Here is a 69722-nt window from a genome sequence, read left to right on the forward strand (position 1 = left end):
AGTCGTAAGGAGAGGACCCAGGTGTACAATGGGGATGTAGCAGAGCGCTACGTGTCTAGCGGAGGGAGAGCTAGCGCCCTAGGTACATGCCGATGTGGCAGCCGGAGAGATCTGGGCATCCTGCTGGCGTGATGTCGTGGCTATTGGAGGTGCGGCGGAGCCTGATGGAGGGACAGCTGTTGGAGCGGTCGAGTCCCTGCTGACGTTGTCCTGCTTCCGTAAGAGAGCTGGGGGCCGCCGTCGTCAGAGCTTGTGGAGCGCCATCATTGCCCCTCTGGCGGAGCTGGCCGGACGAGACGCCGGTCTTGTTCTCCGTGACCCGAGTCGATTCGGGGTAGGATGATGATGACGTCTCCTATTGACGTGGCGATCTGTGCTCTAGGCAGGGCGACGTGGGGTTTCCTCCGAAGCCGAGGTTGAGTCTTGCCTTCAGTTGCCGTGGCCGAGCCCGAGCCAAGGGGTCGGGCGAGGCGGAGGTCGTTCGGCCGAGGCCAGGGCGGAGTCCGAGCCCTGGGGTCGGGCGGAGCGGAGTTCGTCGTCTTCCGGGTCTTAGCCCGAGTCCGAGCCCTGGGGTCGGGCGGAGCGGAGTTCGTCGTCTTCCGGGTCTTAGCCCGAGTCCGAGCCCTGGGGTCGGGCGGAGCGGAGTTCACCGTCTTCCGGGTCTTAGCCCGAGTCCGAGCCCTGGGGTCGGGCGGAGCGGAGTTCGCCGTCTTCCGGGTCTTAGCCCGAGTCCGAGCCCTGGGGTCGGGCGGAGCGGAGTTCGCCGTCTTCCGGGTCTTAGCCCGAGTCCGAGCCCTGGGGTCGGGCGGAGCGGAGTTCGCCGTCTTCCGGGTCTTAGCCCGAGTCCGAGCCCTGGGGTCGGGCGGAGAGTTCGCCGTCTTCCGGGTCTTAGCCCGAGTCCGAGCCCTGGGGTCGGGTGGAGCGGAGTTCGTCGTGGCGCCCTTGGCAAGGCCTGATTGCCTGTCAGACTCACTCTGTCGAGTGGCACTGCAGTCGGAGTGGCGCAGGCGGCGCTGTCCTTCTGTCAGACTGGCCAGTGGAGCGGTGGAGTGACGGCGGTCACCTCGGCTCTGCCGGGGGCGCGTGTCAGGATAGAGGTGTCAGGCCACCTTTGCGTTAAATGCCCCTGCAATTTGGTCAGTCGGTGTGGTGATTTAGTCAAGGTTGCTTCTGAGCGAAGCCAAGACCTTGGGCAAGCCGGTGATGTGTCCGCCATAAAAAGGGGGGCCTCGGGCGAGACGGAAGTCTCTCGAGGTCGGCTGCCTTCGGCCGAGGCTAGGCTCGGGTGAAGCGTGATCGAGTCACTCGTGTGGACTGATCCCTGACTTAATCGTGCCCATCAGGCCTTTGCAGCTTTATGCTGATGGGGGTTACCAGCTGAGAATTAGGCGTCTTGAGGGTACCCCTAATTATGGTCCCCGACAGTAGCCCCCGAGCCTCGAAGGGAGTGTTAGCACTCGCTTGGAGGCTTTCGTCGCACTTTTTTGCAAGGGGACCAGCCTTTCTCGGTTGCATTTCGTTCCGGTGGGTGCGCGCGAGCGCACCCGCCGGGTGTAGCCCCCGAGGCCTCGGAGGAGTGGTTACACTCCTTCGAGGTCTTAATGCTTCGCTTTACGCTTCGGCTGGTCTGGTCGTTCCCTCATGCGAACTGGCCGTAGCCCGGGTGCACGGTCGGGGTCCAAGCTCTCGGGCTGGTATGTTGACGCTGTCAACGATTTGGCCGGAGCCGGTTTTTGCGAGAGCAGCCCCCGAGCCTCTGCACAGGGCGAGAGGACGATCAGGGATAGACTCGGCTTTTTACATACGCCCCTACGTCGCCTTTCCGCAAGGAGGAGGGGGGGAGCGCGCCATGTTACCCTCGATGGGCACCGAACATGGTGTCTCCGGTGAGCTGCAAGCGGGTAATCCGAGTGGACGTCCGTGCCCCGTTCGTTGGGGGTCGGCTAGGGGCCCAGAGGCACGCCCAAAAGTACCTGCGGGTGATTTGCCGGACCCGGTCCCCTGGCGATGGGGTCCGAGGGCTCGATGCCTCCCTCCGATGGGATTCCGTTACAAGATCGTTCCCGCTGGTCTCGGAAATGTCCTAGGGTACCTCGGGAGCGCAGCCCGAGCCTCGGTTATGTATCGAACGTACCCCTGGTCATCCCTCGCTCGGTGTCTGAGGCGACTGTGAACCCTTCGGAGGCCAGCCTTCGAACCCCTGATCAGTAATGGGCGCGGAGCCCGAGTAGCCTGAGGCGGCCATGGAGCCCTTCGGGGGGCTGGCCTTCGAACCCCTGACCAGTAGTGGGTGTCGGGCCCACGCGATCTGAGGCGGCTGTTGAACCCTTGGGGGGCCAGCCTTCGAACCCCTGATCAGTAATGGGGGGCTCGGAGCCCGGTTCCTTCGCGGAGAAGGATCCCTTTCGGGGTATCCCCCTTCCCCGGTCCCTGTTGCAAGAGATAGAGAAAGAGGAAAACGGAAAAGGATACGAAATCGGACGACGTGGCGTACCTTTTCTGAAGCGGTTATTACGGCGAAGGCGAAGCGTCGCGCGCTCCTCCTTCCAGAGGCGCCGCGTGTCCCGCCGCGGAGTTAATGCGACGGGGCGAGTGGTTGGCGGGGCGGCCGTTACGCGTGTGAGAGCCGTTTTGAGGAACGGCTGTGCCACTTCGCGTTTTTCGAATCCTGCGTCCGGTCCAGGCGGCGTGCTGGAAACGGTTTCGCCCTGGCCTTCATATGCTTGAGAGGGGGCCCGGTGACGGTTCTTCACTCTGCTCCCTTCTTTTCCCTTCAGGTTTTCGCCACCCGGGGTACTTTAGCCGGAGGAGAGAGAAACCGCCTTCCCTGCCCCCCTGCGCCGCCATCTTGTCCATCTTGGTGATGGCGGACCGAGTGACCATAATCCCCCCGCGCGATCTGTGGCCCTTCTCCACGGTGACGGCGAGCGATCTGGAGGAGCTGGTCGGCGAAGGTCTGCTCCGCCCCCTCACCGACAAGCAGCGGCCAGAGTGGATTCCTCCCGTGGGCGGAGCCGCTCCGTCCCCACCGCCGGGGTATGTTGTGAGCTTCGTCTCCTTCCATGAGCGGGGATTTGGTGCGCCGGCGGGCCGCTTTATGCGGGCCATCTTGTTCCACTATGGGGTGGAGTTGCACAACCTCTCCCCCAACTCTATCTCGCAGGCCGCTATTTTCGTAGCGCTATGCGAAGGGTGCTTGGGGATTGCTCCCCATTGGGATTTGTGGACTTACTTCTTCTTCGCCGAGCCTTTCGCCTTGTCGACGGGGGAGAGGAGGATCCACGCAGCGGTGCGGGCCGGCGGCTGCATTCTCTTGTTGAGGCAGTCGCGGGCGTTGCAGTACATTCCTGCCATTCTCGCGTCTTCGAACAAGGGGTGGCAGCGCCGGTGGTTCTACCTCCGGAACGACGGCGAGTTGCTCCCACCGTTTTCCCAGCGAGTAGTTACAGCTGCCACCGACACCTGGCGCCACGGGACCCCGCACGAGAGGCAGAAAAATCTCGAGCCCCTTCTCCAGGCCCTGAAGGAGTTGCGGGAGGGGGGACTTACTGCTGCGGGAGTAATCGCCGCCATTCACCGTCGGAGGGTGCTCCCATTGGCGGAGCGGCGGCTGTCGCTCTGGGAGATGACCCCGGAAGCCGACTGGGAGGGCTCACGGATGGCCCCGGATCCTCTTTCTTCCGACGCCCTCCAATGGCGGGTGTCGGCTGCGATGGGGAAGCCGGACCCCCACGCATACTCCCAGCTTCGGATGCGCCCCGATCAGGGGTGCGTGACTTTGGTGAGCGTCCGCTCCTCCTTTCTTCGTAAGTCTGGTTGCTCCAGGTCCTTATGATCGGGTTCCTTTCTCCCCTCCTTTTAGGATGTGGGGTGTCACAAACCCTCCCTGCCACGGGTTCCGGAGGACGCGGTGGACCGTGCAGCGCGGCGGGTTGCCGCGGAGGAGAAGAAGAAAAAGAAGGACGCGGAGAAGGCCCGGGCCCGCGAGCGGAGGCGGGCTCGGGACGCCTTAGAGAAGCGCCGCCGTCAGCAGGAGAGGGACGGACTCCCGAGGGAGCCGTCGCCGGAGACGCCCGACGACGATAACGACGACGATGATGATGATGATGACGGCATGGCCGCCCGTCTTGGCCTCAGCCTCGGCCTGGGGTGTGGCCCAGAGCCGTCGGTCCAGCCCCCGAGCGAACCGACTCCGTCAGCCCCCGAAGTCGGGGCATCGGGCTCCCGACCCGAGGCGCGGGGGCGAACCGAGAGGCCACCTGACCCCTCCGCCGGAGGAGCTGAAGTAGTTCCGGGGGTCCAGACCAAGGCGTCTGTTCCCCAGAGGCCGCCGCTTGTGCTGGGGGCGGTCGGGAGTGACCCTCAGGTCGTCGCTGCCGTGCCCGAGGAACCTGTCTCCCAGGCGCCCCAAGCGCCGGCGAAGCGGACCTCGGTGGCCGTTTCGAGAGCTGGGATCCAAGAAGGCTCTCCCCAGGCGAGGTGGATCATGGCCCGGAGTGGGTGAGTACCTCGGAATGTCTTCGTCTTGGCCTCCCATTCGTATGTTTTGGTTGTGATCCCCTTCCTTTTCTATCCAGCAAGCGAAGTCTCGGCCAGACCGACCTGGCACCCCGGAAGGCCCTCAAGACGGCGCCGAGCTGTGCGGCCAGCGCCATTCAGCCGACCCTCTCGCGGGGCACCCTTACATCGGGGGTTCGGGCGTCGCTAATCTCGGAGGAGCGGGCTCCCGAGGCCGGCTCTTCAGCCGAGGCGGCGATCGTGGTTGAGGAGGCAGCTGACGCCCACACGGCTCTGAGTTCGCCTGTCGGGCCGGTCATGCCGGCGCCCGCCACCGTCGAGGCTGCCGTCGTCCTTGTCGAAGGGTGCCCAGCCGCCGCCAGTGCCGGGATGACTGATGCGTCGGTGCCCAAGACCTCGGAAGAGGTGGGCGCGGTCGCGCAATCTGTCCCGCCGGGCGACAGCCTCATCGCCGTGCGGCGGAGCCCCGAGGCCCGGCGCCCGTTGCTCCGATTCCGGACCCGCGAGGCCTCGGACCCCGTCTTCGTTCTTGATGATGAGCAGGAGGACCAGTCCTGGGGTGAGCTCCGCGAGTGCGCAGAGACGACGGTGGGGTCGCTCCGGGCGTCGCTGGAGGTCTTCTGTAGAGACGTCCCCAAAATCCTCCAGGTAGCGGTTTCGGGCATCCCTTTCTTCCTTCTGTATGATACTCGCTGTGACGCCCTGTTTCCTTTTCCCAGGATCTGACGGACCGGAGCGCCGCTAAGTCGTCATTCATCCGCCGTGAGGTTGATGTCTGGGGCTCACTGCGATCCCTGAGGTCTTCGCTTGCCGGGGCTACCACGCGCCTTTCTCAGCAAGATGCCAAGGTGGCGGATCTCCAGCTGTTATGCGCCGACCTGAGAGCCGAGGCGGCAGCGGCGCGTGCGGAGGTGCAACAGCAGCGATCGGAGCTCGCCCGGGTCGTCGAGGAATGGAACCGGCTTCAAGACCGGGCTGCCGAGGTCGAAAGCCGAGCCGAGACCCTTGCGGCCGACTTAGCTGCGACCCAAGTCGCGGCCTCGGAGCATCGTGCCCGAGCCGGGAGTACGTCTCGGTCCTCCCTAGTTCTTTTTCTTGTCCGTTTCCCTTGCTTGTACTTGAGGCATCTCTCCTGGCTACTTGCAGAGCTTGAGTCCGCCCTTGATGAGTCCGCCAAGGCGCTTGCTGAGGCGCTTGCCGGAGCCGCTGAGCAGAGGGAGGCGGACCTTGCGGTCATGTCCGAGGCCGTCTCGGACTTTTACCGTGCCCTCGGCTCTGATGACGTCCCTTCAGGAAGCTCCCCTCAGAGCCGCCTTCGGGCCTTGGGTGGTCACGCCCGCGGCAGAGTCCGCGAAGCGCTACACCATGGCTTCAGGCGGGCCTTCGCCGTGCTCGCCTCTCACTACGTTGTGGATCTGGAGCGGGTTAGTGAGGGGTACTGCCTTCCTGACGAAGACGATGCTGCTTTGGCGGAGGTGCAGCGGCTTGACGCGGTTGCCGCTGGCCCAAGTGCGGTGCTGGCGACCACCTTTGAGGCGGAGGTCCTTCCTCCTGCGACGTCACCGGAGGCCGAGATGGACCCCACCGATGGCGGGGGTGCATTTGAAGGCGCGGCTCCTTCCCAAGGCGGCACCTGATTCTCGTTTGAACAGTTTCTTGTTGAACGTGTGTCTTACCACGGCCGCTGAGGCCTGAACACTTTTGTCTTTCTTGCATGGAGTCGTATTCTCCTCTCTTTCCGTCTGCGTGTTCGCCCTAGCTCGTCGATAATAGAGTGGCTTCTCGAGTTGGGTCATTTTCCGTGGCAGGTGATGAGTGGGGTATCCCTAACCCGGAGGTACGGGAGTTCCTCGGCTCAATCGGCCTCGCCATTTTCATGAACTCGCGTTCGCTCCTCGAGACCCGGCTTCTGACATAGCCAGGAGAACGTAGTTGGGAGGACGCAAGAGGCTCCCCCCCTTTTTTTTTGATTAAAAAGATCTCGACGCAGAGGGGTTCCCCCTTTTTAGCCCCCGAGGGAGGGTCGGGCTCCGCTATGGCGAGGCCGACCCTTCCTTGATGATCGAGGCGCAGAGGCTGCCTGACGAATCGGGCCCCGGCCCAAATATCCAGCGAGTGCTCGGCGGCATCCCTCGGTATGCCGGGCGTGTCCGAGGGACTCCACGCAAAGACGTCGGCGTTTTGCGCGGAGAAAGTCGACGAGCACTGCTTCCTATTTGGGGTCGAGCCCGGGACCGATCCGGATCTGCTCGGTGGTGTCGCCACTGGGGCCAAGGGGGACGGCCTTGACCGTCTCCGCTGGCTCGAAGTTGCCGGCATGGCGCTTCACGTCTGGGACCTCCTTGGAGAGGTTCTCCAGGTCGGCGATGAGGGCCTCGGGCTCGGCGAGGGCCTCGGCGTATTCCACGCACTCCACGTCGCATTCGAACGCGTGTTTGTACGTGGGGCCGACAGTGATGACCCCGTTGGGGCCCGGCATCTTGAGCTTCAGGTAGGCGTAGTTGGGGACGGCCATGAACTTCGCGTAGCATGGCCTCCCTAGCACAGCGTGGTAGGTTCCTCGGAACCCGACCACTTCGAACGTCAGGGTCTCCCTTCGGAAGTTGGAGGGTGTCCCGAAGCAGACTGGGAGGTCGAGTCGCCCGAGGGGCTGGACGCGCTTCCCAGGGATGATCCCGTGGAAGGGCGCAGCGCCTGCTCGGACGGAGGACGGATCGACGCGCAGGAGCTTGAGGGTCTCGGCGTAGATGATGTTGAGGCAGCTGCCCCCGTCCACCAGGACCTTGGTGAGCCTGACATCGCCGACAACGGGGTCGACGACGAGCGGGTATTTCCCCGGGCTTGGCACATGGTCGGGGTGATCGGCCCGGTCGAAAGTGATGGGCTTGTCGGACCAGTCTAGGTAGACTGGCGCCGCCACCTTCACCGAGCAGACTTCCCGGCGCTCTTGCTTGCGGTGCCGAGCCGAGGTACTCGCCGCATGCCCTCCATAGATCATGTAGCAGTCGCGGACCTCGGGGAACCCCCCTGCTGGGTGATCTTCGTTCTTGTCGTCGTCGTGGGCCCTGCCACCCTCGGCGGGTGGCCCGGCCCTGTGGAAATGACGCCGAAGCATGACGCACTCCTCGAGGGTGTGCTTGACGGGCCCCTGATGGTAGGGGCACGGCTCCTTGAGCATCTTGTCGAAGAGGTTTGCACCTCCGGGGGGCTTCCGAGGGTTCTTATACTCAGCGGCGGCGACAAGGTCCGCGTCGGCGGCGTCGCGTTTCGATTGCGACTTCTTCTTGCCTTTCTTCTTGGCGCCGCGCGGAGCAGACGCCTCGGGGGCTTCTTCCGATGGGCGGCCCTGGGGCTGCTTGTCCTTTCGGAAGATAGCCTCGACTGCCTCCTGGCCAGAGGCGAACTTGGTGGCGATGTCCATCAGCTCGCTCGCCCTGGTGGGGGTTTTGCGACCTAGCTTGCTCACCAGGTCGCGGCAAGTGGTGCCGGCGAGGAACGCGCCGATGACATCCGAGTCGGTGATGTTGGGCAGCTCCCCCGGCTGCTTCGAGAATCGCCGGATGTAGTCCCGGAGCGACTCCCCCGGCTGTTGCCGGCAGCTTCGAAGGTCCCAGGAATTCCCGGGGCGCACGTATGTGCCCTGGAAATTGCCAGCGAAGGCTTGGACCAAGTCGTCCCAGTTGGAAATCTGCCCCGGAGGCAGGTGCTCCAACCAGGCACGAGCAGTGTCGGAGAGGAACAGGGGGAGGTTGCGGATGATGAGGTTGTCGTCGTCCGTTCCACCCAGTTGGCAGGCAAGGCGGTAGTCCGCGAGCCACAGCTCCGGTCTCGTTTCCCCCGAGTACTTTACGATAGTAGTCGGGGGTCGGAACCGGGTCGGGAATGGCGCCCGTCGGATGGCCCGACTGAAAGCCTGCGGACCGGGTGGTTCGGGCGAAGGACTCCGATCCTCCCCGCTGTCGTAGCGTCCCCCACGCCTGGGGTGATAGCCTCGGCGCACCCTTTCGTCGAGGTGAGCCCGACGGTCGCGTCGATGGTGCTCGTTGCCGAGGTGGCCCGGGGCCGCCGGCGCGGTGTTGCGCGTGCGCCCGGTGTAGACCGAGGCTTCCCGCATGAATCGGGAAGTCGCGGCATGAGGTTCCGAGGGATATCCTTGCCTTCGGGATGCAGTGCTCTCGGCCCGCCGGGCCGCGGCGCCTTCCAGGAGATTCTTGAGTTCTCCCTGGATCCGCCGACCCTCGGTGGTTGACGGCTCCGGCATCGCGCGGATGAGCATTGCTGCGGTTGGCAGGTTCTGACCGACCCCGCTGGATGCGGGCGGCGGCCTGATCCTGACGTCGTTGGCGACGCGGTGCTGGAGACCTTGGGGCGGATGACGCATTTCTCCGGCCAGGGGTCGGCCCACCCATGCCTGTCCGACGTCCCGACGGATTGTCTCAAGCGCTCCTGCTCCCTCGTTGAGCCTGGCCTGTGCCTCGCGGACTTGCTCGAGTTGTGGGTCGTAACCCCCCGCCGGAGCGGGGACCACAGCTAGCTCCCGTGGGATGTCAGCGCGAGGCACCGGCCTAGGGAGATCACCATCCTCCGGCATACCAAGATGGTTGCCTTCGGTGGGATCCCCCAGCTCGATGTGGAAACATTCGCGGCTTGGGCCGCAGCTCTCGTCGCCAAGGCTGCGGCTTCCATCGGAACAGTCGGACAGACAGTAGTCACATGCGGTCATAAAGTCCCGCACGGCACTGGGGTTGCCAAGTCCGGAGAAATCCCAACCGATGCTGGGGTCGTCATCTTCCTCGGACCCAGAGGGCCCGTAGGTCGAGACGTCCGTCAGTCGGTCCCAAGGCGACCGCATACAGAACCTCAGTGGGGTTGCACTCGCCTCAATGAGAGCGCCCGCCAAATCGAGGTCGTTTGGCGGGTGGAGGCCGAGTCGAAATGACGCAAGATGGGAGTTAGTCGTTACCTTTTGGTCGACGAGGAGCGACGTAGTCACATCGGGGACTGGTTGCGCCGTCATCTCTGGTTCGAGGGCGACGTCCTGCAGGCTTTCCGCGAGCGCGCCGGCGTCGTCTTCTTGCTCAGGGTCAGCGTGCCGCGGGGGGACGGCGCTCGCCTCCGTCTCGAACACGAGGTCGACGTCCGGCATGCCTTCCGTCGGGGCGTCGGGGGCGTCGATTCGCTCGACGGCTGACGAAGCGCGGCCTCCCGTCTGGCCTTGACGGCTCCGCCTTCCCCTCCGTTGGCGGGGGAGAGAACGGAGCGAGCCCGAATATAGCTCTTCCACCACGCGGGGAAGACGTCGTCGATCCCGCCGCCGGCGGGCGGGTTGTCGGCCGCCATTGTCGTGGTCGCACGGCGGTGGAAGAAGTATCATGTCGTAGCTGCCGTCGAAGGACATGAACTCGAGAGCCCCGAAACGAAGCACCGTCCCGGGCCGGAGAGGTTGCTGGAGACTGCCCATCTGGAGCTTGACGGGGAGCTATTCGTCAGCACGCAGCAGGCCCCTACCTGGCGCGCCAACTGTCGGCGTTTCGAGATAGGGGGGTCCCTAAGCCGACGAGTGAGTGTGCTGCGTGCCCCAGCCCAGATGGGTCGAGCGCGTGGGCGAGCGCGGAGGGGGGAGAGGCGAGGCGGCCGGAGCCGAGCGTGAGAGAGGTGGAAGTCCCGCGGCCTTCGTGTTCGTCCCGCGCCCAGGTCGGGTGCGCTTGCAGTAGGGGGGTTACAAGCGTCCACGCGGGTGAGGGAAGCGAGCGGCCCCAAGAGAGCGCCTGTCCCGTCCTCGGTCCCGCGCGGCCAACCTTCTCTGAGAAGGCCCTGGTCCTTCCTTTTATAGTCGTAAGGAGAGGACCCAGGTGTACAATGGGGATGTAGCAGAGCGCTACGTGTCTAGCGGAGGGAGAGCTAGCGCCCTAGGTACATGCCGATGTGGCAGCCGGAGAGATCTGGGCATCCTGCTGGCGTGATGTCGTGGCTATCGGAGGTGCGGCGGAGCCTGATGGAGGGACAGCTGTTGGAGCGATCGAGTCCCTGCTGACGTTGTCCTGCTTCCGTAAGAGAGCTGGGGGCCGCCGTCGTCAGAGCTTGTGGAGCGCCATCATTGCCCCTCTGGCGGAGCTGGCCGGACGAGACGCCGGTCTTGTTCTCCGTGACCCGAGTCGATTCGGGGTAGGATGATGATGACGTCTCCTGTTGATGTGGCGATCTGTGCTCTAGGCAGGGCGACGTGGGGTTTCCTCCGAAGCCGAGGTTGAGTCTTGCCTTCAGTTGCCGTGGCCGAGCCCGAGCCAAGGGGTCGGGCGAGGCGGAGGTCGTTCGGCCGAGGCCAGGGCGGAGTCCGAGCCCTGGGGTCGGGCGGAGCGGAGTTCGTCGTCTTCCGGGTCTTAGCCCGAGTCCGAGCCCTGGGGTCGGGCGGAGCGGAGTTCGTCGTCTTCCGGGTCTTAGCCCGAGTCCGAGCCCTGGGGTCGGGCGGAGCGGAGTTCACCGTCTTCCGGGTCTTAGCCCGAGTCCGAGCCCTGGGGTCGGGCGGAGCGGAGTTCGCCGTCTTCCGGGTCTTAGCCCGAGTCCGAGCCCTGGGGTCGGGCGGAGCGGAGTTCGCCGTCTTCCGGGTCTTAGCCCGAGTCCGAGCCCTGGGGTCGGGCGGAGCGGAGTTCGCCGTCTTCCGGGTCTTAGCCCGAGTCCGAGCCCTGGGGTCGGGCGGAGAGTTCGCCGTCTTCCGGGTCTTAGCCCGAGTCCGAGCCCTGGGGTCGGGTGGAGCGGAGTTCGTCGTGGCGCCCTTGGCAAGGCCTGATTGCCTGTCAGACTCACTCTGTCGAGTGGCACTGCAGTCGGAGTGGCGCAGGCGGCGCTGTCCTTCTGTCAGACTGGCCAGTGGAGCGGTGGAGTGACGGCGGTCACCTCGGCTCTGCCGGGGGCGCGTGTCAGGATAGAGGTGTCAGGCCACCTTTGCGTTAAATGCCCATGCAATTTGGTCAGTCGGTGTGGTGATTTAGTCAAGGTTGCTTCTGAGCGAAGCCAAGACCTTGGGCAAGCCGGTGATGTGTCCGCCATAAAAAGGGGGGCCTCGGGCGAGACGGAAGTCTCTCGAGGTCGGCTGCCTTCGGCCGAGGCTAGGCTCGGGTGAAGCGTGATCGAGTCACTCGTGTGGACTGATCCCTGACTTAATCGTGCCCATCAGGCCTTTGCAGCTTTATGCTGATGGGGGTTACCAGCTGAGAATTAGGCGTCTTGAGGGTACCCCTAATTATGGTCCCCGACAGAGGTCGAGGTTGAGTCCGAGCCCTGGGGTCGGGCGAGGCGGAGACCGTCTTCCGAGGTCGAGGCGGGGGCCGAGCCCTGGGGTCGGGCGAGGCGGAGACCATCTTCCGAGGTCGAGGTTGAGTCTGAGCCCTGGGGTCGGGCGAGCCGGAGACCGTCTTCCGAGGTCGAGGCGGGGGCCGAGCCCCGGGGTCGGGCGAGGCGGAGACCGTCTTCCGAGGTCGAGGTTGAGTCTGAGCCCTGGGGTCAGGCGAGGCAGAGACCGTCTTCCGAGGTTGAGGCGGGGGCCGAGCCCCGGGGTCGGGCGAGGCGGAGCTTCCTATGGCGCCTGAGGCTGGACTCGACTGCTGTCTGCCTCACCCTGGCGGGTGGCACAGCAGTCGGAGCAGGGCATGCGGCGCTGTTTTCCTGTCAGGTCAGTCAGTGGAGGGGCGAAGTGACTGCGGTCACTTCGGCCCTGTCGACTGAGGAACACGCGTCAGGATAAGGTGTCAGGCGATCCTTGCATTGAATGCTCCTGCGATACGGTCGGTTGGCGAGGCGATCTGGCCAAGGTTGCTTCACTACGAAGCCTGCTTGAGCTGGGCCTCGGGCGAGTCGAAGGTGCGCCCGTTGCTTGAGGAGGCCCTTGGGCGAGGCGTGAATCCGCCTAGGTCTATTGTTCCTGCCCGAGGCTGGGCTCGGGCGAGGCGAGATCGTGTCCCTTGAGTGGACGGAGCCTTGACCTGAATTGCGCCCATCAGGCCTTTGCAGCTTGTGCTGATGGTGATTACCAGCCGAGTTTAGGAGTCTTGGGGGTACCCTTAATTATGGTCCCCGACAGTAGCCCCCGAGCCTCAAAGGGAGTGTTGGTACTCGCTTGGAGGCTTTGTTGCACTTTTTTGCAAGGGGACCGGCCTTTCTCGGTTACATTTTGTTCCGGTGGGTGCGTGCGAGCGCACCCGCCGGGTGTAGCCCCCGAGGCCTCAAAGGAGTGGTTTGACTCCTCCGAGGTCTTAGTGCCTTTCGTGACGCCTCGGCCGGTCTGGTTGTTCCCTCATGCGATTTGATCGTAGCCCGGATGCATGGTCAGGTTCCAAGTTCTCGGGCTGGTATGTTGACGCTGTCAATGGTTTGGCCGGAGCCGGGTTTACGAGAGCAGCCCCCGAGCCTCTGCACAGAGCGAGAGGACGGTCATGGACTGACTCGGCTTTTATCATACGCCCCTTCGTCGCCTTTCCGCAAGGAGGAGGGGGGAAAGCGCCATGTTGCCCTCGGAGGGCGCCGAACATGGTGTCTCCAGTGAGTTGCTAACGGGTGATCCGAGTGGACGCCCGTGCCCCGTTCGATAAGGGTCGGCTGGTGGCCCAGAGGCGCGCTCCAAAAGTACCTGCAGGTGATTTGCCGGACCCGGTCCCGTTTGATAGGGTCCGAGGGCTCGATGCCTCCCTCTGATGGGATTCCGTTACAGAATCGCTCCTGCTGGTCTCGGAAATGTCCTAGGGTACCTCAGGAGCGTAGCCCGAGCCTCGGCCAAGTATCGGACGTACCCAGAGTCATCCCTCGCTCTGCGTGTTCTGAGGCGGCTGTCGAACCCTTCGGGGGGCCAGCCTTCGAACCCCTGATCAGTAGTGGGTGCGGAGCCCGAGTGGCCTGAGGCGGCTGTCGAACCCTTCCGAGGGGCCAGCCTTCGAACCTCTGACCAGTAGTGGGCTCAGAGCCCGAGTTCTCTGAGGCGGCTGTCGAACCCTTCCGAGGAGTCAGCCTTCGAACCTCTGATCAGTAATGAGCCTGAAGCCCGAGTGCTCTGGGCGGCTGTCGAACCCTTCCGAGGGGCCAGCCTTCGAACCCCTGATCAGTAGGAGGGCTCGGGGCCCGCTTCCTTCGCGGAGAAGGATCCCTTTTGGAGTATCCCCTTTCCTAGTCCCTGTAGCAAGAGAGAGAAAGGGGAAGAGGAAAAGGATACGAAATTAAACGACGTGGCACACCTTTTTTGACGCAGTCATCATGGCGGAGGTGAAGCGTCGCCCGCTTCGCCTGCCAAAGGTGTCGGCTGCCCTGCCGCGGAGTTAATGCGACGGGACGGGTGGTTCGCGGGGCAGCCGTTGCGCGAGCCGTTTGAGGGATGGAACACAGGCGCGTCGTCTTCACGCCGTGGGAGAGGGCTCCCCTGCCGCTCCAGGAGGGGACATGAGCCTGCAGACGATTTGACTGCTGCTTCCGCTCGCCTGCCGCCGCCATTACTGCCGGCTCACTTTTGGCCATATCGACCGTTGCGCCTTCTCCCGCGGCTGACTGACCTGTGACCGATGTGCTTGGTTGGCACTGTTGGGCCATGCGCAGGGTTGCCTCGAGTCGCGGCACCGGTTCCGCAGTCGAGAAGGCGCGGCATTGGCGTAAGTGGCGGTGCAGTTTTTCGCACGTAGTAACCGGCGCGCCAGTTACATGACGTGTGGGCCTGGGCCTCCACGCTGGATGCGTCGAAGTCGAAAGGGTGCATCCCCGTGGTGCAGTTGCATGCCGCCTGCATGGCGGTCCGCCCTTTCACCCGCGAGTTTAGGCGAAGGTGGAGGAGTGCTCATAACCGCGGGCGGTTACACGCTCCGCGCGCGGCGGTTTGGCTTCTTCTGTCCTGGGCCAGCTCGCATGATGCGTGGGACCCAGCCCCCGTGCCGTAGGGGGAGGACTTTGGAGCGCGTTGGTGAAGACTTAGTCCACGACGCCTGAGGACGCAAGTGGGGAGGGTCACCTTTAAAAAGGGATCGACCCACTGGGTGGCAGCCACACCTTCGCACTCCCCTCATGCATTGTGCCCTTCCACCTTCCGAGCCCCCGGATGGGGAGCGCCTGCATTGCTTTCGTCTTGCTGCTATTAGAGGAGCGCAACTTCGCGGAGGTTGGCACCTTTCAGCCATTGCTCGGCTTCAAGGATTTTCATCAGGCAGCTCGGCTGCATCCCCCCACCAATGGTCACCCAAGATGGTGACCACCAGTTCGATGGTGGGGAGAAGCAAGCCAGGCTGTGGCCTCTGCCCCGCCCTCAGCTTCAAGGATCTTCATCATCCTTGCTGGGGTGGGGGACGAGCTGAGCCGGAGCTCTACCTCCCATACGGGCCGGCGGGCCACCTCTTCCTTCAGCATTCAGAGGAGAGGGCTCTCACCGGCCTAGCGGAGGGGGCGGACTTCGACAACGCGGGGCCGGTCGGCCGCAAGCGTCGTCAGCTCCAGCGTGTTTGGCTCGCTGGCTCAGCTGGCTCTGGCTCAGCTGGCTCTGGCTCAGCTTCCGGTGCCACCTCCCGCCGCTAGGCGGAGTGTGGCTATCTGCCCGCCGTACGGGCGGCTGTTGCGCCGCGCGCACCGGGGGACCGCCCAAGACGTCGCACGCTGCTAGGGCGGCGTTCGTGTTCTTGGGTTGTCCTGCCCTCGCTCCGGCACGACACCTCCGCGCGGAGGTCGGTGCTCGCCCGTCCGGGAGGACTTGAGTGGGGATCTGCCGGTGGGCAGGTGGCTGTCGTCGTCGGTGCTGAGGTGGTGGCAGCCGGAGAAAGCTTCTCCGCCAACGAGACTGTCGGCGCCCCCCGCGGGCTGACCTCCGGCTCTTTGGCTTTGATAGCTTGTCCTCGCCCCTCGAGTGGGGACGCGGGCGAGGGCCTTGTCGCAGCAGCGTCTGCCCTGAGGTCATCGCTGCTGCTGTTGAGCCGCCCGGAGCGGAGATCGTTGTCGCTGCTGACGGAGTGGGCGGCAGCGAGCCACCTGGAATTTGTCGTCCCGCAGGCCCTCCGATGTGGGGGGTTGTTCGTACCTGCGGGAGTGGAACCGGAGTTCCGTTTGTAATGGCACCTTGAGTGACGGTGTATGTTCATTGTGGCTGTCGGGGCCTGAACATCTGTGTATTTGGGCGTGAAGCCGTGTCTTCCCCTTGTTTCGAGTATTGGGACTCGCCTGTTGACTAGCTGAGCCGCTTAACCGAGTGTGAATCGCTTTGCGCGGAAGGTGACGAGTGAGGTATCCGTATCCCAGAGGCGTAGGAGTCCCTCGGCTCGGTCGGCCTTGCCACTCAAGGCTTCTCTTGCTCAGTTAAGGAACCCTCGGCTGCTCTGCGATGAGCCGGAGCCGGAGGCAGCGGTGTCAGCATGGACAGAGGCGGAGTCGGCTCAAAAAGGGGCTTCATTGGCCCAGGAGCAGGTGACTTCCCAGGCCGAGGAGGCGTAGCAGTGGCGGCTAGAGCCTGGCCGGGTCATCCACTGGCGGGACCAACCCCAGAGTCGGGCTGCCGAGGCCATGAGCCGGGCTGATGTCCTCGGGGGACAGCTGGCTGAGGCTACGGAGCGGCCGGACAAGCCGTCTGCTCGGGCCGGGTTCCTGGCGGAGACCCTAGCGGCGATGGCCCAGGCGCGGTGCTGACATCTTCCTTCGAGGTGGAGATCCTCCGCCCATGTCGTCGTCCGAGGCCGGGCCAGATCCCGCCGAAGGTGGAAACAACGCCGAGGGTGCCGCTGTTTCCTCTGTTGATGTCTGAACCTGCAGGAACAGTTTGTCTGTAGTGTGCGTATGTTTTTTGCGGCCGCCGAGGCCCAAACATATCATTGTCGTGTTATAAAGTTGTGTTTCTTTTCCCCTTGTTTCGAGTATCAGGACTTATTTGTCGGTAGCAGAATCGCTCATCCGAGTGGGAGTTACTTTTCGCGGAATGTGATGAGTGAGGTATCTGTATCCCGGAGGCGTAGGAGTCCCTCGGCTCGGTCAGCCTCGCCGCTTATGTGTACTCTTGCTCGTCCGCAGGATTCTGTTATCGATATAGCCGGGAAACACGAAAAATCGTTTTGGCAAAAAAGTTTTCGAGCGTTAAGACTTGTTCGGTCAGCAGAATCGCTTATCCAAGCGTGAGTTACTTATCACAGAAGGTGATGAGTGAGGTATCCATATCCCGGAGGCATAGGAGTCCCTCGGCTCGGTCGGCCTTGCCGCTTACGTGTACTCCGTCGTTTTCAGGATCCCACTATCGAAGTAGTCGAAAAGCGTGAAAGATGTTCTGGCAGAAAGACTTTTTCCGGGGAAAATTTTGACGCAGAGGGGGTTCCCCCCTTCTAGCCCCCGAGGGAGGGTCGGGCTTTGCCGAGGCAAGGCTGACCCTTCCTTGACGGTTAGACTCTATTTGTGTATGTAAAGGGAACAAGGCATATGAACGACTTGAAAACATCTTAAGGGTAAAAGCGATGTAGCTGTCGGATGTTCCAAGCGTTGTTGTAGACCTCGCCGTGACTGTTGGCCAGCTTGTATGTTCCGGGCATTGTTGTAGACCTTGCCATGACTGTTGGCCAGCTTGTACGTTCCGGGCTTCAAAATCTTGGCGATGATGAACGGCCCTTCCCAGGGAGGAGTGAGCTTGTGGCGCCTTCGGGCGTCTTGCCGCAGCCGAAGCACCAAGTCCCCCAACCGGAGGTCTCGGGACCGAACCCCTCAGACGTGGTAGCGTCGCAGAGACTGCTGATACCGCGCCGAGTGTAGTAAGGCCATGTCCCGAGCCTCCTCCAGCTAGTCCAGTGAGTCTTCTCGGCTGGTCTGGTTGCTTCGGTCGTCGTACGCCCTTGTCCTCGGGGAACCGTATTCTAAGTATGTGGGCAAGATAGCCTCGGCCCCATAGACTAGAAAAAACGGCGTGAAGCCTGTGGCTCGGCTTGGCGTCGCTCTCAGACTCCAGACCACCGAGGGGAGTTCCTTCATCCATCGCTTGCCGAACTTGTTGAGGTCGTTGTAGATCGTCGGTTTAAGTCCCTGCAGAATCATGCCGTTGGCACGCTCCACCTGCCCATTCGTCATGGGGTGAGCTACGGCGGCCCAGTCCACCCGGATGTGGTGGCCCTCGCAGAAGTCCAGGAACTTCTTGCCGGTGAACTGGGTGCCATTGTCGGTGATGATGGAGTTCGGGACCCCAAAGCGATGGATGATGTTGGTGAAGAATTCCACCGCCTACTCGGACCTGATGTTGTTTAGGGGTCAGGCCTCGATCCACTTAGAGAATTTGTCGATAGCGACCAGTAGGTGCGTGAAGCCCCCGGGTGCCTTCTGCAAGGGACCGACAAGGTCCAGACCCCACACAGCAAACGGCCAGGTGATGGGTATTGTTTGCAGGGCCTGAGCGGGCAGGTGTGTCTGCCTTGCGTAGAATTGACACCCTTGGCAGGTGCGTACAATCCTAGTGGCGTCGGCCACCGCGGTTGTCCAGTAGAAACCTTGTCGGAAGGCGTTTCCAACGAGGGCTCGAGGTGCTGCGTGATGACCGCAAGCCCCCGAGTGTATTTTTTGCAATAGCTCCTGACCTTTGGTGATGGATATGCATCGCTGGAGGATGCCTGAGGGGCTGCGGTGGTAGAGCTCCTTCTCGTCACCCAGCAAGACGAACGACTTGGCGCGCCGCGCCAGTCGCCGAGCCTCGGCTCTATCGAGGGGTAGCTCTTCTCGGTGGAGATATTGCAGGTACGGGGTCTGCCAGTTTCGATTAGGCGTGACCCCATTCCGCTCTTCCTCGACGCGCAGTGCCTCACCCTCGGCGGCCGAGGGTGCCTCGGGCTGGGCCGAGGCCTCCTTAGGCTCGGGCGTGTCGTCAGTCTTGACGGAGGGTTGATGTAGGTCTCGGGAGAAGACATCCGGGGGAAGCGTTGTCCGTCCCGAGGCTATCTTAGCCAGCTCGTCCGCAGTCTCGTTGTACCGTTGAGCGACGTGGTTGAGCTTGAGCCCGTAGAACTTGTCTTCCAGGCGCCAAACCTCGTCGCAGTAGGCCTCCATCTTCGGGTCACAGCAGTGGGAGTTCTTCATGACTTGCTCGATGACAAGCTGCGAGTCGCCACGAGCGTCGAGACGCCGAACCCCTAGCTCGATGGCGATGCGCAACCCGTTAACCAGAGCCTCGTACTCGGCCACGTTGTTTGACACCGGGAAATGGAGGCGCGGCACATAGCGGAGGTGCTTTCCGAGGGGTGAGATGAAGAGCAGGCCTGCACCCACTCCTGTTTTCATCAGCGACCCATCGAAATACATGGTCTAGAGTTCCGGTTGGATCGGAGCTGCTGGAAGCTGGGTGTCGATCCATTCAGCCACAAAGTCCACCAAGACTTGGGACTTGATGGCCTTCCGAGGAGCGAACGAGATTGTCTCGCCCATGATCTCCACCGCCCACTTTGCGATCCTACCCGAGGCCTCTCGGCACTGGATGATCTCTCCCAGGGGAAGGATGACACCACAGTCACCGGATGAGACTCGAAGTAGTGCCGCAACTTTCGTTGCGTCAGAATTACTGCGTACAATAGCTTCTGAATTTGCGAGTAGCGGATTTTGGTCTCGGACAGTACTTCACTGATGAAGTAGACCGGCCTCTGGACGAGCAACGTATGCCCTTCTTCTCGTCTCTCGACTACGATCGCGGCGCTGACCACCTGAGTGGTTGCAGCTACGTAGATCAAGAGGGCTTCTCCGGTAGCGGGGGGCACCAAGATGGGCGCGCTTGTAAGGAGCGCCTTTAAGTTCCCGAGGGCTTCCTCGGCCTCGGGGGTCCAAGTGAAGCGCTCGGTCTTCCTTAAGAGGCGGTACAAGGGTAGGCCTCTTTCGTCGAGGCGCGAGATGAAACGGCTCAGAGCCGCAAGGCATCCCATGACCCTCTATACCCCTTTCAAGTCCTTGATAGGCCCCATGTCGGTGATGGCCGCAATTTTCTCCGGGTTGGCCTCGATGCCCTGCTCGGAGACGATGAACCCCAGGAGCATGCCTCGGGGGGACTCCGAAGACACACTTCTCGGGATTGAGTTTCACGCCCTTCGCTCTCAGACACTTGAATGTCGTTTCAAGGTCAGTGAGGAGGTCGGAGGCTTTCCTCGTCTTGACTACGATGTCATCGACGTAAGCCTCGACCGTTCGGCCAATGTGCTCTCCGAACACATGGTTCATGCACCTTTGGTATGTCGCGCCTGCATTCCTTAAACCGAATGGCATAGTAATATAGCAGTACATGCCAAAGGGTGTGATGAAAGAGGTCGCGAGCTGGTCAGACTCTTTCATCCTGATTTGGTGATACCCTGAGTTGGCATCAAGGAATGACAGGGTTTCACACCCAGCAGTGGAATCCACGATTTGATCGATGCGAGGCAGAGGGTAGGGAACCTTCGGACATGCTTTGTTTAGACCAGTATAGTCTACACACATCCTCCATTTTGCGCCTTTCTTTTTCACAAGCACAGGGTTGGCTAGCCATTCGGGATGTAATACCTCTTTGATGAACCCTGCAGCCATCAGCTTGTGGATCTCCTCGCCTATGGCTCTGCGCTTTTCTTCGTCAAAACGGCGCAGAGGCTGCTTCACGGGTCGGGCTCCAGCTCGGATATCCAGCGAGTGCTCGGCGACATCCCTCGGTATGCCAGGCATGTCCGAGGGACTCCACGCAAAAACCTCGGCGTTTGCGCGGAGAAAGTCGACGAGCACTGCTTCCCATTTGGGGTCGAGCTCGGAGCCGATCCGGACTTGCTTGGAGGCGTCGTTGCTGGGGTCGAGAGGGACGGACTTAACCGCTTCTGCTGACTCGAAGTTGCCGGCGTGGTGCTTCGCATCTGGCACCTCCCTGGAGAGGCTCTCCAGGTCGGCGATGAGGGCCTCGGATTCGGCGAGGGCCTCAGCGTACTCCACGCACTCCACGTCGCATTTGTACGCGTGTCGGTACGTGGATCCGACGGTGATGACCCCGTTGGGGCCCGACATCTTGAGCTTGAGGTAGGTGTAGTTGGGGACGGCCATGAACTTGGCGTAACATGGTCTACCCAGTACGGCGTGGTAGGTTCCTCGGAACCCGACCACCTCGAACGTGAGGGTTTCCTTTCGGAAGTTGGAGGGAGTCCCAAAGCAGACGGCCAGATCGAGTTGCCCAAGGGGTTGGACGCGCTTCCCGGGGATGATCCCGTGAAAGGGCGCCGCACCGGCCCGGATCGTGGATAGATTGATCTGAAAGAGCCCGAGGGTCTCGGCGTAGATGATGTTGAGGCTGCTGCCTCCGTCCATGAGGACCTTGGTGAGCCTGACGTTGCCGATGATGGGGTCGACAACAAGCGGGTACTTTCCTGGACTCGGCACGCGGTCGGGGTGGTCGCCTTGGTCGAAGGTGATGAGCTTGTCGGACCAGTCTAGGTAGACTGGCGCCGCCACCTTCACCGAGCAGACCTCCCGGCGCTCCTGTTTGCGGTGCCGAGCCGAGGCGTTCGCCACCTTCCCACCGTAGATCATGAAGCAGTCATGGACCTTGGGGAACTCTACTGCCTTGTTGCCTTCCTTCTTGTCATTGTCGTGGGCTCTGCCACCTTCCGCGGGGGGCCTGGCCTTGTGGAAGTAGCGCCGAAGCATGACGCACTCCTCAAGGGTGTGCTTGACGGGACCCTGATGATAGGGGCACGACTCCTTGAGCATCTTGTCGAACAGGTTGGCCCCTCTGGGAGGCTTCCAAGGGTTCCTGTGCTCGGCGGTGGCGACAAGATCTGCATCGGCGACGTCGTGTTTCGCTTGCGACTTCTTCTTGCCCTTCTTCTTCATGCCGCGCTGAGCGGACGCCTCGGGGACATCTTCCTGCTGGCGTCCCTGAGGCTACTTGTCCTTCCGGAAGATGACCTCGACCGCCTCCTGACCAGAGGCGAACTTGGTGGCGATGTCCATCAGCTCGCTCGCCCTGGTGGGAGTCTTGCGACCCAGCTTGCTCACCAGGTCGCGGCAAGTGGTGCCGGCGAGGAACGCGCCGATGACATCTGAGTCGGTGATGTTGGGCAGCTCGGTGCGCTGCTTCGAAAATCGCCGGATGTCGTCTCGCAGGGATTCTCCCGGCTGCTGGCGGCAGCTTCGGAGATCCCAGGAGTTCCCAGGACGCACGTATGTGCCCTGGAAGTTTCCGGCGAAGGCTTTGACCAGGTCGTCCCAGTTGGAGATCTACACAGGAGGCAGATGCTCCAGCCAGGCCCGGGCGGCGTCAGAGAGAAACAGGGGTAGGTTGCGGATGATGAGGTTGTCATCGTCCGTTCCACCCAGCTGGCAGGCCAGTCGGTAGTCCGCGAGCCACAGTTTCGGCCTTGTTTCCCCCGAGTACTTAGTGATGGTAGTCGGGGCTCGAAACCGGGTCGGGAATGGTGCTCGTCGTATGGCCCGGCTGAAAGCTTGTGGACCAGGTGGTTCGGGCGAGGGACTCCGATCCTCCCCACTGTCGTAGCGTCCCCCACGCCTGGGGTGGTAGCCTCGGCGCAACTTCTCGTCGAGGTGGGCTCGACGATCACGGCGGTGGTGCTCGTTGTCGAGGCGACCCGAGGCTGCAGGCGTTGCATCCCGCGTGCGCCCGGTGTGAACCGAGGCTTCCCGCATGAATCAGGAAGTCACGGCGCAATGCTCCGAGGGGTACCCCTGCCTTTGGGAGGCAGAGCTTTTGGCCCATCGGACCGCGGCATCCTCCAGGAGATTCTTGAGCTCTCCCTGGATACGCCGCCCCTCGGTGGTGGATGGCTCCGGCATAGCTCGGAGTAGTATTGCTGCCGCAGCCAGGTTCTGGCCGACCCCACTGGAAGCCGAGGGCAGCCTCGCCCTGGCATCGTCGGTGATGCGGTGCTGGACGTTCTGGGCCTGATGACGCGCTTCTCTAGCCAGCGCTCGGCCTGCCCACTCCTGCCCGATGTTTTGCCGGAGCTGCACAAGTTGTCCTGCTTCCTCGTCGATCTTGGCCTGCATCTCGCGAATTTGCTCGAGCTGTGTGTCCTGACCCCCCGCAGGGACTGGGACCACAGCTAGCTCCCGAAGGATGTCTACGCGAGGCGCAGGCCTAGGGGGATCGTCGTCCTCCGGCATACCAAGATGGTTGCCTTCGTCGAGACCCCCTAGATCGACGTGGAAACATTCGCGACTTGGGCCACAGCCCTCGTCGTCAAGGCTGTGGCCATCATCGGAGCAATCGGAGAGGCAGTAGTCACATGCGGTCATGAAGTCTCGCATGGCACTAGGAGCATGGAGCCAGGAGAAATCCCAACCAGAGTCGGGCTCGTCATCTTCCTCGGAACCCGGGGGCCCGTAGGTCGAGACAGTCGTCAGTCGGTCCCAGGTTGACCACAATGGTACCCCAGAAGGTTAGGATATGTCTTTATGAAATCGTCCACTGAAGCGGGGTCGCTTGGTGGGTCGAAGCTGAATCTAAAAGGCACAGGGTGGAAAATGGACGGTACCTCTTGATCGATGCATGGTGATGAAGTCGCGTCAGGGACGGACTGCACCGTTATCCCAGGTATGAGGCTAATGCCCAGCAAGTCCTTCGCGAGAGTGCTGGCGTCATCTGTCCGCTTGGGGTTGGCGTGTTGTGGGGAAACGACGCTCGTCTTCGTCTCAGACGCGACGTCAACGCCCGACGTGTCCCGCGCTGAGGCGCTGGCGTCGTCGACTTGCACGACAGCCAACGAGGTGTCGCCTCCTGCTTGGCCACGGTTGCCCCGCCTCCTTCTCCTGCGGTGAGGAAGGTGGCGGGACAGACCCGGATGTTGCTCTTCCGCCATGGGGGGAAGACGTCGCCGAATCCGCCGCCGCTGAGCGGGTTGACGGCCGCCATTGTCGTTGTCGCGCGGCGGAGGAAGGAGTACCATGTCGTAGCTGCCGTCGAGGGACATGAACTCGAGACTCCCGAAACGGAGCATCGTCCTAGGCTGAAGAGGTTGCTGGAGACTACCCATCTGGAGCTTGACGGGAAGTTGTTCGTCAACACGCAGCAAGCCCCTACCTGGCGCGCCAACTGTCGGCGTTTCGACCCCGGGGGGTCCCTGGACCGATGAGTAAATTGTCGCTGCGTGTCCCAGCCTAGATGGGTCGGCGCGAGATGGAACACAAGGGGGAAAAAGGGGGAACCGCGGCTTGTGTTATCCTGTGCCCAGGGCGGATGCGCTTGCAGTAGGGGGTTACAAGCGTTCGCGAGGGAGGGAGAGAGCCTGCTCGTCAGCCCGTCCTCCCGCGCGGCCACCTTCTTGTACGAGGGCCCTGGACCTTCCTTTTATAGATGCAAGGAGAGGGCCCAGGTGTACAATGGGGGTGTAGCAGTATGCTAACGTGTCCGGCACAGAGGAGCCAGAGCCCTATGTACATGCCGACGTGGCTGTCGGAGAGGTGTTAGTGCCCTGTGCATGTGATGTCGTGGCCGTCGGAGGAGCGCTTAAGCCCTGTAGAAGCACAGCTGTCGGGACCTTGCTGACGTCTCCTTGCTTCCGTAGGGGGCTGAGCACCGCCGTCGTCATGGGGGCATGCGGGGTGCCATCATTACTTGTTTTACCGGGGCGAGCCAGATGGGACGCCGGTCTTGTTCCCCGTAGCCTGAGCTAGCTAGGGGTAGGGTAATGATGTACCCCCTGCAACGTGGTCGGTCCGAGCCCAAGGTCGGGCGAGGCGGTGACTCCTCCGAGGTCGAGGTTGAGTCCGAGCCCTGGGTCGGGTGAGGCGGAGACCATCTTCCGAGGTCGAGGTTGAGTCCAAGCCCTGGGGTCGGGCGAGGCGGAGACCGTCTTCCGAGGTCGAGGTGGGGGCCGAGCCCCGGGGTCGGGCGAGGCGGAAACCATCTTCCAAGGTCGAGGTTGAGTCCGAGCCCTGGGGTCGGGCGAGGTGGAGACCGTCTTCCGAGGTCGAGGCGGGGGCCGAGCCCCGGGGTCGGGTGAAGCGGAGACCATCTTCCGAGGTCGAGGTTGAGTCCGAGCCCTAGGGTCGGGCGAGGCAGAGACCGTCTTCCGAGGTCAAGGCAGGGGCCGAGCCCCAGGGTCGGGTGAGGCGGAGACCGTCTTCCGAGGTCGAGGTTGAGTCCGAGCCCTGGGGTCCGGCGAGGCAGAGACCGTCTTCCAAGGTTGAGGCGGGGGCTGAGCCCCAGGGTCGGGCGAGGCGAAGCTTCCTATGGCGCCTGAGGCTGGACTCGACTGCTATCAGCCTCACCCTGGCGGGTGGCATAGCAGTCGGAGCAGGGCAGGCAGCGCTATTTTCCTGTCAGGTCAGTCAGTGGAGGGGCAAAGTGACTGCGGTCACTTCGGCCCTGCCGACTGAGGAACACGCGTCAGGATAAGGTGTCAGGCGATCCTTGCATTGAATGCTCCTGTGATACGGTCGGTTGGCGAGGCGATCTAGCCAAGGTTGCTTCAATGCGAAGCCTGCCCGAGCTGGGCCTCGAGCGAGTCGAAGGTGCGCCCGTTGCTTGAGGAGGCCCTCGGGCGAGGCGTGAATCCGCCTAGGTCTACTATTCCTGCCCGAGGCTGGGCTCGGGCGAGGCGAGATTGTGTCCCTTGAGTGGACGGAGCCTTGACCTGAATTGCGCCCATCAGGCCTTTGCAGCTTGTGCTGATGGTGATTACCAGCCGAGTTTAGGAGTCTTGGGGGTACCCCTAATTATGGTCCCCGACAGTCCTCGCCATGTCAATTAGCGTCCTGTTCTTCCTCTCTACTATACCATTTTGTTGTGGTGTGTAGGGAGCGGAGAACTCGTGCTTGATGCCTTCCTCCTCAAGATAATCTTCGACTTGAAGGTTCTTGAATTCCGATCCATTGTCACTCCTTATCTTTTTCACTTTTAGCTCAAATTCAATTTGAGCTCTCCTTAAGAAGCGCTTTAGGGTTCCTTGGGTCTCAGATTTATCCTGCAAAAAGAAAACCCAAGTGAAACAGGAAAAATCATCTACAATAAAAATACCATACTTACTTCCCCCGATGCTGAGATAAGCAACGGGCCCGAAGAGATCCATGTGTAGGAGTTCTAGTGGTCTTGATGTTGTCATCACATTCTTGCTTTGATGAGTACTTCCCACCTGCTTCCCTGCTTGGCACGCTGCACAAGGTCTGTCTTTCTCAAAATAGACATCGGTTAGTCCTAACACATGTTCTCCCTTTAGAAGCTTATGAAGGTTCTTCATTCCAACATGTGCTAGACGGCGGTGCCAGAGCTAGCCTATATTAGTCTTAGCAATTAAGCATGCATCTAGATTGGCATTCTCTTTTGAGAAACCAACTAAGTAGAGCTTGCCGTCTAATACACCCTTAAAAGCTAATGAACCATCACTTCTTCTAAAGACATATACATCAATATTTGTAAATAAACAATTATAGCCCATATGACATAATTGGCTTACAGACAACAAATTGTACCCGAGCGATTCTACTAAAAACACATTAGAGATCGAATGCTCGGTTGTGATGGCTATCTTGCCTAAGCCTTTGACCTTGCCTTGGTTCCCATCTCCAAAGATGATAGTGTCTTGGGAATTCCTGTTCTTGACTTAGGAGGTGAACATTTTTCTTCTCCCCTGTCATGTGGTTTGTGCATCCGCTATCAATAATCCAGCTTGAGCCCCCGAATGCATAAACCTGCAAGGTAATTAAGCTTGGGTTTTAGGTACCCAACTCTTGTTGGGTCCTACAAGGTTAGTTACAACAGATTTTGGAACCCAAATGCAAGTTTTGTCTCTCTTGCATTTAGATCCCAACTTTCTAGCAACTACTTTAGCATCTTTACATGACAACTTTAGCATCTTTACATGACAGTACAAATGAAGCATCACATGCATGATAAATAATAGTTGGACCAGTGGATACTTTCCTAGGCACATGAGAAACAACATGATTACGCCTATGCCTATTTCTACCATGAGCATACGAGGAGCTAGTTGCAAACATGGCATGAGAACTAAATACATCATCATGACACACAGGAAAAACAGAATGATTATGACACTTATCATGATGAGTAACATTAGGAACTTTCTTATAAAGATATGCATGATTCTTTTGAGAACTACTAGCCATAGGAGCCTTCCCTTTCTCCTTGTTGAGATTGGAAGTGCTATGGCTTGTAAAGTTCTTGGTCCCCTTTTGGAAACCAAGTCCATCCTTAATTGAGGGGTGTCTACCAATGGTGTAGGCATCCCTAGAAAATTTTAGTTTCTCATAGTCATCCTTGCAAGTCTTAAGTTGAGCATTAAGACTTGCAATATCATTGTTCAATTTGAGAATAGTAAAGACATGTTCATTGCAAGCATCAATATTAAAATCTTTACACCTATTGCAGATTACAACATGCTCTACACATGAACTAGCCACATTAACTTTTTCTAGCTTAGTATTTAAATCAACATTCAAATTTTTTAGACTAGAAATAGAATCATGACAGGCAGACAATTCAGAAGACAACAGTTCATTTTTCTTAACTTCTAGTGCAAGAGATTTTTGAACACTAATAAACTTATCATGTTCCTCATAGAGAATATCTTCTTGTTTTTCTAGTAGTCTGTCTTTTTTCATTAAGTGCATCAATCAATTCATTTATCTTGTCTACCTTAGATCTATCTAATCCTTTAAAAAGATCACTATAGTCTATTTCATCATCATTAGAAAATTCCTCATCACTAGAAGAAGTGTACTTAGGTGTATCTCGTATACGTACCTTCTTCTCCTTATCCATGAGACACGTGTGCCATTTGTTGGGGAAGAGAGAAGACTTGTTGAAGGCCGAGGCAGCTAGTCCTTCATCATCAGAGTCGAATGAAGAACAGTCGGAGTCCCACTCTTTTCCAATGTGCGCCTCGCCCTTCGCCTTCCTATAGTTCTTCTTCCTTTCCTTCTTCCCATACTTTTCTTGTGCCTGGTCATTGTTATTATCGGGACATTGTGCTATGAAATGACTAGACTTACCACATTTGAAGCAGGAGCGCTTTCCCCTCGATTTGTTCTTGTTAGGGCACTCCTTGCGTCCCTTCAAGGTGGTCTTGAAGCGCTTGATGATGAGCGCCATTTCGTCCTTGTTGAGCCCGACAACCTCCACTTATGCTACTTTGCTAGGTAGCATTTCCTTGCTGCTGGTTGTGAAAGTCGCCTAGAGGGGGGGTGAATAGGGCGAATCTAAAATTTACAAACTTAATCACAACTACAAGCCGGGTTAGTGTTAGAAATAAGAACGAGTCCGAGAGAGGGCGTAAAACAAATCGCAAGCAAGTAAAGAGTGTGACACAAGGATTTGTTTTACCGAGGTTCGGTTCTCTCAAACCTACTCCCCGTTGAGGTGGTCACAAAGACCGGGTCTCTTTCAACCCTTTCCCTCTCTCAAACGGTCCCTCGGACCGAGTGAGCTTCTCTTCTCAATCAAACGGGAACCAAACTTCCCCGCAAGGACCACCACACAATTGGTGTCTCTTGCCTCGGTTACAATTGAGTTGATTTCAAGAAAGAATGAGAGAAAGAAGCAATCCAAGCGCAAGAGCTCAAAAGAACACAACAAATCTCTCTCTCTAATCACTAGAGCTTTGTGTGGAGTTGGGAGAGGATTTGATCTATTTGGTTGTGTCTAGAATTGAATGCTAGAGCTCTTGTAAGTAGTTGGAAGGTGAAAAACTTGGATGACTTGAATGTGGGGTGGTTGGGGTATTTATAGCCCCAACCACCAAACTTGACCGTTGGTGGAGGCTGCTGTCGACGTGCGCACTGGACAGTCCGGTGCGCCAGCCACGTCACCTGGTCGTTGGGTTCCGACCGTTGGAGCTCTGACTTGTGGGCCCGCCTGGCTATCCGGTGGTGCACCGAACAGGCCCTATAGGCTGTCCGGTGTGCCACCCACGCGTGCACTGCTCCTCTGCGCGCGCAGGCGCGCATTTAATGTGTTGCAGTCGACCGTTGCGCGCGAAGTAGCCGTTGCTCCGCTGTCACACCGGACAGTCCGGTGTGCACCGGGCACTGTCCGGTGAATTATAGCGGAGCGGATTCCCGAAGCTGGCGAGTTTAGAGTTGCTCTCCCTTGGGGCACCGGACACTGTCCAGTGGTGCACCGGACAGTCCGGTGAATTATAGCGGAGCTCCTCTGAAAATTCGCGAAGGTGAAGAGTTCATCCTCGAGTACCCTGGTGCACCGGACACTGTCCGGTGGCACACCGGACAGTCCGGTGCGCCATACCAGGGTGCCTTTCGGGTTGCCTTTTGCTATCTTGTTTGAATCCTTTTCTTGGTCTTTTTATTGGCTTATTGTGAACCTTTGGCACCTGTAGAACTTATAGACTAGAGCAAACTAGTTAGTCCAATTATTTGTGTTGGGCAATTCAACCACCAAAATCAATTAGGAAATAGGTGTAAGCCTAATTCCCTTTCAATCTCCCCCTTTTGGTGATTGATGCCAACACAAACCAAAGCAAGTATAAAAGTACATAATTGAACTAGTTTGCATAATGTAAGTGCAAAGGTTACTTAGAATTGAGCCAATATAAATTCATACGATATGCATGGATTGTTTCTTTATATTTTTAACATTTTGGACCACGCTTGCACCACATGTTTTGTTTTTGCAAATTCTTTTGTAAATCCTTTTCAAAGTCCTTTTGCAAATAGTCAAAGTTTAAATGAATAAGATTTTGAGAAGCATTTTCAAGATTTGAAATTTTCTCCCCCTATTTCAAATGCTTTTCCTTTGACTACACAAAACTCCCACTCAATAAAATCCTCCTCTTAGTGTTCAAGAGGGTTTTAAGATATCAATTTTGAAAATACTACTTTCTCTCCCTTTTGAACACAATAAGATACCAATTTGAAAAACTCTTTTTAAAATAAGGGTGGTGGTGCGGTCCTTTTGCTTTGGGCTAATACTTTCTCCCCCTTTGGCATGAATCGCCAAAAACGGATACTTTGAGTGAAATATAAGCCCTTGTGACTACTTTCTCCCCCTTTGGCAAACAATATATGAGTGAAGATTATACCAAGGTTGGAGAGATGCTCGGAGTGACGGCGAAGGATGAGTTATGGAGTGGAGTGGAAGCCTTTGTCTTTGCCGAAGACTCCAATTCCCTTTCAATACATCTATGACTTGGTTTGAAATTCACTTGAAAACACATTAGTCATAGCACATGAAAGAGACATGATCAAAAGTATATTTATGAGCTATGTGTGCAAAATATCAAAAGAAATTCCTAGAATCAAGAATATTTAGCTCATGCCTAAGTTTGTTAAAAGTTTGTTCATCTAGTGGTTTGGTAAAGATATTGGCTAATTGTTCCTTAGTGTTAATATATGCAATCTCGATATCTCCCTTTTGTTGGTGATCCCTTAGAAAATGATACCGAATGGCTATGTGTTTAGTGTGGCTATGCTCAACGGGATTATCCGCCATGCGGATTGCACTCTCATTATCACATAGAAGAGGAACTTTGGTTAATTTGTAACCGTAGTCCCTAAGGGTTTGCCTCACCCAAAGTAGTTGCGCGCAACAATGGCCTGCGGCAATGTACTCGGCTTCGGCGGTAGAAAGAGCTACGGAATTTTGCTTCTTTGAAGCCCAAGACACCAAGGATCTTCCCAAGAATTGGCAAGTCCCCGATGTGCTCTTTCTATTAATCTTACACCCCGCCCAATCGGCATCCGAATAACCAATTAAATCAAACGTGGATCCCCTAGGATACCAAAGCCCAAACTTAGGAGTATGAACTAAATATCTCAAGATTCGTTTTACGGCCGTAAGGTGAGCTTCCTTAGGGTCGGCTTGGAATCTTGCACACATGCATACGAAAAGCATAATATCCGGTCGAGATGCACATAAATAAAGTAAAAAGCCTATCATCGACCGGTATACCTTTTGATCGACGGATTTACCTCCCGTGTCGAGGTCGAGATGCCCATTGGTTCCCATGGGAGTCTTGATGGGCTTGGCATCCTTCATCCCAAATTTGTTTACATGTCTTGAATATACTTCGTTTGGCTAATGAAGGTGCCTTCTTGGAGTTGCTTCACTTGAAATCCCAAGAATTACTTCAACTCCCCCATCATAGACATCTCGAATTTCTTTGTCATGATCCTACTAAATTCCTCACATGTAGATTCGTTAGTAGATCCAAATATAATATCATCAACATAAATTTGGCATACAAACAAATCATTGTCAAGAGTTTTAGTAAATAAAGTAGGATCGACTTTTCCAACTTTGAAGCCATTAGTGATAAGAAAATCTCTTAGGCATTCATACCATGCTCTTGGGGCTTGCTTGAGCCCATAAAGCGCCTTAGAGAGTTTATATACATAGTTAGGATACTCACTATCTTCAAAGCCGGGAGGTTGCTCAACATAGACCTCTTCCTTGATTGGTCCATTGAGGAAGGCACTTTTCACGTCCATTTGATAGAGCTTAAAGCCATGGTAAGTAGCATAGGCAAGTAATATGTGAATTGACTCAAGCCTAGCTACGGGTGCATAGGTTTCACCGAAATCCAAACCTTCGACTTGTGAATATCCCTTGGCCACAAGTCGGGCTTTGTTCCTTGTCACCACACCATGCTCGTCTTGCTTGTTGCGGAACACCCACTTGGTTCCTACAACATTTTGATTAGGACGTGAACCAAATGCCATACCTCGTTCCTAGTGAAGTTGTTGAGCTCCTCTTGCATCGCCACCACCCAATCCGAATCTTGTAGTGCTTCCTCTACCCTGTGTGGCTCAATAGAGGAAACAAAAGAGTAATGCTCACAAAAATGTGCAACACGAGGTCTAGTGGTTACCCCCTTATGAATGTCGCCGAGGATGGTGTCGACGGGGTGATCTCGTTGGATTGCTTGGTGGACTCTTGGGTGTGGCGGTCTTGGTTCTTCATCCTCCTTGACTTGATCATTTGCATCTCCCCCTTGATCATTGCCATCATCTTGAGGTGGCTCATCTATTTGATCTTCTCCTTCATCAACTTGAGCCTCATCCTCATTTTGAGTTGGTGGAGATGCTTGTGTGGAGGAGGATGGTTGATCTTGTGCATTTGGAGGCTCTTCGGATTCCTTAGGACACACATCCTCAATGGACATGTTCCTTAGCACGATGCACGGAGCCTCTTCATCACCTATCTCATCAAGATCAACTTGCTCTACTTGAGAGTCGTTAGTCTCATCAAACACAACGTCACAAGAAACTTCAACTAGTCTTGAGGACTTGTTAAAGACTCTATATGCTCTTGTGTTTGAATCATATCCTAGTAAAAAGCCTTCTACAGTCTTAGGAGCAAATTTAGATTTTGTACCTCTTTTAACAAGAATAAAGCATTTGCTACTAAAGACTCTAAAATATGAAATATTGGGCTTTTTACCGGTTAGGAGTTCGTATGATGTCTTCTTGAGGATTCGGTGTAGATACAACCGGTTGATGGCGTAGCAGGCGGTGTTGACCGCCTCAGCCCAAAACGATCCGAAGTCTTGTATTCATCAAGCATGGTTCTTGCCATGTCCAATAGAGTTCTATTCTTCCTCTCCACTACACCATTTTGTTGTGGGGTGTAGGGAGAAGAGAACTCATGTTTGATGCCCTCCTCCTCAAGGAAGCCTTCAATTTGAGAGTTCTTGAACTTCGTCCCGTTGTCGCTTATAATCTTTTTTATCCTTAAGCCGAACTCATTTTGAGCCCGTCTCAAGAATCCCTTTAAGGTCTCTTGGGTATGAGATTTTTCCTGCAAAAAGAATACCCAAGTGAAGCGAGAATAATCATCCACAATAACTAGACAGTACTTACTCCCGTCGATGCTTATGTAAGCTATCGGACCGAATAGGTCCATGTGTAGGAGCTCCAGTGGCCTGTCAGTCGTCATGATGTTCTTATGCGGATGATGAACACCAACTTGCTTCCCTGCTTGGCATGCGCTACAAATCCTGTCTTTCTCAAAATGAACATTTGTTAATCCTAAAATGTGCTCTCCCTTTAGAAGCTTATGAAGATTCTTCATTCCAACATGTGCTAGTCGGCGGTGCCAGAGCCAGCCCATGTTAGTCTTAGCAATTAAGCAAGTGTCGAGTTCAGCTCTATCAAAATCTACTAAGTATAGCTGACCCTCTAACACTCCCTTAAATGCTATTGAATCATCACTTCTTCTAAAGACAGTGACACCTAAATCAGTAAAAAGACAGTTGTAGCCCATTTGACATAATTGCGAAACGGAAAGCAAATTGTAGTCTAAAGAATCCACAGGAAAAACATTGGAAATAGAATGGTCAGGAGATATAGCAATTTTACCCAATCCTTTGACCAAACCTTGATTTCCATCCCCGAATGTAATAGCTCGTTGGGGATCTTGGTTTTTCTCGTAGGAGGAGAACATTTTCTTCTTCCCTGTCATGTGGTTTGTGCACCCGCTATCGATGATCCAACTTGAGCCCCCGGATGCATAAACCTACAAAACAAGTTTAGTTCTTGACTTTAGGTACCCAAATGGTTTTGGGTCCTTTGGCATTAGATACAAGAACTTTGGGTACCCAAACACAAGTCTTTGATCCCTTGTGTTTGCCCCCAACATACTTGGCAACTACCTTGCCGGATTTGTTAGTTAAAACATAAGATGCATCAAAAGTTTTAAATGAAATGTCATGATCATTTGATGCAGTTGGGGTTTTCTTCTTAGGCAATTTTGCACGGGTTGATTGCCTAGAACTAGATGTCTCACCCTTATACATAAAAGCATGATTGGGGCCAGAGTGAGACTTCCTAGAGTGAATTCTCCTAATTTTGCTCTCGGGATAACCGGCAGGGTACAAAATGTAACCCTCGTTATCCTGAGGCATGGGAGCCTTGCCCTTAACAAAATTAGATAACCTTTTAGGAGGGACATTAAGTTTGACATTGTCCCCCTTTTGGAAGCCAATGCCATCCTTTATGCCAGGGCGTCTCCCACTATAGAGCATGCTTCTAGTAAATTTAAAATTTTCATTTTCTAAGTCATGCTCGGTAATCTTAGCATTAAGTTGAGCTATGTGATCATTTTGTTTCTTAATTAAAGCTAGGTGATCATGGATAGCATCAACATTAATGTCTCTACATCTAGTACAAATGGAAGTATGCTCAACGGTAGATGTAGAGGTTTTGCAAGATTTTAATTCTACAACCTTAGCATGCAATATATCATTTTTACTTCAAAGGTCGGAAATGGAAGCACGGCAAACATCTAATTCTTTAGCCTTAGCAAGCAATTTTTCATCTTCAATTCTAAGGCTAGCAAGAGAAATATTCAATTCTTCAATCTTAGCAAGCAAATCAACATTATCATTTCTAAGATTGGGAATTGAAACATCACAAGCATTTGAATCAACCTTAGCAATTAAACTAGCATTCTCATTTCTAAGGTTGTCAATAGTCTCATGGCAAGTGCTTAGCTCACTAGATAGTTTTTCACATTTTTCTACTTCTAGAGCGTAAGCATTTTTAATCTTAACATGCTTCTTATTTTCTTTAATAAGGAAGTCCTCTTGGGTATCCAAGAGATCATCCTTCTCATGAATAGCACTAATCAATTCATTTAATTTTTCTTTTTGTTGCATGTTTAGGTTGGCAAAAAGAATGCGCAAGTTATCCTCCTCATTACTAGCATTATCCTCATCGCTAGAGGTTTCATATTTGGTGGAGGATCTTGATTTTACCTTCTTCCTTTTGCCGTCCTTTGCCATGAGGCACTTGTGGCCGACGTTGGGGAAGAGAAGACCCTTGGTGACGGCGATGTTTGTGGCGTCCTCGTCAGAGGAGTCGGTGGAGCTCTCGTCGGAGTCCCACTCCCGGCAAACATGGGCATCGCCGCCCTTCTTCTTGTAGTATCTCTTCTTCTCCTTTCTTCTCCCCTTCTTGTCGTCGCCCCTGTCACTATCACTAGATAATAGACATTTTGCAATAAAATGACCGGGCTTACCATATTTGTAGCATACTTTCTTGGAGCGGGATTTGTAGTCCTTCCCCCTCCTTTGCTTGAGGATTTGGCGGAAGCTCTTGATGATGAGCGCCATTTCCTCGTTGTCGAGCTTGGAGGCGTCGATGGGTGTTCTACTCGATGTAGACTCCTCCTTCTTCTCCTTCGTTGCCTTGAACGCAACCGGTTGTGCTTTGGATGTGGAGGGGCCATCTAGCTCGTTGATTTTCTTTGAGCATTTGATCATCAATTCAAAGCTCACAAAGTTTCCTATCACTTCCTCGGGAGACATTAGTGTATATCTAGGATTTCCTCGAATTAATTGAACTTGCATAGGGTTAAGAAAAACGAGGGATCTTAGAATAACCTTAACCATTTCGTGGTCATCCCATTTTTTGCTTCTGAGGTTGCGCACTTGGTTTACCAAGGTTTTGAGCCGGTTGTACATGTCTTGTGGCTCCTCCCCTTGGCGAAGACGGAAGCGACCTAGCTCCCCCTCGATTGTTTCCCGCTTGGTGATTTTCGTCACCTCGTCTCCTTCGTGTGCGGTCTTTAGCGTGTCCCAAATCTCCTTAGCACTTTTCAACCCTTGCACCTTATTATACTCCTCCCGACTTAGAGAGGCGAGGAGTATAGTTGTGGCTTGGGAGTTGAAGTGTTGGATTTGGGCCACTTTGTCCTCATCATAATCTTCATCCCCTACGGATGGTACCTGTACACCAAACTCAATAACATCCCATATACTTTTGTGGAGTGAGGTTAGGTGATATCGCATCAAATCACTCCACCTAGCATAATCTTCACCATCAAACATTGGTGGTTTGCCTAATGGGACGGAAAGTAAAGGCGTATGTTTAGGAATGCGAGGATAGCGTAGGGGGATCTTACTAAACTTCTTGCGCTCATGGCACTTAGAAGTTACGGATGGCGTGTCGGAGCCGGAGGTGGATGGCGACGAGGAGTCGGTCTCGTAGTAGACCACCTTCCTCATCTTCTTCTTCTTGTCACCGCTCCGACGCGACTTGTGTGAAGGGGATTTTCCCTTCCCCTTCCCTTTGTTGTAGGACTCTCCCGATGGAGCCTTCCCGTGGCTTGTAGCGGGCTTCTCGCCGGTCACCATTTCCTTCTTGGCGTGATCTCCCGACATCACTTCGAGCGGTTAGGCTCTAATGAAGCACCGAGCTCTGATACCAATTGAAAGTCGCCTAGAGGGGTGGTGAATAGGGCGAATCTGAAATTTACAAACTTAATCACAACTACAAGCCGGGTTAGTGTTAGAAATAAAAACGAGTCTGAGAGAGGGCGTAAAACAAATCGCAAGCAAATAAAGAGTGTGACACAAGAATTTGTTTTACCAAGGTTCGGTTCTCTCAAACCTACTCCCCGTTGAGGTGGTCACAAAGACCGGGTCTCTTTCAACCCTTTCCCTCTCTCAAACGGACCCTCAGACTGAGTGAGCTTCTCTTCTCAATCAAATGGGAACCAAACTTCCCCGCAAGGACCACCACACAATTGGTGTCTCTTGCCTCGGTTACAATTGAGTTGATTTCAAGAAAGAATGAGAGAAAGAAGCAATCCAAGCGCAAGAGCTCAAAAGAACACAACAAATCTCTCTCTCTAATCACTAGAGCTTTGTGTGGAGTTGGGAGAGGATTTGATCTATTTGGTTGTGTCTAGAATTGAATGCTAGAGCTCTTGTAAGTAGTTGGAAGGTGAAAAACTTGGATGACTTGAATGTGGGGGTGGTTGGGGTATTTATAGCCCCAACCACCAAACTTGACCGTTGGTGGAGGCTACTGTTGACGGGCGCGCCGGACAGTCCGGTGCGCCAGCCACGTCACCTGGCCGTTGGGTTCCGACCGTTGGAGCTCTGACTTGTGGGCCCGCCTGGCTGTCTGGTGGTGCACCGGACAGGCCCTGTAGGCTGTCCGGTGTGCCACCCACGCGTGCACTGCTCCTCTGCGCGCAGGCGCGCATTTAATGCGTTGCAGTCAACCGTTGCGCGCGAAGTAGCCATTGCTCCGCTGTCACACCGGACAGTCCGGTGAATTATAGCGGAGCGGATTCCCGAAGCTGGCGAGTTCAAAGTTGCTCTCCCTTGGGGCACCGGACACTGTCCGGTGGTGCACCGGACAGTCCGGTGAATTATAGCGGAGCTCCTCTGAAAATTCGTGAAGGTGAAGAGTTCATCCTCGAGTACCCTGGTGCACCGGACACTGTCCGGTGGCACACTGGACAGTCCGGTGCGCCATACCAGGGTGCCTTTCAGGTTGCCTTTTGCTCTCTTGTTTGAATCCCTTTCTTGGTCTTTTTATTGGCTTATTGTGAACCTTTGGCACCTATAGAACTTATAGACTAGAGCAAACTAGTTAGTCCAATTATTTGTGTTGGGCAATTCAACCACCAAAATCAATTAGGAAATAGGTGTAAGCCTAATTCCCTTTCAGGTTGCTTTGAGAGCAACGGGTTGCGGCTCGTAGGCAGGAAGTGGTCCGTTTAAGGCATCGTCCACATAACTTGCTTCTTTCACCATCATGCACCCGCTCACGAATTTTCTGAGGATTTCCTCGGGCGTCATCTTGGTGTACCTGGGGTTCTCACGAATAAGGTTTACAAGATGAGGATCAATAACGATAAATGACCTTAGCATGAGTCGGACGACGTCATGATCCGTCCATCTTGTGCTCCCATAGCTTCGAATTTTGTTGACAAGTGTCATGAGCCTGTTGTACGTTTGAGTTGGCTCTTCTCCCCTTATCATAGTGAATCTCCCCAGCTCGCCTTCCACCAGTTCCATCTCGGTAATCATGGTGGCATCATTACCCTCGTGAGAGATTTTGAGGGTGTCCCATATTTGTTTGGCATTATCCAAACCACTCACTTTGTTATATTCATCCCTGCATAGAGATGCTAACAAAACAGTAGTAGCTTGTGAATTTTATGTATTTGCTCATTGATGAACACATGAATGTCAGTGCTATCAAAATGCATTCCATTTTCAATAATCTCCCAGATACTAGGATGGAGAGAAAATAAATGACTACGCATTTTATGACTCCAAAATGAATAATCCTCTCCATCAAAGTGTGGGGGTTTTCCAAGTGGAATATATAGTAAATGGGCATTTGAGTTATAAGGGATGCGAGAATAATCAAAAGAATAGTTTTGATTAATCGTTTTCTTTTTCGACAAAGAGTCTTCGTCGTCGTCATCCCTTGGTGAAGAAGAGAAGGCGTCGCTGTCGTAGTAGATAATCTTCTTAATGCGCCTCTTCTTCTTTCCATCCCTCTTCTTGTGACTCGAGCTTGAGTCAGTGGGCTTGTCGTCTTTTGGCTCGTAGAGGGTCTCCTTCTCCTTGTTGTTGATCACCATCCCCTTGCCTTTAGGATCCATCTCTTCGGGCGGTTAGTCCCTAAATGAAGAGTACAGCTCCAATACCAATTGAGAGCACCTAGAGGGGGTGAATAGGTGATCCTGTAAATAACAACACTAAATAGCCCAAAACTTGGTTATGAAATGTTATTAATATTAATCCAAGATGCTATAGCGAGAACTCTTCACTTGATTGTTCCTTTAGAATGATTATTGAACTTAGGAACAGTATCACAAGTGATTGAGCGAGAACTCAAGAAGAGAAACCAATCACAATAAAAAGTGACACAAAAGACACGATGATTTTATCCCGTGGTTCGGCCAATGCCTACTCCACGTTGTGGTGACCTCCATCGGTCAAGGATTGCACTCAATCCCTCTCAAGTGATCTAATGATCAAACTTGAGTACCACGATTTTCTTCCTTAGTAGATGTTTCCCGTTTGTGAGGAATCTCCACAAGTTGGAGCCTCTCACCCTTACAATGTTGTTCACAAGAAAATCCACAAGAGTAAGGGAGGGAAAGAAACACGCGCACGAGCTAAAATCGCAACAATGATACACACACAAGAAGAGAGCACACAAGAACAGTGCAACAAGTTCACAACACAACTAGTGCTCGAATCTCAGTCACGATGATCCGAATGCGTGTTTGCGGAGTCTAGGCGTCTTAGGACGTTCAATGGAGGCTTGGTGTGGTGCTCCATGCGCTAGGGGTCCCTTTTATAGCTCTAAGGCAGCTAGGAGTCGCTGGATCTCCATTAGGTAGGCAATTCTTGCCTTCTGTCAGTTGGCGCACCGGATAGTCCGGTGCACCACCGGACATGAACAGTGCCCAATTTCTTTCCTCTTCTGGCGAAGCTGACCGTTGAGTCTTTGGTCCCCTTGGCGCAATGGACACTGTCCGGTGCACACCGGACATTCCGGTGCGGCCTGGTAACCGTTGGCTCTGGCCACGCTCGCTCGCTGATCGCGTTACCGACTATTGGCATGGGCGTTGCTGGCTCACCGGACAGTCCGGTGCGCCACCGGACAGTCCGGTGATTTTTAGCCACGACGCCCTCGCCGATTCCCGAGAGCAGCGAGTTCGCTGCTGAACCAGCCTGTGCACCGGACACAGTCCGGTGCACCGAAGGCTGGTGCAAGTTTGGCTGGACTCAGCCAAACTTCTCCACTCCACTCTCATTTGATTTGATATTGTTCCTAGCACTAAGGGGAATATGTTAGTATCAAAAACAATTCACTAAGGCTAGAGTCATACCTTGATTCTTGATTTGCACTTCTTTAACACTTAATATACATCACCTTAAAAATAATATGTGTTGGACATCTAATCACCAAAACATTTATAGAAATTGCCCAAGGACACATTTCCCTTTCAACGACCGTTGAAACTAGTGCTTTAATATAGTAAAGACAAATATAGATCCAAAATAAAAATATACCAAATTTTATCACCAATATAATAAACATACTCCTAAAAACCAATACTAATATTTTTTCTAGCAACCTGATATAGTATTTCATATCTTACAGCTGGTTTATGGTGTGTGAACTTAGTCCCCATATGTTACGATGTTACCTTGCATGTTTCATAGACAATCGACATTAAGTCTGTCTCTTTATCTTGTTTAAGGAAGGATAATATAGCCTTTTGCCTACATCCAGAGCCACAAAGATTTGTAATCTTTTGCCATGTAAGTATTAATAGTACAATGCCCATGTGTTGCGATGAGTTATTGCAAGGTTGCAATTCAACTCAAAAGTGCAAAACAAATTGAATAACTACTACACCAATACAAACTAACTCCAATTTTGCTAGCGCATTCAAATGTGTGGTTGAAAACCTCACCTCGATTTCAAAGTAACTGCCTTCCTGAGAAGCGCCATTCGCATCCTTCCTCCTGATACTGCAGAAATGATGCACACAACTTGTGTCATATTAAACTTTAAAAAGAGCACATACCACCAAATGCGAAACAAAATGCTTCATCGGCGTGGCAAAGATCCTCACAATGGACGGGTGGGGTGAGATGGGCGCAGGAGAAGAAGCCATAGAACCCCCAGCTTCGCATGGCTGCGGGATGTTGGCCATGTCATGCGCCTCTGATATCAGCGGCGCCCTACCCCCGTGGTGCGGGCGTGTCTCGTGGTCGTACTGGGATTCGTCGCGCCGTGGTGTGGACAACCCTTGTGGCCGTACTCGAAGCCACCGCGTCCGTAGGAGAAGAAGTCGTAGAATCCTTCAGCTTCACGTGATAGCAGGATGGCGACCATGTTGTGCGCCTCTGATATCGACGACGTCCTGTCCCCGTGGTGCGGGCGTGTCTCGTGGTCGTACTGGGATCCGCTACCGCCATGGTGTGGACAACCCTCGTGGATGTTGGGGCAAAGGCGCAATGCCCCCTTGCTCAAGAAACCACAATGTCGAAGGGTCAAGGACTGGAGGGTGCAAAGGCCTGAAGAGCGGTCCGCGCTTCGAAGAGCACGGGGAGCGCGTGCAAGTTCCAACAGTGGCCTTACTCGATTTCACCGCGTCCATAGGCACCATCAAGATCACCACTGCCATAGTGAGGCCTCTCGTCGCCGACCTCGTGCGTGACGTTGCGCGTAGCCTTCTTCCCTGTGGCCTTGGGGTACGTGGACTCGGGCGAAGGTTGGGCGTACGGATCGGGTGGCGGCGGCTGGTCATAGGCTAAGCGAGGTAGGCCCCAACGATCATCCTCCTCCTCGTCGTGGCGGTGGCCATGGTGGTGGTGTGGGAACTCCATGATTGTCGATCCAGTGGGAGTGCGAAGGACGTCATGAAGAGCCCCTAGCAAAGGCTCCGCGTCACGTCGGGCGCCTGGTCGTAGCTGTGGTGGGGCGATTGAGCTTGGCCTACCTAGGGTTTGGGACCGTTCAAGAAGATGGGACGAAAGTGAGCACTCGTGATGCGGAAACGGAGGTATGTGTGGTTTCGACGGCTGGTTGATTACAAGGAAGTCTAAGGAATTTTTTCTTTCAAAAACGATGACGATGAAAACCGTTGAATCATGAAAACATGTGGTTTAATATTATAAAAGAAAGAATTGTTGTATCATGGATTTGTCACCACATAAATTGATCACTGCATGATGCTGCAGCTACACATCTCCATTTAATTTCTTTTCTATGTTATATGCCTATTATTTCAACTACTTTGTTTGGCTTTTAAAGGGACTTTGTATGCATTGTGCTTCCGTTATGTGCTTGATTGGTTCTTATGGGTATGATTATTATATTGAGTTATTGACGAAGGAATATGGTTTATTTTTATTTTGGATCACAATTTGTGTGTATATATAAAAGGTATTTTAGTCTATATAATGTTAAAAACATAACCTATGAAGCAATATGGGTCTTATAGCAATCGGTGAACATTTTAGCGAAGCCTGACGCGTGCATTTTTCAAATCTCGCCCCAAGCCAGTAGGTACTAGGTAGGCCACAGTCCGCTTCACTTCATTCCGAACCGAGACAAGACGCGGAAGAGAAATAAATAAAATAAAATAAAATAAAACCCTCCTTTCTCTCTGCCGGTGGCGGGCGGAGCCATGAACTTGTTCGCGGGGGTCGGCGGCGGGGCGGCGGACGGTGGCGGCACAGGCACGGCGCTCCTGGAGCTGACGCCGCACAAGATGGCGGTGTGCCACCTCGTGCAGGTCTTTGCGCCGGCGGCGCAGGCCGGGGGCGACGTCGTGCCGCCCTTCCCCTTCGAGTCCCTCACTCACCACAACCGCCTCGGACTCTTCCTGTTTACGCTCACCCGGGTACGTCCTCGCGCGCTTTCTCGCTTGCTCCCCGCTCGAATTTTCGAGATGTTGCTGCTTGTAATGATTGCTCTGCCCTGTGCTGTACTTGTATTTGGTGATGTGGAGTGAGCGCTTTGGATTGGGGCATTAGGGTCTCGAGGATTTAGGCATTGGTCCTATGATTTTCCCCCCGTAGTAATTGCATTTATGCTCAACCGTCTACCATTTAAGTTCAAGCAAAATAAACAAAACAGTGATGTGATGTCTGGTTATGTATAGATGGCCGTCACGGATTGCACAGTCAGTCAATGTTGCAGTTGATATTGTGGTAGATACACAGGTCCTCTTACTTCAATAATTTTGTAGTCATGCGATGATTTTCTGGAGCCTCCACTGGAAGAATTTTTGAAGCAGCTGAGGGCAGTGGATGATTTGACTAATGGTTGGTTCTGCGAGCAGCTGACAAGTGCCCTGTCAGCACTCAACTCACCTGATGACTTGTTCAACTTCTTTGATAAGCTACGAGGTGAGATTCACATGATGTGGGGATGGATGGATGTTTTGACGTATTTATGTTTCCATCATAAAGAGGCGTTCAAATTGACAGCTTGCTCTGGAATGATATTTCTTTTGGCCAGGTGTGTTCACTGCACCAGAGGGTGCGAGTGCAGAAGATGTATTCTTGGATCCAAATAGCCAACTTGGAGTATTTCTTCGTTGCTGCATACTTGCCTTCAACTCAATGACCTTTGAGGTGCTAAGAGTAGTAAAAGGCATTCACGATGTTTTTTCATCATGTGTTGGTCCCTTTTTTCTTATTTAAAGTGCTGATGTTGTTAACTGAAAAATTTTCTAGGGTGTATGCCATCTGTTGGCAGATCTTGTCATGTACTGTAACTCTGCTGATGCTTCATATGACCTGGCAGAACATGAGGACTTCAATAGTGAAATGGGCAACTTGATGGATGCAGACATAGGTTCGCACGCTGGTATATTTGACAAATTTCATCAGGGTTATGCCTCTGAGCATCATATGGGGGAGAGTTCTTCAACTTTAACTCGTGCATCAATGTCACCCTATGACTTTGACAACGGTATACTTGAACCCTGCCATGTTTGCTGCTTTGATTTTGATGGAAGTATTAAATATGCCAAAAAATAAATGTTAAAGCACACACAAAAAATGGTCAAACTCCAGAATGAAAAGAAAAGTGATGGTCACAACCTGGATGGACTATCTATCTCAATTTTTTCCTGGCATCTAGTTAGTTTCTTCCTTTTTTGGCTGTAATATGGGATCCTGGGAAGGGCTATTCACTGCATGAATTTATTCCGATTCTAAGAAACAGTATCCGTTTCAAGTATTTTATTTTAATTCCAAGCTTGACGAGATTACCTCCTGATCTGTTACAACTTTGGCATGGGGCAAGGTTGGCTCGCATCTAGCTGCATCAGTGTTCATCTTACTTTTATGTCATAATTAATTAACTATATAATTGTTTGGCCTACAGCATTCATTGCCATTGTTTGGCCTAGAGCATTCACTGCCAGTGCCATGTTTCTCTCAAATACCATTGCACTACTGAAGAAGTGGAGCATTTGCAGCTTATATATATATTTTTGTACAATTATGATCTTTTGTTTTTTTACTCATGCTAGTTAATTGGTATGTATTACTAAATACATTAGGGCATACTGAGTTCTGAAAGTTCCTACATATTGTGGACTCCGGCAGGGAAATTTTGGGCAACCTTACCTTTTATTTTGCAAGGAGGCTGATTCAAACACCAAATAGATTAGGCTAATGATTTTCTGCCTTATAAATCAGCTTTTCTGTACTGTATGTAATATCACTATGTAGAGTTATTTTGGTTTTATCTGGGCATCAAAGTTTTTTTGGTTGACAATTATAATTGCATTCCTTTTTTTTTCTATGTTAGCTAATACTTTTAAAGCAGATGACAACCCAACCTGTCTGAGATCAAGGTGGCAATTAGAGGCATATCTTAACCAACAAGCTGATATTCTTGAGAAGTGAGAATCCAGTTCCTACATATAGTCATAAATAGCTAATACTGCCACAAACTTGTTCTACTCCTTTAAAAGGACATGAAAGATAAAGCAGTCTTTAGTGACAACTCTGTTATTACAGGGATCCTGGATCAGTGCCTTTGAATTTATTTAATGCCACTATGACACAGCTTCAAACATTAGCTCCGGAGCTTCATCGTGTAAGTTATGGCACAGAATACACCTTAAATTTTCTAGGAGAATTCGGGGAAGGATGAACATTTCCTAATCATGTGAATTTTTGTATCTGTGTTCTGCTTGCCAGGTTCAATTCTTGCAGTACTTGAATGCTCTTTACCATGATGACTATGTTGCTTCACTGGATAATCTTCACCGCTACTTTGATTACAGGTTAGCTGCACTGCCCTTACTGTATGATGGAGTATGCCTCATATTTTAACCATTTTTCTGTAGTTTTGTATAAGTATGCCAGTTATAGGTACCAAATTGAGGAATGCTAATATCTAGTGTTTTAATGTACTACATGGCCTTTCTGTTTGCATATTAAGAATGCTGCCTTTTCTATTTACCTCAATCTCTGTTACTTTTTGTATTAGCAAGATGGCTTAAATTGTGATAATAGAAGTTACAAGGTCCTGATATTCAGCCTGCACTCGTGCTAGTCTGCTAGATCATGAAGGCACAGGTGTCAGGTGAAACCACCACAGGACTATTCATTAACTACTGTAACTCTTTTATTTCCTAGTTAATTTTTTCTCAAAAATATTAACCGTTTTGGTGGCCTTGCTAGCTAAATCCTGGAGTATTTTTCTCTTCCAAGTTAAGAAGCGTTTGTCATATGCATTGTTTTCAGATCGTCCGACTAACCGCGATTAGTCGGGCTGATCGGTAATCAATGCTCGATAAGGGGGTCGATTCGATCAGGAGATCTGATCGTCCATATTGTCCGACTAGTCGGCGATATGTAGCGATTAGTTGTCTGGTTAGCGTTCAGTTGCATTAATTACTCAGGGTTCAGACTTCAGTTCATACTGCTGTTCGGTTCAGACTTCAGTTCATAGTTTCAGACTTCAGTTAAGACTTCAGTTAAGACTTCAGACTTCAGTTGTATGATGATCTCATATAGGTGTTGCCTTATTGGTCATGGTCTAGTAAGTTGTAGAATTGCAGTTTCACAGTTTCATATAGACTTGTTGCTGGAGATGTACTGCTGTTTTGGACTATTCAAGTATTCATACTGCTATTTTGGACTATTTATACTGCTGCCTTGTATATACTTGTGCTCTATATAAGTATATATCTATATATAGTGTTATATATGTCTATATCTATATATATGTCCTGGAAATACACAGGACGACCAGGGGGACGATTAGGGTCGATCAGGGGCGACTAACCACCCTGATCGTCGCCTAATTGCGACTAATCGTCTGATCGCCCAGTGGCATCAATCAGACGATCAGGCGATCTGAAAACAATGGTCATATGACAAGTTTCGTATGAACTTTCGTTGGAAACATATGCACCTCTTGTAAGCATGTTCTTATTTGGTTATTCTATCTGGTTGATGTAGTGCAGGGATGCAAGGACTTTTTGGTCGTTCTCTGTCTCAGGTGCAAGATATTGTTGTTGGAAAGTATGAGAGTGCTCTGCTATGCTTAGGCAACTTGCATTGTTACTTTGGACATCCTAAGAAAGCCCTAGAGGTAGTGTAACTCATTTAGTTTTCTTGTTTTGTACTGTTAGCTCATCACTTTCTAGACCTACTTGTTTCATTGCAAATTGTTTATGTCCTGCTTGGTTGCTTTTTACCAGGCATTTGCAGAAGCAGTCCGTGTTTCTCAAATGGTAAGTTATTGAATTGTTATCTTTTTGGAATATGATTGCATCCAATATTTGTATGAAACTTAAGTTTGTATCAAACTGCTAGTGGTTTATGAGGAAGGCGTAACTTAGCTACTGCTAAGAAACTCGACCCACGGGGGTGGGGGGGGGGGGGGGGGGAGGGGTAAGACAATCTCCAAGTATTACATTAAGAAGGCCTTCTCACGCAGGTCGAGAAAACCTCCGAATCCTTGTCCCATCCATACACAGTGGCACCGTAGCCCGTATGTGAATGACCGCGATCCGGGCCGTGCCTTAGACCTATGCTTTGGCGTGAGACATACGAGAGGATTTGTTAACCTCAACCTGAAATTCGCTCTCACGGAGTCGAACTTAGGACCTCTCAGACCACCTAACAAACTCAGTTTGAGGCCCTTTCACAATTTTGCTACTGCTAAGATGATTCTGGCAGAGTGTTTTGGATTTTCCTAGTCCAGTCAGACATTTCCTCACAACATTATATTTTAATTTTCATGTTTTTCCATAAAAAAATTCTTTTAAATAAAATTGTCACCTGATAGCATGATAAAATCTCCTCAGTCTTCCAGAAATTTGACACTCCTTGTCCCAACATGTTGTGACTGTAGCATAACTCTAAAAATACATTCCTTATTATTGAGTTTTCAGTTTGGTCCCATCCGTTTCTTAACCTAAATGTGTATTCCACCTGTATGTTTCCTGGACCTCGAACTGCCAAGGTGACCTGATGGTTCTTTTTGAGTAAAATACATTTCCGGTCCTTAAACTTGTCGCTCTGTGTATTCCGGTCCACAAACTTTTTAAGTGTGTCAACCCTGTCCTTAATCATTGTTCGAGTCTCAGTTAGATCCAAACGGGTCGTGGTTGACATATGGACCCCACATGTCAACATGTGTACCTCTTTTCTTTCTCTTTTCTCATGTCCGGTGAAAGAGAACCTAGAAAAGAGAGATGAAAGAGATACACATGCCGGCATGTAGGGTCCATATGTCAACCATGACTCGTTTGGACCTAATTGAGACCCGAACATCGATTAAGGACCAGGCTGACACACTTTAAAGTTTGTGTACCGGGATGACACACTTTAAAGTTTGTGTGCTGGGATGCCACAGGTAAACAAGTTTTTAAGGACCGTAAATGTATTTTACTTGATCTTTTTAGTGTAATTGTCCCTTGTGCAAGCCCCTTGGTTCATTAGAGTCCAGTTTTCCTAATGTTCAGATCCCTAAAACTAGGGATACTTGGTAAGATCTTGTGCATACTTTTGAACAAAAGTGAATTGTATTTTATTTCCCAAAAATATTAAATGTTTACACAGACTAACATGTGGTCTTCAATTGTGTTAACGGATTCTAGCATTTTGTTTTTTTCAGAATAATGATGATTCATGCCTTGCCTATGTATTAGGAGCCATTTCTAATCTATTATCAAAGATAGGCATCTCAAACACAGTTGGAATAATCAGTTCTCCATATTCACTTGGGACCAATATTGGACTAGGCACACCATTATCCATTCAGCAACAGTTACTTGTTCTTTTAAAGCGATCACTCAAGAGAGCTGATGCATTGAAACTTCCAAGTTTACTATCCTTTGATCACCTTTCGCTTGCAAAATTTGATCTGAAGGTATGATATCTACCCTTTTTTCTTAGTATAATGATACACAACTCTGTTGTGTGCTCGAGGAAAAAAATCTGCTACTAGTTTTTACTATTTATTACTGTTTGATATTAGGATTTAGGAAGATCTCTTTACCTAGCCATGTTTAAATTTATCTGCTTATCCTCCCGTGCCTTCTCCTGCCATAGTTATGCCAACATTTGAACAAGATACACAGCTTCAAACTTACAGTGTAGTTATCATTGTATTTGTATTACTGTTACTATGGCATCTGTCACTTTGATCTTGGGAATACTAGATGTGACTTAAGAACAGACTTGTGTGCTTCAATTCAGAGCATCCTTGTTTATGGACCTTTTCTTCCTTGGTTTGCCAGCATGTCCAAAGGCCACTAGTCTCTTTCGGCCCTAATGCATCTACAAAGCTTAGAACATGTCCTGCAGATGTCTGTAAGGTATGCTGCATTTACTCCAAAACATTTTATGCCCACCTTTATAACAGCTGTATAAGTTTGCTTCTATATTAAAGTATAATTTCTCCTGCTTCTTTTTTGGCAGAATCTAAGGTTAGGTTCCCGTGTGTTGACTGACTTTGGAGCAGATGTTCTATCTACTTCAAATGATAATGGTAGTTTTAGCACTTCTTGGCTTAGGAATCTATCCGCCACTTCTGATTCATGGCGTAGCAGTTCAAAGAACACCAAAAAAATACATATTAATGACTTCGACAATTTCCATTATCATGCACAACCAAGTCCAGTACCTGCATCAATATTGCAATTAGCTGGCTCAGCATATTTGCTGAGAGCTACCGCTTGGGAGCACTATGGGAGGTACTTATCTATTTCTGTTATGTCAGGATTCAATTTTCATAGTACTCTTATACAGTGTCGTATTTGGGAAAAAGGGTGGGTCAATCTTGCAACTAAGCAAGAGCATATACTTGATGAACAATTTTAAAGCGCTTGACTCATTGTGAACACTGTTGATTCATATTTTATCTGGTACCAGGAATTTATATTAGAAACAACAGGGTCTGTACATCACTGGTTGTTCTGTAGTTCTATCATCTACAAAATAAGACCTTTTATGATCATGGTGTTGTGTTGCTTTAAGGCACCCCCTTATCCTCATGTCTCCCTTGTTTACTGCCAAATTGTCAGCAATTCATTTAGTCACTTTTTTATGGTTGTTTTATGTCCCTATCGAATTATATCTTAAAGTAGAGTTTAACTCTACCTGTACCATTTCAAGAAAACTAATATTTCCATACTTTTTCAACCCTCTTCACAGTGCTCCAATGGTACGAATGAATGTTCTAGTTTATGCAACCTGCTTTGCGGATGCTGCAAGGTGGGAGTGTGCTCAATTTAGTGACTTTTCAATAACTGTTCTACTTTTTATATAAATTATGCTGCCACTATCCTTTAACTATTTCACATAGTTTCAAACTTTTTAAAACTCGATGCTCTGTGAACCTGGATTTGTGATGCCATTGTATTTTCTGTTACAGTTCATCAGAGTTATCACTAGCATATGTTAAGCTAATTCAACAACTGGCGGTGTTCAAAGGATATTCAGGTATAACTCAACTACGTATGTGCCATAGCCCATAGGTTGTCTGGTGTCCCAAGAGCCATGCATTTATCCACAGTTTCTTATGGCCTTCTGTTATGTGATTGATCTGCAGCTGCATTCTGTGCTCTAAAGCTTGCTGAAAAGAAGTTCCCATCCTCAACAAGTTTACACATCCAGCTTCTAGGAATGCAGATTCTACATGAGCGCGCACTTCATCGGTACAAAACTGTTTCTACACTTCATTTTGTAGTTGCATTTTGCTTCCATAATCTGATGTGCTAATTTGTGTAAAATCGATCTACTTAGAGGGCATCTAAAAGTCGCGCAACAAATCTGTGATGAGTTTGGGGTGTTATCATCTTCTGTTTCTGGAGTAGACATTGAGCTAAAGACAGAATTTAGTGTACGGCGTGCTCGCACTCTCCTTGCCGCAAAACAGTTTAGCCAGGTTGTGCACTTCCTTGCTTATATTTACACAAGTATGCATATCATCTTATTTGTTTTCCATTCATTAAGAAAAAAATGAAAATAATGCATTTTTCCTTTTACATATGCAACTTGCAAGCACATTGCATGGAAGATATCTCCCCTTCCTAATTCTGAGTACTCTCTTCATCATGCCAGTACATGAACTGACAGAATAAAACCTGTTTGTGACACTTGACTTTTCCACACAGGCCGCAGCTGTGGCCAATTCTCTTTTCTCTACGTGCTACAAGTACAACATGCAGGTTGAGAATGCAAGTGTTCTTTTATTACTTGCTGAAATACATAAAGTAAGTTATCATCTTTTTTATTTTGCAAAGAACCTGGTAAAATACTACAATTCTGTACAGTGTAAGCTAACACTTTTTTTATTCTGATTCTCCCAGAAATCTGACAATGCGGTACTTGGGCTTCCTTATGCGTTGGCCAGCCAATCATTCTGCAAATCATTCAACTTGGATCTGCTTGAAGCCTCAGCTACACTTACTCTCGCTGAGTTGTGGCTGGATCTTGGATCAAGCCATGCAAAGAAGGCACTGAGTCTTGTCTACCAGAGCCTTCCCATGATTCTTGGTCATGGTGGGCTTGAGCTGCGTGCTCGAGCTCACGTTGTTTTAGCAAAGTGCCATTTATCCGATCTGAAATTCTCAGGTATTTTGCAACACTTCGTGTTACATTATGTGGAAAACCTATTGCTGATCCTTTAATGTGTGATGCATCGACTGTAAACCTCTCAACATATTGGTCTGCTCGACACATCCACCTAGACGCTAGAAGCTAGACCTGTTACGCTTGTCGAAACAATGGACACGGTTCTTTCTTTTGTTACTTCCCCCCACTTCACTGTCTTACTGTTGCAGTTCTCGAAGATCCTGAAGCTGTTTTGGATCCTCTGAACCAAGCCACTGAAGACCTGCAAGCATTGGAGGTGAGCTGATGAATCCAGCTTGTGCTCTTTACTCCCCCTGTCTGCCTCACAAGATGTTGCTTAGAAACTGTGCGGCTGTGCTGATTGCATAAAGGGCTTGGGACATCAGACACACTGAATCCTGTGTCATATGCAGTACCACGAGATGGCAGCAGAGGCGTACTATCTGAAGGCAATGGCATACAACCATCTCGGCAAGCTTGATGAGAGGGAGGAAGCCGCGGCTCGTTTCAAGGATCACGTCACTGCCCTTGAGACCCCGCATAACGAAGAGGACTCGCTTAAGTACTGAGACCCAAGACCATTTGTTATTGGTAAGGTTTGTAGGAAGGCGCACTCGTGTGTGTGTCTTCAATCGCCTTGGGAAGAAATGATGATGTATATTATAAGACCCATGAAACAATTGTAAAATCACTCTGCATGCAGGCAAGCATGCCCCACTGCCAGAGACTAAAGAGGGCGTGGTGGCCTTCTGGACCCGCATGGTGGCACTGGCAGGCTACAATGCTACACTGAGGCGAATGGCGTTTGCTGCCATGCGGAGGCACTGCCACTGACTGTGGGCGGACCGGCGGACGGCGGTGACTGAAGGAGACGGGCAGCCGGTGAGGTCAATGTGCTAGTTGGGTCAGCGTGGTATGGTCTCATCCATGGACCATGGTGTTCATTAGAGCGAGACGAAGACATCAGATTGAGACTTGATGTTCTTACTCTGTTCTTATCGACTTCTCTGCTCTGTTACTGGGGAGTTCCGAATTGCTAACTCAGACAGACAGTGCTGACAATGTGTTTGTGTTTGAATGTAAACAGAACAAGAACAGAAAAATAGAAGATTGATCTGTATTTTCCCTTGACTGATGCTGGATATTTATAGATGGTGAATACACACTAAGAACGAACACGTTTGTTGGGTGATTACACGGGACATTATGTTGAACAGGTGATTAAATTTAATCCAGTGAGTAATCTATAGGTCTGTTTGATATTAAAAGTTAACTGTTAGCTAGATAAAATTAGTTTAGCGTATTTAAAGTAATAGGTGGGCTAATTTTTTTTAGCTAAAACTGACCTAGAGCATTCAATCGACATATGTACTATTTTTAGCAAAATTTTAACTAGTTAGCCAATAGTTATTAAGGCCGTAAGTGGAGCAAAATGATGGACCTTTTTTTTTATCTTTTAGACAATAAAGCGTAATACGAGACAACACCCCTTCGTAATCATATAGACATATAGTAATTTAAATTAATAAATAAGATAACACAACTGTAACGATAAAACGCCTTGGTGAGACTCGTCTTACCGCTTTAGTGTCGTTTTAATGAACATGAGTTAGCCAACAGATCATGTCTTGCTTGATCTGTGAGAATAGTTTATCCCAATCTTAACATCCTCCACGATGTTTAAACAGAAGAGAACTAGACAGTTGAAAGCCAGATACTCCCATCGTCACAGGGTGTGCCATAACTAAAGTTTAGTTTGTGTCATATCAAACGACGTTCGGATATTTATTTTCTCTGACTAAAGTTAAGTTCATATCACATCAAACGTTTGAATATCAATTAAAAGTATAAAATATAGATCAAACGTTTGAATATCAATTAAAAGTATAAAATATAGATTTAATTTAGTTTAATAGTCTTCATCTGTAAAATTAATTTTATAATTAAACTACATAGCTAAACTTTAGCAGAGGGTAACCAAACAAAATGCAATTCTAACTCTAGTAGAGTACTACAGTATCATTTTGATATATTGTGTTTTAACCAAGTATAAATAACGAAATATCAATATTTATAATATAAAATAAATACCATTAGATTTATTACAAAATATATTATTATAATAAATTGATGTGTATACAAAAATATGAATACTATTTACTAAAACTTAGTCATTAACTCGCACACAATTCATAATCTATAGTTGCATTCTTTTCTGGGATAACAAGAATATAGCTGAAGTGTCGTCTCATAATCTGGCGTGGAGAATGAGTATTTTTCTTTCCGCTCAGGAACCAACATATGTTAGTATGTTACACTTCAAATTAAGAAAAAAAAATTCAAGCATATGCACCTAGAGTAGACAAATTTCAAATTAAGAACAAATCTCCTGCACACCGCTACCAGAATACCAACAAAAGTAAGGATTAACAAACATAATGCTCTGGGAACGAATAATATCGTATACTGGAAAGTTGTATGCAACACACACACTATACCCAAAAAAACAGGTACGACAGTGACTTGTGAGAACATACAGTACAAAAAACCTGGTTAGCGTACAACAATCTTTGCAGGGTAGCTCAGTTCAATAGGCAATAGCACAGGGAAACGACCAGAGAATGTACATAACAAACAAAAATAATTCCTAGTCCTACTTCAGATATTTCAGCTTATACAAACAAATAAAAAAAATTCTACTTTAGATATTTCAGCAGCAGCGACGCGATGGATGCCAAGCCATTCTGTCAAAAAGTATTTTGAACAATCAGTGGCATCATACACAATGAAAAAAAAACTAAAAGAACAGTCATCAGTCCAAACCTTTCAAAATAACCACTGAACAAATTGTACCACCATCGAAGTTGTACAGAAGAATCTACAAATAACATGTACACCATAAGACAAGGAAAAAACATAACGTTGAATAGAAAACAGAAATCTGCATTCTTAATATAGAGGCGTCTCAAAGACCTAGTAGAAGAAGCTAGAGCAGCCATTCAATTTAGCACTTGACCGAGTAGGCATCCAGTAGCAACCTCGAGTAACATATTAGGCAGAACCCCTCACAGCATTTAACTGTATCAAGATATAGAGGAAAGTACGACGTTCACATAACACAAATAATTGCACATAGCATCCAAAAGAAAAACAATATGGAAGTTATGGCAGCAAGATCCAGCACAAAGGTTCTCCATGATAGCTGCTGATGTATAGTTGTAATCATTAACCTGCCATTACACTGAGAACCAAAAGACTCATTTCTTTCTCCCACCACGCTCCCTTAGTGTTAGATTGATCACCACTCCAGGACCCACATTGTAGTAAGCAAGAGTAAGGTTGTCTTTGAGGAAACTAGTCCTCACACTCAGCTTCTGCTTATTAGCAGGGAGCTGTAACTCTCCAGCAATCTGCTCCTTCAGACTACCAACTGTGTCTGACAGTGATTGAACAGGAATCTGCAAAACTTGGCCTCGCAAGTTCCCTTCATCGAGGTTGGGTACAGATACAGAGATGCTAGCAGGACCCTGCAGGCAAGAGATTATATTAGCTTGCCACAACAAAAATGCCTAGAAGCATGATTGAAGAAAAACGGACTCCCAGAGCCATTACCTGATGCTGAGCAAGGAACTGCTCAGCTGGGATAAGAGAACCATCGTCTGTTCTCTGCCTCTTAGGTTCGGGTTCATCGGGTGGAGGCGGTTGCTCTTCAGCAGGAGGTTGCGGAGGCAGTGGGGGTGCTGGAGGCTGAGGGATTCCAATGGGATTGATCATGTGTGGCATGTGCGATGATGGGGGCATAGCAAATGTGTGTGGTGGTGGACCAGGCATAAACTGAGTTTGGCCAGGAGGCGGAGGAATGCTGGTTGGCATATGAACCATTTGACCTGGCATCCTAACCATCGGCGGTTGCCCAGGTATCTGCTGTGGGTGCAGATGCATGTGAGGCATCATCTGTGGAACTCCAGGCATATGAGAACCTGGGGGTGGAACAGAGTATGGTGCTGGTGGAGCAATAAAACGAGGAACATTAACAAGAGGAAGTGGCTGAGGAGGTCGGGGCAGCGGCATGCCAGGTCGGACAAGTGGAGCTGGACCAGGAACAGGTCTCCCATCAACATTGGAAGCATCAAACTGTTCCTCACCACCCTGAATCTGAGATAATGCATGAGTAGCAGTGCGACCAATGCTACCAGAATGACCATCCCAAATAACCTGCTTTGGCTGCTCATCTTTTTTCTTCTCAATTTCTGCCTTGACGGCGTTAGACACCTCCTCCTCAGTAGTCCCAAAAATATCAGGGCGAGTGCGAGCAAGACCAACAATGTTCCGTGAAATTTCATCATCAGGTGCAAGGGTAGTTTCCTTGATCTTAGCCAACATCCTCTCTTTCTGCTCCTTGTACTTGGGATCAATGAGTGAGATGCGCATGTGTTCCTCCATCTCGCTGATGGGAATGAGCTCTCCAGTTATCGGTGAGACAACAAACTTAGTTGGGTCTCTCTCGGCAGGAATCCTCTCCTCAGGCCTCTTGTAGTTCTTGACAATCCTCATAGGTGTCTCGTCATCACCAGCAACATTAACTTGTGATCCTCCATCATTCTCCTCAAGCTGTGCTGCCCGCATTCCTTCTTCAACAAGTTGCATCTCCTCTTCATCCATCTCCATCTCAACCTCCTTAGCAGGTTCAGTCAAATCCATGGCTTCCTCCTCTCCCAAGTTCTCCATCCTCTTCTGACGCTTCAATTCCTCCAATGTAAGTGGCACAGGAAGCCCTTCATACTCATCATCTGCAAATTCAATGGTCTCCACAACAACAAAATCATGCCAATCAATCATTGACATTTGCATCCGTTCCTGCTCAACCTCATCCTCTGCCTGCTGCCTTGCCTGCTCCTGCGACCGATCCCACTCCAACCGGTTCAAGCATCTCTCCAACACTGTAGTCAGGTCCTTTGACCCCTCCCTCAGCTCTTTTAGCAGTGCAGGCACCCCCTCTGCCGGCCTCAGCACCCTGGAGTACGCATCTGTGAGCTCCGTAAAGAAGGGGAACATGCTGTGCGTGGGCCGGATGAAGTGGAACTGCATGTTGTTGCTCTCGCGCTGTGCCAGGCTCGTCAGGAAGTTCTTCCCGTTCCGCGCCACAAATTGGGCGGTCAGCTTGATGATGTCTAGCTCCTCCCCTGTGATACCCTCGGGCAGCCGCACCGTGTACAGCTCCGCCTTGGGTGGCACCAGCACCTTGGGCGGCGGCACCACGCGGAAGGGCGCGGAGTGGTCGGCCTTTGTGTCCACAGCGGCGCCATCTGCGGGTACGGCGGCGGCGCCGTCGGCCGGGGTCGACGCTGGCGCTTCGGCGGGAGCCGTGTCAGTCTCCGCGCCCGAGAGGCCGTCCGCGCTGGGCGGCGTAGCGGCTATCTCGGAAACGCGGTGCTGGTAGTAGGCGTGGTAGGGATCCGAGGGCTGGAGGAAGTTGAATTTGGCGTTGCCCTGGTTGAGGGAGATGATGCGGCGCTCGAACTCGGGTCCGTTCTTGGCGACGAAGGTAGCCGTCTTCTCGATAATGACGCGGATGTCGGGCGGAGGGTGGATGATGCCGATGGTGCGCGTGTGGGTGGCCACCGTCGCCGGGGGGTCCGTCTTCGCGCCGGGAGGGGGAGGCTTTGGCGGCGCCTGCAGCAGCTGCTGGTTGGCGTCGCCGCCACCGGTGCCGTTGCCATCCGGTGCGGGGAGGGTCAGGATGGGGGTGCCCATGGCGGCGGGCATGAGGATTAGGGTTTCGGCGGGTTTAGATCGGAACGGAAGGAGGGAGGGAGGGAGGTCGGGTCGAGACACGACAGACCCCGTCACTCCTACGAGACACGACAGACCCCGTCACGGCAGCCATACGAATATACGATTGGAGGGTTGTGGCCTTGTGGTTGTCGGTAATTGTTTTTTTTTTTGCAGTTGTGAATGGCTGCTTTTTTGCAGTTGTGAGTGATTTTTTTTACAGATAAACGATCCACTATTACTTCATAATCTTGCAGTATTCAGTGTTCCTATTGAATAATTTTTAGGAGCAAGGTCTGTAATGACTAATGACTGGGGTGTACACGGAGAGATAGTTGGGATGACAGCAAGTGCTCTGATGGGTGATGGGCAGGCTCGGCAGCCTGTTGGAGAAGGTAAGATCAGTATAAAATGACGTATTCCAAATATAAAAAATTTAATGGTTGCTAAAAAATTTCAATGGCAGATATCAAAACCAGAAAAAGTATATAATAACACATAACTAATTAACTTTTTTTTCATTTGCTTTCACTGTTGGAGAAAGCCTTGGAAGAGGAAGAAAAACCAACCGCCAATTCTGTTGGTGGGCCTTTCTTACATTATTCAGGTCCAGGTCACATGATGCACAGACAGCCCGTCCGACGCCGCGTTAGCTACTTGCCTACTTCAGCTATATGAAACGGCAAAAGTCTTCCCCTCGTTCCCCAATCTCCTCTCCATCGAAACCCTAGCACGACGCAATTCCCGTCTTCCCACGCCGTATCGCCGTTGCTATGGGCAAGAAGCGGAAGCTCGAGCCCAAATCGGCGGCAGGGTTCACGCCGGTTAAGGCCTCCCCGACCACCAGGTCTGCCACCGCTAAGGCCGCTGGTCTATCCGAGGTCCTCGCCCCCGTCGAGGCTACGATGGAGAAGCTGCCGCAGGGGGCAGGCGGCGAGGATGTAGAGGAAATCGAGGAGGTGGAGGTCGAGGAGGAAGTGGAAGTGGAAGAGGAAGAAGAAGGCGAGAGCGACCAGGCTTCGATCCAGGCGCTGCTGGATTCGTTCCCCAAGGACCAGCTCGTCGAGCTGTTACGCGACGCTGCCATCGCTCACGGCGACGTGCTAACCACCATCCGGCGCGTGGCCGACGCCGACCCGGCTCAGCGGAAGATCTTCGTACACGGCCTCGGCTGGGACACCACAACCGACACCCTCACCGAGGCCTTCGGCCCATACGGCGAGATAGAGGATCTCAAGGTCGTCACCGACCGCAACACGGGCAAGTGCAAGGGGTACGGGTTCATCCTCTTCCGTCACCGCTCCGGCGCCCGAGCTGCACTACGCGAGCCCCAGAAGAAGATTGGTAACCGCAGCACCGCCTGCCAGCTCGCCTCTGTTGGCCCTGTCCCTGGTGGTGCGCCCAACAGCGCTGCACCAGCCCCGGTTCAATTGCAGTTGCCACCAGTGTCAGAGTATACACAACGAAAGATATTTGTCAGCAATGTTGGTGCAGATATCGATCCGCAGAAATTGCTTCAGTTCTTTGCGAGGTTTGGTGAGATCGAGGAAGGCCCGCTTGGTCTTGACAAGGTCACTGGGAAACCCAAGGGATTTGCTCTTTTTGTCTACAAGACCATTGAAAGTGCCAAGAAGGCTCTTGAGGAGCCACATAAGCATTTTGAGGGAGTGATGCTGCACTGCCAGAAGGCGATTGATGGACCAAAGCCGAACAAATTAGGAGGAGCTGGAGGTTTTTTCGGTGCTGGAGCTTCAAGTGGGGGCAAGGGGTTTGCTGGTTATGGAGCTACTAGTCATTCTCTGCCCGGAACTGTTGGTATTGTCCAGCCAATGTCACCTCTGGCACCTGGATTGGCTTCATTGCCTGGTGGTATTTCTGCTGCCCCAGGTGTGGATCCTGCTCTGGGGCAGGCCTTGACAGCTTTGCTTGCCACCCAGCAGGGGGGTGGGCTGAGTTTTAATAGCATTCTGGGGGTCGGTGCTAATGGATCGGGGTTGCCTCCGCAGGGGCCAACTGGTGCATTGGGTGGTAGCAGCGTGCAGGGGATGCAAGGTGGTTATATGGGTGGCTACGGTGGTTCTGGTGGGTATGGGGGTGCTTCTTCAGGAGGCCCTGGAAGACATTACATGGGTCATTAGGTAAGATTTGGCAGGTAGATGCATCTAACTGCAGGAAACTACATTTTTTTCTGATTTCTGTTTTGCGTTAAAAGAAACCTTGCGATTTTACTTGTTCTGATATGAAAATTAGTTTTGCATGTCCATAAGTGATTATTGTTGCTGTATAAAAGTAATTTTATAATCTTTTGCATTTAGTGTGCCTGCTGCAGCTTATTTGGGCGCAGATGTGACTGCTTCTAATATTAGCTACAGTAGACAGTAGCCTATTTCTTGTAGCCAGTCTACAGCTGCAGCTGAAAAAAGCTGCAGCCATGTTAGATATTTTTTTCCCTGGTTAATCAGATACTTATGACAATTAGCATGCTCCCAGTAGAAATTTAGTTATCATTTCAGGTTTAGTTTCTGAAATGGCCAATTGCTATGTCAGGGATTAGAGTTTGAAAATTACATTCATGGGCTGAGAACTGTTGGTGTCTTCATCGAAGTATTTTCATTTTTCCATAATTGTCTATTGTGTTGCTCTTTGCTGCTTATATGGAATAGCTGTGCTATTATCTAAAGGTTTGAGGCATTTATTCATCTGGTTTTACAGTATCCTCGGTAGTTCATTATCTATATTTTTGAGGTTTCTGACAAGTCTTCCGGTTTTCATGTGAGTCAATTCCGCTGTTATTTCATTTAACATGTAACCTTCATCGTAGTACATTAGTTCAGTTATTAGCGTACAGTATACTTGGCAGCCAAATTTTGTTTGCACTTTGCAAGCATAAATTAGGTTGATGACAAGTCTTATTGTTTTCATGTGTCTCCAATTTGCACCGATTTGTCTGACATGCAGATAGTGCGTATGCATTGACCCTATAACGTAGTTCATATTACTTGTTTTGAACTGACAGCCCAAAGTCCCAAACCACAAACCGCAATTATGCTTTATTGGGAAGGTTGTCTTTGTCCACACATACTGTTTCTGAGAACTGTTTCACTTATTTTAATCTATCTTGCTATTTGACAGGATGATTATAACTATTTTACTGTGGCCAGAATGCCAGATGATTCTACATGTTCCTGCTTGGCACTTATAAACTTGCTGTTTTAAGCTGTTTCTGGCTACTCAATTATGGCTGTGGTCAAAGTTTTCATAGGAACTTTGGTTCCCTCCACCTATCATTTCAAAACGAAATTACCGTTTAGATTTTCAAAAGGGCATCTTATGGCTGCAAGACTATTGTAGAAGACTTCATGTGGATCTAAAGCATTGTGGTATTTAATGATATTACTGTTTTTGTACGGTTTTCAAAAGGCCAAATTAAGGCTTGCAAAACTATTGTAAAAGACTTCCTGTGGGTTTAAAGCACTGAGCTATTTAATCACAACGGTTTTGTTTCATATGTATGGTTTTTAAAGAGGCGATTGTGTGGCTTGCAAGGCTGCTGCAAAAGATTGTGGATTTTTACTATGTTTCTGTTTTCACTTTTTTTTACAATAAACCTGCTGCTATGTTTAGACATAATTTGTACTCTGCACTGACAAGTGTCATTTTAGTTGCCATACTTATTTGCAGGCAATGCAGGTCTATTTGTTCAGGAAATCAATAGTGCTTTTCAGTATATTTCTAAAGAAAGTTGGATATTTCTTCTATTTATATATAAAGTAATACTTCCTAGTTTGCAAATAATGTGCTTTATGTTGATAAAATGTTGAAGTTGAGAACGTTTGCTACTCCCTCAGCCCCAACAATGTGCTGTTTTAGGTTCGAGATGAGTCCAGTGTTCTTAAGGCCGCGCATAGGTGAGCAAGCAAACAGGTCAACCGCCTTAGCTCCTAGGTGAGCAAGGCGGCAAGATTTCTCCGAGCGTCTGGACACGCCTAGGCAACGCCTTAAAAACCCTGGACGAGTCAAACTTTCTTTAAATATAAGTTTAGTGTGAAAATATATTTCATAACGAGTCTAATGATATTTATTTGGTATCATAAATGTTTGTAATTTTTCATATAGATTTGTTCGAAATTCTTTTTGCGATAGGGGGAGTAGTTCAAGTAAAATATTTGTTTATGGTATATAATGGTATTGAAGGAGAGGCTACTAAGTATCTGTCTATTTTTCGTTGCTACTTGCTAGGGCCTTTTGTTGCTGGAATGATCTTGGTAGCTTATCTTTCTCGTATCTGACCGTACTATTGATTACATATGTGGCAGATGCACACTGCTGTATACTATCTGACTCTCTACATTATCGGCAAAGAAAACCTCTGTTTTGTTATGAATCTCATTGCTTTTTAGATGTGAATGTTCATTGCTCATTTGACATACTCCTTTGCATGGGCACACTAGATTATGATAGTGCCACTTCTTGAATCAAAAGCTTTTGAATTTTTTGGTAGAATTTACTCAGATAAACTATCTACTGTGTTGCCCGAGAACTAATAGTAATGTTTCTAAAGCTTTGCGTTTTCTTTTTATGACCACCAAAACTATTTTGTTCTTATTCCTTTATTGATAACTTACAGCAATTTATGCTTAGGTATAGATTGTGACATTGTCATGTTGCCATTTCATTGTTGCGTGTATTCTTGAATGGTATACATAATTGTTACTTTCTGTAATATAATATCTTTGGAATATGATTCGACATTGTTATCTGTCCGGGAAATCAATAGTGCTTTTCAGTGTATTGTGACCACAGTTTAACCCTTGTTTAAAAGCAGTTAAAGAAAGAGTTCTGGTGCTGGTTGATAGAATTCATGGCCCTGAAGTGGCAGATTACCATGGTGCATGGACGACCCAATATCACTTTATTTCCTTGTTTTAATGTCACGGCAGGCCGGTTGAGGTCTCAAGTTTGCCTTTGAGACAGGTAAGTACGAAATGCATACATTAGCAGGTCCAAGTGATGCAAATAGCAGCAGAAAGCTCTCGAGCTTGTTCGCTTATGCCGAAAAAGGGTATCTACTTATTTTGTCTGTATAAATTAGTATAAATTACAGCTGCAAGCCTGCAACAGTCTGAACAGCTGGCTTATAGCCGCACGTCATCTGTAAGAGCAAGTTTAATAATAGAGCCTATTATTGGCTCTAACTTCTTACCGTGTCATATAGAGCCAGCAATAAACACACTCATGTAGTAAAACTGGCTTTAAGATTGACTCTTAGATGAATTTCTTGTCTCTTATCTCTTTTATCCTTTTGTCTTGAAACCTGTGTAGCACCTAACTCTTGCATGAGAGCTCACTACCTCTATTTTTTGATGTCTCTCTTCCACGTAAGCAAAAATGACATGTAATTAGACTTGAGTCCATTATTGTACTTGCTCTAATTTGTGAATTCGTGAGATGGGAGAGTTGCAGTGATGTGCTGTCTCTTCGTCTCACGGTGTTGCCCGCAAGGAGAGAGTGGCAAGGTAGTGCTGAGACGTGGGAGCCTGCGCCCTGCTTCGGAGGCTGTGCTTCAGCTTCAAACGGGTACACGGACCGTAATCAAATGATGTATATGTTGAATTAGGAAAGGAACATATATATATATATATATATATATATATATATATATATATATATATATATATATATATATATATAATAATTAAATCTAATTGTGCATGATGATATGCGGTGTGGAATGTCATACGGCATGAGTGTGCATTACCGTGCTGGGCGGCATCCCATTTTTACCAGACTGCTATCTTTTTTTGCGCACGAGACAACGCGAAAACTGTTAAAAATGAGAACATGTGATCAATTCTAACGGATGCTACAGTTTCTAAGGGGTGCAATCTAAGGGATATAATTCACTTCATGAGATCAATGAGAATCATCTATTCCCCTACGAACTAAGTCTCTACCTTACTCCATATTTTTAAATGTGTTTGAGAGCAGGTATGAGATAACCTAGTGATTTGCAAAGATCAGTGAGAGTTTCCTCTTGATTGGAAGAACTTGTTTTTTTACATCATGTTATACTCTTTTCTTTACATGAGTTTTTTTCCTTTCTCGTAGAGTTTTTAACGAGACAACATCAACATGAGGCCTATGTCGTATCATCATTTTTTCCGTAGCGATTTTCGAGGATGATACATTATGACATATCTATTGTTATATTTGAACTAGGTTATGAGTTTATCTCCCTAGAGTTCAAATGGATCAACAATAGAGTATGACTACTCTCCTTATTTTTTTCGTTGGGTTTTTAAGGATACTCGGCTGATATGTTGATTTCTCAGATTTTTTGAGAAGATTATCTTGTAGAAATATTGGCCTGAGCTGTATGTCTCATCATTTATTTTTCCCACTAGGGTTTTTGAGATGATGAGCGTAGACATATTATTGTTCTTTGGGCTAGAGGTCCATGGGAGAACAATGGCGTACCATGGTTCAATTGAATCACCGACCATTATCTATGAGGATAATTGAGCTTGTGTTGTTCAGATGGAAACATGTTATATCAAGAGCAACATTAATAAACATATTGCTCCTAAACTGTTTTATCCCCCATGAACTTTAGAAAATGGATATATAAACATCTTGCAAACAAAGTCTTGTGATAATCTTATTGATTTATTCATAGAATCTGTACCATACTCTACGCTTTCAGAAATGTGTTGAGGAAATTGGTAGAGAAGACGTAAAAACTTGCAAGAATCAGGGGGAGTAATTCTTCGTGATGTTTAACCTTTTGTGCTATCATATTACTCTTTTCTTTGTATGATTTTGTCTTATTAAGGTTTTCTCATTCGAAGTTTTTAACGAGGTAATATCAACTAAGTTATATGCTTCATCATTTATTTTTTCCCATGGGGGTTTTTAAGAATGGTGATTACAAGCATACTTTCTTTTGGTAGTCGGTGTGAGTTTCACTCATAATCCAAAGGAATGATATACTCCTTATTTTTTCCACAAGGTTTTTAAGGAGATTAAGTTAATATATATTTATATCAGATTTCTTACTCAGATATCTTGGATGTATAACTGAAGGATGATCGAATGAAGTTAGAATTGATTAAGGGAGAGTGTTAAAAATGAAAGCATATGATCAAATCTAAGGGGTGCGACAGTTTCTTGCCAATAGACATGTCCCTTAGATTGCACCCCTTCCTCATGTATATATATGTAATTCATCTCATGAGATCAATGAGAATCATCTATTCTCCTATATCTCTGTCTTCTTTCAATTGCTTTCTAACAAAAACCAGAGAGTATTGGAGGGGCTAGATTCTCGTTCTAATTCAAATTTGATTAAGAATGAGAATCTAGCCCATCTAATTCGCTAATTTGATTTTATGGTTCCCAAACTAGCTTCTAAAGTATTAAAAGACATGGGTATATTGAAGAGCATATGCCTTTTGTGCTCATAGATGGAACATCAGTGGTTTTCCCCTGTTCTTTTTAAGATTTTACAGTTGCGCGCTTTTTTGTTTGTATGTACGGATGTGTGAGATTCCATCGCTTATCCTTTGAGATTACTAGCGTATAGGAATGGCAATGAGTTTGAAACCCGCGGGTAGAAAATTTACAAATCCGCATCTACGGATTTAATATTAAACCCGCACTCGTACTCGTTACCCACGACGAATATGATATACTACACATACATGCTAAACGTGGATATACCCACTAGCACATAAATATACATATATATTATATAGATAACCTATATATATTTATAAATTTATACACACATATAAATAGATAGAACGTCTTTCGGTGGCATGCTGATGGATGGAGCTCAAGAAACGTAATAGGCAGCATGCAACAACCAACAATGACGATCTTCTAGTAGCTCATTACTGCAATGGCCGGTGTCGTCGTCGACGGGAGGGTTAGGACGAATGGCGCCATACACTAGTACACAGAGCCTCTATAGTGGCGGTTATAGAGACGTTTGCACTGACGTTTTTCAATACCACCAGTGCTAGGGGCCAGTGGAAATCGCCATTTCCACTGGCGGTTATTCTAGAACCGGCAGTGAAAATAGCATTTCCATTGTCGGTTTTATTAAGAAAACCGCCAGTGGCGGTTTTTTTATTTAGCCGCCAGTGGAAGTTTTCCCGCCTTTTTTTTAAATTTTCGTACTAAAATTTATATATATTTACACACACAAACATATATATATATATATATATATATATATATATATATATATATATATATATATATATATATTGATATTGATAAACATGTAGTATTGATATTAAAAGCAACATGGAATTAAATTCTATCATACATTTATATACATCAAAGTCTTGTTTACAACCATGTATGCATCACACATTATATACATCAAAGTTTTCACTTAAGCTCTAATAACTATCTCGGCTAAGAGATAGTCTACTAATTTCTGTTAGTATTCTAAACTCTGGCAAAACTAATGTTCCGGAAGCATCGTGATATTTCCCTTCTGCGGGAATGACCTCTTTCAATATGAATGTGCACAGGTCCTCAACTATGCCATACAATCCACCTTCAGTCAAGTTCTCCGGGCTTCCTTGTTGAAATTGCTGTAAAGGAAGTTTATAAACATTATCTATTTATACTCAATAATAACACATTTGCATCTTTAATGACATAAATACATACGTGACTATTACTAATAATACCTTGCCAGGGTTCGTGATGTATCGTCCGTTCATTCTCATGAACTCGCACACGTAGAACCCACATATGACCGATCCGGGTGGTTGCTTGTGGCACTACATAACGGGAGATTGGTTATTTAGTTGCAACATTGTCCTATGTACGTACATGTATGATATGTATTCATAAATTCACATACTTACCAGCCAGTTATAATGGATGTCTAGTGGCACGCCTTTTTTGGACGTGTCGTACTTTCCACCTCGTAGCTTATAAAACCTAAATGCCCTGTGATCTCAAATAGAATCACCATGTTATTCTACAATTCTCATCGATACAAGTATGTATGCATAGAAAAGGCTTACAGCTCTAAGAGGCCGAGGAATTTTGAATAGGCCGAAGGCTCGGTGTGCAAGGAGTCGAGCACCAGCACCTTTCCAACCTTAGGATAAATGAAGAAGCATATCCTGTGGTCCCTATACGAATCAAACTTGTGATACATGTGTATTGAAATTATTAATTCTATTTATGCAAAATCACACTTACTTAAAGTTGTACGGGGCCACTATGGATTCCCTGTCTTGAAATTGAAGCATTGCGTGTCCTATGTAGGTGGCGTATCTTGCTTCAAAATCCTTCTTCAGATCTTGGATACACACCTCAATTTCTTCGTCCGTTAGTCCCTGTAATGCTTCGTTGCCTTTTCCGATTCTAAAAGTGTGGTTATCCTCGCATATCTTTATTGGGTTGAGATACCCAACCCTTTTACTGGCACTAGCATTGGGATTGGTACCATAAAGGATCTCCTGCTGATCATGTTGCATTCTGCAATGCACACGTGCATGTCAGATATTGAAAATTTATACAACTCACTAATAATAACACATATATGTGGAGTATGAGTGACACTTACAATGCAAATATGGTTACAAGTTGCACGTCGAGTCTCTCAAGGTTCATCATTAACCACATGTCCTCGAATGCAACAACGGCCTTTTGATTTGAACCAATAAAAGCATGGGCTGGTATATTAACACTGATGGTGTCAATGCCAACTGAAGATGCCCGCATGTACCAATCATGCAACCTTTTAATATTAGCCGGGACCTTCCTTAGTTTCTCAAAAGTGAGTAGTGGTCTGCCCGGCACATATTTTTTAGGCAGGTTTTTATAATCTGCCTTAGTTGGCTTCTTTATCTTTGCGGCCATTGCCTCAGCCTTTTTTGCGGACTCCTCGAGATCGGCCAAATCAATAGTGTCTGACGTGAGGCTCCGTCCAATCCCTTTCAAAAAACGAGCTGTGCCAGCAGTGGATTTACTCTTCTTTTTCTTCTCGAATGGGGACACTAATTTTGGTATAGAAACTTTAGATTTCTTTGATGGTTGTGGAGATGGCTGTGGAGAAGGTGGATCCCTGAAGGGCGATGTATGTGGCGGAGACGGTGGGCCACCATGAGGATGAGGAGAAGGAGGGTCAGAAAGAGGATGAGGAGCAACATGTGAAGTTTGAGGAGGTGATGATGGATGTACAATAGGAACAACAATTTGAGAAGGCGGAGACGGTTGGGCCTGTGACGATGGCTGTCGTGGTGGATCAACCAATTCGACATCCCTTCGAGGCCAAAGGATAAAATTCTTGATAGCTTGTCCAAGTGTCTCGATACCTTCGGGCCCAGGGATGTCTAGCATGTCGTCCTCGTATCCTTGGACGACTGTCGTCACTTCTACCCTGCAATATTCTTCTGGAATGTCGTTTCCATGGAACTTGCGTCCTGGGATCGCAAGGCCTGTGGCTACTTTCTTTGTACGCTGATTGTTAATACCATATCTTATAACTAGTGTGCATGCCACAGGCCTTGTGATGTCATCAACTAGATAGCAGACCTTATTTCCCGTTGACGCGACAGAGCTTGGGATGGTCGTACCCTCGGTGGAAGCCGGCGTTTGAGCTGCTGGAATTATTTGCATCTGTGGAGTGGTCATCTGTTGAACAGACATCACACTCGCCATCGCCAATTGCTGCATCAATTCTGGAGGAGGATTCGATAGCATTTCAGACATCAGGCCTTTGAACTCTTTCTTGGCCTCCTCCTTAAAATAATTCGCCATCTCTTCCTTGTATCGATCACGTTTCTTGTACAGACCTTCCCATTGTGGTCCGAATCCTTCCTTCCATCCTTCCTTAGATGAGATTCCTCGTACACGACCAGGATGCTCAGGGTTACCAAGATCAGCCGTTAGAATGTCTCTCTCCCTTGCGGCTTAAATGTTCCTTGGCTCTGCTTAGCTGCAATTGCATATATGTTTTTTGCCGCTTCTTCGACAGTGGGATCATCAAAAGATACACCAGACTCAGTTTCCCTTGGTTTTCTAGCACGGATCCAATTAGCTGTCCTTTCACCAAGTTGCTCGGACAGCGTCGACAACCCTGCAACCTTCTTCTCAGCGTCTTCTTGTCCCCATTTAGGAACCTGACGCTTGTAACCACCTGTGCCAAGGTGGTGGCAGTATTTGTTCTTCTTAGATAGTTCCGAATTCGCCTCACTTAGCGATATGAAATCAGGGCTGCTCCTCTGCTCTAGAAATACTGCCCATTGACCTGCTGAGATTTTATATTTTTTCATCGGGTCTAGGTCTTTCTTTGCAAACTTTGTATTCATCTCAGACCTCTAGTTTCGAAAATTGATTGCAAACTGCTTCATCGTGTATTTTTTCACGAGTTCTTCTGAACCCCGAGGCAAAACGAACCTCGTTATTAGCTTATTCCACATTTGATTCTTGACATCATCTGATACATCTCTCTACTGTCGGATTGTGATGTCAAGATTATCTCTAACTAAGAACCCAAGTGCATTCCGAAACTTAGGCAGTGCCTCTTCTGGAGCTAGGGGCTGACCATTCGGGCTCACGTCTGCGATTTTATATGTCTTGTCAGGAAACTTGTTTAGCCCCCTGTCACCTCTGTTCCGATCGCTCTGCTTCCTTTTCCTTGACCTCTCGGTGGTTGTCTCAGTCGATTCCGGTGCGCCTTGGGTCGGTTCCGGTGCGCCTTGGGTCGGTTCCGGTGCGTCTTGGGTCGGTTCCGGTGCGTCTTGGTATCGTGCCGCAGCTTTTTCGAGCATCGCACGAAATTGAGACAAGACCTCCTATTCATGTAATAAAATGCACAAGAAATCATGCATGTGTAATAGCCATTGTGAAATCATCTAATTAATTAGGTACACACACGAAATTAAGGATGTGTAATTTACCTCATGGTCTTGTGGATCATAAGTAGGGTCACGTTGCAACTCACGCGCAGCGGCCCTATCTATGCTAGTGGTAGGAAAAGGGTCGCTAGGCGTTTCATATCCTTCACTGCTGGATTGTTCTTGAGCAACACTCTTGTCCGTGTGGTCGGGCCCTAATCCTTGGTCCTTGATTGGAGAACTCATTGAGCTATATATACAAATACATATTAACACATATTAACATAAGCAATAATTAAATTCATATTAACAAATACCCTAACCCTTAACCACTAACACTAACCCTAAGCCCTAACCCCTAATATTGTGATACGGATATTATCGAGTTACGTATAGAGAGGGAGAGTCGTATAGGACGTAGAGCGAGAGAGATGGAGAGTCGTATAGAACGTATAGAGAGGGAGAGAGGGAGAGTCGTATAGAACGTAGAGAGAGATGGAGAGTCGTATAGAACGTATAGAGAGGGAGAGAGGAGGAGTCGTATAGGACGTAGAGAGAGAGAGATGGAGAGTCGTATAGAACGTATAGAGAGGGAGAGAGGAGGAGTCGTATAGGACGTAGGGAGGGAGAGATGGAGAGTCGTATAGAACGTATAGGAGGAGTCGTATAGGACGTAGAGAGAGAGAGATGGAGAGTCATAGGAAATGGTGTTGTATGCTAATTCTAATCAGAGATCATGTGTTAATTCTAATCACAATTCAAGAAATAAATGCTAAACGTATCAACATACAACAATCAAGCATCTAGTTGAGGAAATGGCGTTGTATGCATGCTTCCCTCCCTCCCTCTCCCTCTCTTTCCTCTCTCTTCCCTTTCCCTCTCTCTCCTCTCTCTCTCTCCCTCTCCCTCCACTCTCTTTCCTATACACTCCCTCTCCCTCCTCTCTCTTCTCTCTCTCTCCCTCCCTCCACTCTCTTTCCTCTCTCTTCCCTTTCCCTCTCTGCTCTCCTCTCTCTTCCCTCTCCCTCCTCTCTCTTCCCTCTCCCTCTCTCCTCTCCTCTCCCTTTCTCCTCTCCTGTCCCTCTCTCTCACTCTCTGCAGAGACGCGTGCAGGGTTTACACTCTTCCCTCTCTCTTCCCTCTCACTCTCTCACTCTTCCTAGGCCTAGGGTTTACACACGCGCGGCGGCGGCGGCGTGCCCGAGCGATCGAAGTCAAAGAAGGGAGAGAGAGAGAGAGGAGAACGTACCTACGGCGTGGGGACGACGGCGTGGACGACGGCGGCGCACAACGGAGAAGATCGCCGGGGCGAAATTTCGGCAGCCTGACGGCGGGAAGTGTAAAAGACTGGGCGCCAAAGACTTAGCGAAATTTTCGGCCCCACGCGCGCTCCTTTATATAGGAGATATTTCTACTGGCGGTTGACAATGACAACCGCCAGTTCATTTCTACTGGCGGTTGTCATCGAGAACCGCCAGTAGAAATGCCTTCCACAGACTGTGGAGGCCATTTCTACTGGCGGTTTTCGTTGTGAACCGCCAGTAGTAATATTTTTAGTATATTATTTTTTATGATATATTCATATATTAAGTATATAAATTTGTATACATATTAAATATATAAATATATATATATATTTAGTATACATAATATATATATTTATATATTACTTCTCTCTCTCCCTCCTCTCTCTCTCCTCTCTCCTCTCCTCTCCTCTCTCTCTCCTCTCTCTCCTCTCCCTAGCTCCTCTCTCCCCTCTCCCTCCTCTCTCTCCCTCCTCTCTCTACCCTCTCTCTCCCTCCTCTCTCTCCTCTCTCCCTCCTCTCTATTCCCTCTCTCTCCCTCCTCTCTCTCCTCTCTCCCTCCTCTCTATTCCCTCTCCTCCCTCCTCTATCTCTCCCTCTCTCTCCTCTCTCTCTCCTCTCTCCTCTCTCTCTCTCCTCTCTCTCCTCTCTCTCCTTTCTCTCTTCTCTCTTTCTCCTATCTCTCTCTCCTCTCTCTCCCTCTCTCCCCTCTCTAGAAAGTCACTAGAATGCCCGTTCTTGCAGTGTTTAAATACTACGTCGTCTCCTGGCTTCGCGTCTCTCGTCACCATTGGTGTGAAGTTCTTTCACAAGTATCAGATCTAGTAAACATCTTTCCAAGTTCTTTCACAGCATGTTCTTTGAAGATGCTTGTTTCTTACTGCCCGCCGTCAGAGGAAGTCGTGGTCTTTTTTCCGGTCATGGTTTATCACCTAGAACGCGAGGTAAAATAAAAGCAGGGAAAAAGA

At 50.1% G+C, this 69722-nt stretch overlaps 3 protein-coding genes across 12 annotated transcripts; 2 read left to right on the forward strand and 1 right to left on the reverse strand.

The window, feature by feature from the left end:
- The first annotated feature begins 41268 nt into the window (after window positions 1–41268).
- LOC100279215 (uncharacterized) lies at window positions 41269–50956 on the forward strand. Of its 4 annotated transcripts, none has more exons than XM_020549665.2 (21): window positions 41269–41596; window positions 41945–42104; window positions 42217–42332; window positions 42435–42672; window positions 43519–43612; window positions 43731–43809; window positions 43914–43999; window positions 45183–45315; window positions 45425–45457; window positions 46846–47100; window positions 47471–47548; window positions 47652–47926; window positions 48387–48446; window positions 48607–48674; window positions 48784–48889; window positions 48978–49119; window positions 49349–49447; window positions 49544–49808; window positions 50018–50085; window positions 50222–50399; window positions 50512–50956. In XM_020549665.2, exons 1-20 carry the CDS (start codon window positions 41381–41383, stop codon window positions 50375–50377), a joined length of 2727 nt encoding a protein of 908 aa, XP_020405254.1. In that variant the 5' UTR covers window positions 41269–41380; the 3' UTR covers window positions 50378–50399; window positions 50512–50956. The 4 variants fall into 4 exon arrangements, with proteins under 4 accessions (XP_020405254.1, XP_023157639.1, XP_020405256.1 ...); XM_023301871.2 differs by having other exon boundaries at window positions 42435–42555; XM_020549667.2 differs by having other exon boundaries at window positions 42435–42555; window positions 43537–43612.
- A 1296-nt stretch (window positions 50957–52252) lies between these two features.
- LOC100383468 (putative splicing factor 3A subunit 1) lies at window positions 52253–55695 on the reverse strand. 2 transcript variants are annotated; one of them, XM_008674976.4, is made up of 5 exons: window positions 53421–55695; window positions 53039–53335; window positions 52782–52886; window positions 52632–52686; window positions 52253–52552 (listed from the first exon to the last, which is right to left on the reverse strand). In XM_008674976.4, exons 1-2 carry the CDS (start codon window positions 55572–55574, stop codon window positions 53066–53068), a joined length of 2424 nt encoding a protein of 807 aa, XP_008673198.1. In that variant the 5' UTR covers window positions 55575–55695; the 3' UTR covers window positions 52253–52552; window positions 52632–52686; window positions 52782–52886; window positions 53039–53065. The 2 variants fall into 2 exon arrangements, with proteins under 2 accessions (XP_008673198.1, NP_001169587.1); NM_001176116.1 differs by lacking the exons at window positions 52253–52552; window positions 52632–52686; window positions 52782–52886 and having other exon boundaries at window positions 52975–53335; window positions 53421–55650.
- Window positions 55696–56166: 471 nt separating this feature from the next.
- LOC100283567 (uncharacterized) lies at window positions 56167–59088 on the forward strand. Of its 6 annotated transcripts, XR_004856927.1 has the most exons (4): window positions 56167–57467; window positions 57587–57718; window positions 58293–58352; window positions 58713–59088. XR_004856927.1 is itself a non-coding variant. In XM_008674696.2 (2 exons), the coding sequence occupies exon 1, from the start codon at window positions 56354–56356 to the stop codon at window positions 57716–57718; it is 1365 nt and encodes a 454-aa protein (XP_008672918.1). In that variant the 5' UTR covers window positions 56167–56353; the 3' UTR covers window positions 57719–57732; window positions 58713–59088. The 6 variants fall into 6 exon arrangements, 2 of the variants coding, with proteins under 2 accessions (XP_008672918.1, NP_001358876.1); XR_563496.2 differs by having other exon boundaries at window positions 56167–57718; XR_563499.2 differs by lacking the exon at window positions 58293–58352 and having other exon boundaries at window positions 57587–57732.
- Window positions 59089–69722: the final 10634 nt, after the last annotated feature.

This window comes from Zea mays, chromosome 3 (assembly GCF_902167145.1).
Source record: "Zea mays cultivar B73 chromosome 3, Zm-B73-REFERENCE-NAM-5.0, whole genome shotgun sequence".
In the NCBI taxonomy this organism is placed as follows: domain Eukaryota; kingdom Viridiplantae; phylum Streptophyta; class Magnoliopsida; order Poales; family Poaceae; genus Zea; species Zea mays.

Bases quoted from the DNA above. Each gene is read 5' to 3' on its own strand.
- LOC100279215 (XM_020549665.2), top strand. From the start codon at position 41,381: ATGAACTTGTTCGCGGGGGTCGGCGGCGGGGCGGCGGACGGTGGCGGC. The intron at 45,458-46,845 runs GTAAGTTATTGA...TGTTTTTTTCAG, and splicing joins CAGTCCGTGTTTCTCAAATG to AATAATGATGATTCATGCCT. The intron at 48,890-48,977 runs GTACAAAACTGT...CGATCTACTTAG, and splicing joins CATGAGCGCGCACTTCATCG to AGGGCATCTAAAAGTCGCGC.
- LOC100383468 (XM_008674976.4), bottom strand. From the start codon at position 55,574: ATGCCCGCCGCCATGGGCACCCCCATCCTGACCCTCCCCGCACCGGAT. The intron at 53,336-53,420 runs GTAATGGCTCTG...TCTTGCCTGCAG, and splicing joins AGTTCCTTGCTCAGCATCAG to GGTCCTGCTAGCATCTCTGT.
- LOC100283567 (XM_008674696.2), top strand. From the start codon at position 56,354: ATGGGCAAGAAGCGGAAGCTCGAGCCCAAATCGGCGGCAGGGTTCACG.